The following is a 60,948-nucleotide window of genomic DNA, read 5'->3' on the forward strand; positions in this document are numbered from 1 at the left end:
TCCTTTTCTAAAACCCCTCCCCCCAACAGAGCCGGGAGGTGTGCGCCTTATCTCGGTTTCCATCTACCTGGCTCATAGTATTCACTCTGCCTGGTGATCCCATTTCTAGTGCTCTTTCCATACAAATGTCTTCTCTTGTCACATGCCTCAGACTTTACTCAACTCTCTGAAACAAGCAGCATCTGGGCTCTACTTACGCTGTACCTCTTGCTAAGTGGTCCCAGGCCTCGCACTAGCAGAAGCCTCCCTTGGTTCACAGCTTGGCCAAATATCAGAGGGCCTTACGTCCCATTTGTGCCAGTGATGGTAATATAACAGACTATGTTAAGACTTGTGCTAATATTGGCACCCCTTTATATAATATAAATCTTTTGACTGCAGCAATTAAGAAAACTAGTTCCTATAAATCAAAGACTAAGTGTTTTAATTGCAGAAAATTAGGGCATATGAAAAAAGATTGTCACTAGAGTCTGCAAAAACAAGAAACTAATCTATCTTATCAAAAAAAATCAAATCAAAATTCTAAACCAAACCTCCTAATCTGTTTCCTCAGTGCCAAAAGAGATTTCACTGGGTCCGTGAATATAGGTCTCAATTTCATGAGAATAATTAGTCTTTAGAAAATTTGAGAAACTACCAGATAGGCTCAACTCAGGGCCCGACAAACAATGCAAGCACATATCCAGTCAGCAATGGGTTAATGCAGCAGCAGCCTCAAGAAAGCAGGTCTCCAACCTCATCATACAACAACTGAGAGTGCAGCCTTAGATCTATCGGCACTAAAACCTGTTATGTTACATCCATCTAAAAAAGTAGTTAAAATAAAACAGAAATTTATAGACCAAAAGGAATTTTATTTACAAAAGGAAACAATAGGACTTCTAATAGAAACAGTTTGACTTCTCAAAGAATTCAAGTACATCCTGATATAATAGAGAGTGATAATAAAAAGACATTTAAATAATAATGTCTATAAATGCTTCTTATACTATTACTCCTGAAAATAAGATAGCTCAATTACTTATTCTGCATTATATTAAAAGGCATGCTAAACCCATTCAGAAAGAAGGGGAATTTGGATGAGAAAGAAAATTTATTGGCAAACCTTCATTAAAAATTAAAGACCAAAAATTACCGTACAAATATCAAAAAACTTTAAGACACAGGTGCTGATTTTACCATATCTCTTCTCAATACTATCCAAAAAATTGGCCTCTTACAAATATCAATACAGTATTTACTGGCGTTAATATATTAGCAAATATTCAACACAGTACAAAAAATTTTTTTTCTTTTGTATTTTTCTGAAGCTGGAAACGGGGAGAGACAGTCAGACAGACTCCCGTATGAGCCCGACCAGGATCCACCCAGCACGCCCACCAGGGGCGATGCTCTGCCCACCAGGGGGCGATGCTCTGCCCCTCTGGGCCATCGCTCTGCAGCGACCAGAGCCACTCTAGCGCCTGGGGCAGAGGCCAAGGAGCCATCCCCAGCGCCCGAGCCATCTTTGCTCCAATGGAGCCTTGGCTGCGGGAGGGGAAGAGAGAGACAGAGAGGAAGGAGCGGGGGGGTGGAGAAGCAAATGGGCACTTCTCCTATGTGCCCTGGCCGGGAATCGAACCCGGGTCCCCCACACGCCAGGCCGACGCTCTACCACTGAGCCAACCAGCCAGGGCCCAATAAAGTACAAAAATTTTTAAATGTCAAGGACCAGAAGGTCAACAGACAAGTCTGCAATCCTATATTATGAACATTTCCATTAATTTGTGAAATAGAGATTTATTACAACAATGGAAAGTTTACCTTCCTATACCTTAGATATTTCCTTAGACAAAAAACATTATGAATAATATGGAATATAGTTTCTATACTAGGCTTGGATAAAACAACCCCAATTCCAATAAAATTACTCAGACAGAACCAAAATTAAATGGAACCGAGATTGGATTTCCAAATTTAGACTAATGGCCACTGTTCAAGAAGAAGCCTCCTCCCTATATACATTACCCTTAAAATGGTTAACAGACAAGCCAGTATGAATAAAACAATGGCCTTTATCGAAAAAAAATTAAAAGCACTTAAACAACTGACAAAAAACAACTATAAACAAACCATATAAAAACCCTCTACTAGCCCTCGAACCTCTCATTATTATTTGCTAAAAAAAAAAAAAAAAAAAAAAAATCAGGAAAATGAAGAATGCTAATATAGTGGTACCTTGAGATACGAGCAGATCAACATACAATATTTTTTTTTAATATGAAGCTCCGGGTTGGATTGAACCAACTCAACATAGTCTGTCAGATCCAGTTTATCATCATTTGCTACAAATTTTTTTAAAGATATGAGCTGCAACTCAGTTTGTAATTTTGTTTGAGATCTGAGCGAAATTCCGAGATACAAGTCATGATTTGGGAAGCTGCACTAGTTGTCATGTTAGCACTCAGGTGAGGTATCAGCAGCACAACACCAGCATCTCGCTCTTTCTCACATGTTACCGGCAAAATCAAGTTGAATCTCATGGACTGTAATCGTTCTTTTATCATTTTTGCATTTTTATTAACTTTTTTGTGACTATCATGGGGCTGAGGAAAGTGAGTGTAAAGGACAGTGGTGAGAAGAAGAAGAGAATGATGTCAAAAGAAGTAAAGCAAGAAATAATAGAAAAACATGAGCGTGGTGTACGAGTGATTGAACTGGCAAGGCTGTACGACCGCAATACGTCTACAATTTGTACCATTCTTAAACAAAAGGATGCCATCAAAAGCGCAAATCCAGTGAAAGAAGCTACAATTCTGTCCCAATTATGGACAAATATCCATGAAGAAATTGAGAAGCTTCTGCTGGTGTGGGTGAAAGAGAAAGAGCTGGCAGGAGATACAGTGACAGAGACTGTATATGCAAAAAGGCACGTATTACTTATGGCAACTTAAAGAAGAAAGAATCATCAACCTCAAAAGAGGCAGCAGAAGATACATTTAAGGCAAGTCATGACTGGTTTGAAAATTTCAAGAGGTCTGGCATCCACTTGGTGGTGAGGCATGGTGAAGGTATGAGTGCAAACGTTAAGGCAGCTGAGGAGTACATGTCACGTTTTGCCTACCGCAAAGGAAAGCTACATCGCCCAACAAGTGTTCAACTGTGAAGAAACAGGATTGTTTTGGAAAAAAATGCCCTGGAGGAATTTCATCACCACAGAGAAGAAGCTGCCAGGCCATAAACCCATGAAGGACCGTCTGATCCTTGCACTGTGTGCAAATGCTAGTGATGACTGTAAAGTAAAGCCACTCCTAGTGTATCATTCCAAAATCCTCAAACCTTTAAGACTCACAAGATTCTTAAAGAAAAACTGCAGGTTATGTGGCATGCCTATGCTAGGGCATGGGTTATAGGGCAGTTTTTTATTGAATGAGTAAATCTCATCTTTGGTCTTACAATGAAGAAATATCTTCAAGAAAATAAACTCCCGAAGAAAGCATTACTAATCTTGAAAATGCTCCAGCCCACTCACTTGGTCTTGAAGATGGCATTCTCAATGAGTTCAAATTCGTGAAAGTCCTCTACCTCCCACCCAACACGACTTCAATCTTTCAACCTATGGATCAGCAGGTCATTTCCAACTTTAAAAAGCTTTACACAAAGCGCTTGCTCTGCCACTGCTTTGAGGTGACTGAGAATACAAATCTAATCCTTTGAGAATTTTGGAAATAATCACTACATCGTGATATGTTTACACATTATTGACTTGGCATGGCAAGAGGTCACAAGAAGAACCTTGAACTTGGCATGGAAAAAGTTATGACCTGATGTTGTTGCAGACAGGGACTTCAAAGGATTCGAACCAGAGACCGAGACTGAGGTAGAAGCGTTGGAGGAAATTGTGTCCCTCGAAAAGTCGATGGATCTGGAGGTAGATGAGGTTTGACGTAAACAAGCTCGTTGAGGAACATAAGGAGGAACTCTCAACTGAGGAGTTAAAGGAGCTATGAATGATGCAACATACAGAGCTTCTGCAAGAGATTAGTAGTGAGGAGGAGGTAGAGTCGGAGGAAGTGATTTCTACAAGTTAAATTAAAAACATGCTGGCAATGTGGGAGAAGCTTTCAAGTTTCATTGGAAAAAAACACCCAGAAAAAGTTTCAACTGATTATGCTTCAGCACATTTTAATGACACTAATTTGTCACATTTCCATAACATTTTAAAATGCAGGCAAAAGCAAACTGCTTTGTATAGATTTTTAATCAAAAGTCCTGCAAGTGAAAATGCCAAAAAAATGCAGCCAAAAAGGCAAAAACAGGTGATGATTAAATAAAAAATATGTAATGTTAAGCTTAGGTTAAGTTTAAAGTTAAGAAAGTGCTTTTTTTTTTTTTTTTTTTTTTTTACAATTAAGTCTTTGTGGTTTCATTTTAAGTAAAGAAAGTGCAGTTTTAGTTTTGTTTAAAGTAAAGAAAATGCAGTTTTAGTTTACATTTAGTGTTAAGAAAGTGCAGTTTTAGTTTACGTGTCTACAGTGCCTGCATCCCTTCTTCCCTCCCTCCTCCTCCACCATTCACCTCCGTTAGCTGCACTCATCTGTCTCTAAGGTAAGAATACAGTACTAAATAACACTTTTTTCTTTTATTTTATATATTGTTTTTTGCATTAGGAAAGTATACATGTGTGTTTCTTAATTACAAACATGTCTTTTTCCATAATTTAGGATGGTTTGGGGATGTTTCACAGTGCTGGAACAGATTAAATCTATTTCAGTTATTTTAAATGGGAGAAATTTCTTTGATATACGAGTTGACTGACTTATGAGCTCGGTTACAGAACAAATGAAACTCGTATCTCAAGGTACCACTGTAAATTTAAAAACTATAAGTAAAATAGTTCAACTTATAGAAGCATTACAACCTGGACTTCCTGTCCCCTCAGCCGTACCTAAAAATTAGCCTCTTAGTATAATTAATCTAAAAAATTGCTTTTTAAAAATTCCTTTCGAGCCCCAAAATAGAAAAAAAATTTGCCTTTACTATACCTTCTCCAAATCACCAAACTCCAACAATAAGTTATCAATAAAAAATACTTTCCTGCATAATAATTAATAGCCCTACTTTGTGTCAAGTTTTTAAAAATCAACCCTTAAAAAAATTAAAAAGTTTCTATCCTCTATAATAATACATTATATAAATGACATTTTATTTGCCATTTATAAGCTAAAAAAATTTTTAACTTAATTTAATAATTACAAAAAAATTCAAAATACATTTCCTATTCAATATTTAAACAATATTAATAAAAATATTATAATTCCTCAAAAAATTCAAATTCAAAAAATACATTATCCACATTAAATAATTTTCAAAAACTATTAAAAAACATTAATTGACTTCTTTCCATAATAAATAACCCCATTTATCAACTTACTCATTTATTTAATATATTAAAAATTAAATCTAATTTAAATAGTCCAAAACAATTAACATCTAAAACTTTACAAAAGTTACAATAAATTAAGAAACAAATTTTTTAATACTCAAGTCAACATATAAATACTAATTTACCCAAATATTTATTAATTATGCCCTCACCACATTCCCCTACAAAAATTTTATAACAAAAATAAACTATATTTTATTCTGTATAATGTTATCAAGATCCATCCATGTTGTTGTAAATGATCCAATGTCACATCATATCTTATGGCTGAGTAGTATTCCATAGTGTATATGTACCACATCTTCTTTATCCAGTCATCTATTGAAGGGCTTTTTGGTTGTTTCCATGTCTTGGCCACTGTGAGCAATGCTGCAATGAACATGAGGCTGCATGTGTCTTTACGTACCAATGTTTTTGAGTTTTGGGGATATATACCCAGTAAAGGGATTGCTGGGTCATATGGTAGTTCTATTTTTAGTTTTTTGAGGAACCACCATACTTTCTTCCATAATGGTTGTATTACTTTATATTTCCACCAACAGTGGATGAGAGTTCCTTTTTCTCCACAGCCTCTCCAACACTTGCTATTTACCTGTCTTGTTAATAATAGCTAATCGAACAGGTGTGAGGTGCTATCTCATTGTAGTTTTGATTTGCATTTCTCTAATAACTAATGAAGATGAGCATCTTTTCATATATCTGTTGGCCATTTGTATTTCTTCCTGGGAGAAGCGTCTGGGGCGGAGGGAGAGGGGAAGAGGAAGGGGAGGGGCACAATGACAACCAGATAGAAGGTGACGGAGGACAATTTGACTTTGGGTGATGGGCATGCAACATAATTAAATGTCAAAATAACCTGGAGATGTTTTCTCTGAACATATGTACCCTGATTTATTAATGTCACCCCATTAAAATTAATAAAAATATAAAAATATAAAATAAAACAAAAAACAAATTATACTTAAATAAATTTTTTACCCCATAAAAATACCAAGTGCCTACAAACTTATTTAAATATAATTGACTTAATATTTCAGAGACATAAATGCCTTCAAAAAATTATAGCTCAAAAAAACAACTATTATTATTGTTCCTCTAAATAATACTCAAAATAACTTTTAAACAAAACCTTCAATAACAATTAAATATTACTAAGTTTATAAAACAAATTGACAATCATTATCCCAAATCTAAACTCATTAATTTTCTTTTAAAAACTACTTTTATTCTACCAAAAATAGTTAAAAATCCTCCAAGTCAAAATAACACTTATTTCACTAATACAACTATTAAAAGCACCACCTAAAACAGTTTTTAACTATTATATCATAACCAATTTATTAAAAAATAATAATAAACAATTTTAAAAGTCAGATTATATCAAATTATACTATAGACTCAAATGGGTTACTCATTTGTATAAATGCAGAAAATCATTACTTAAAAATAAAATCACAGAATTAATTGTCTACTATACAAAATCACCTTATTTTATATATATTACAAAAATAAACCTTTCAGACTTATGTACTCCTCCTACCTTGTATGTACATAATTAATTCTGTGTTCTAAAATAAACCAATTAATCTCATTACCTGTATGACTTGTTCTTTTTATACATGTCTCAATTCCTCTATTAATTATAATCAATCTGTTATTCTATGTATATATTTAAAATTAGAACAAAAATCAAAATACCTGTTTATGTACATAGACAATTACAAAACTCACCTAAAATATATTTAATAAATAAGATTCTAAAAATATATATATAACACTTTCAAAAAAACTGAAATTACTTTCTAATACACCTTTATTAAATAATATACCTAATGAATTATTTAAACTAAACCCTGTTAAACATTTACAATTACAGTATTAGAAACTTCTACAATAAGCACATTAATTGTCATTGCTATTTTATGTTTTTGTATTTGCTTAGTCTAAAAAAAAGGAAAAACGACGAGCCTCCTTGTACTCCATAATGTTACAGAATAAATTAAAGAAAAAGGGGGAGATGTAGAAGGAAAGCCAAAGCACTGAGTGACTTTCTATTCTCATCTTGAGGAAGTAAAGGTCGAGACCAAGCATACATGACTGAAGGTGGTCGCACATCCAGGGAAGGCCTCAAGGACGTGATGCTTGGCCCTGCTGGAGCTTTCTGTAGGTCAGGAATCAGACAGCAAATGGTGAAATGTTATGTCTCAAAAAGGGCAAGAAAAATCTAATCAATTTTGCAACATTAAATAATAAAATTGTACACTGTATTCTACTTATTATTTTCTCATGCATGATGTCATGTTTCTGCTTAATAAATTAAATAGCTAATCTCTCCAATACACCTCAATCCTGGAGAGAATGAGGTACTCCACTTGCAATATTCTTGCCTCCTCATTCCTTTGTGGCTCTTCTTCATGAAACTCTAGTTGCTAACAACAGTATACTTTAAATATGTGCAAAATTTAACAAATTTTGCAGCTTAAATGTATCAGTTATGCCACAACAAAGCTGATTGTAGATATTTCGAAATGATGCATAACCACTAATATGCTATTGCAATGGATAACTGCTAAACTACTACAGGTGAAAGAAAGAAAAGAAATTAATCATTCCAGCAAAGCAAGTAAAAGAAAAGATAAAACAGGGTGGGGGTAGAAAACATAGTAAATGAGACATAAAAAAGATTGTAGAAATATTACCGAATGTAAGTAATCACAACAAATGTTCATGGTTTAAATTCTCTTATTAAAAGTTAAAATTTTTAAATAACTAATAAAAGTCAACTATATCACCTTTTTAAAAATATTTAAAAGTTATACTTTCCTTGTAAAGGTGTGCCTAAAATAAAATGTCACGGAAAAGTTGAAAATAAAGAGACAGATGATGACACAGTAGGAAAATACTAACCAGCCAAGGTGTTGAGAAAACAGGAACAAACAATCAAAAAAGAACCAATCATTGAGCTACAAGGAATATAATTAGCAGATGGACTCAAATTATTAATACCTTCAGGATCCATTTTAGCTTTTGAGTAGAGACAAAATTCTTCCCAGCCATTGACTAAGCATGAATATGTATCAGGATTTGGCCATTTCTGCTCATGAAAATGACTCTTCTTAGAAGCAATCTTGGCCCTGGCCGGTTGGCTCAGTGGTATAAAGTCGGCCAGGTATGTGGAAGTCCCAGGGTTCCATTCCCAGTCAGAGCAGACAGGAGAAGTGACCATCTGCTTCTTCACCCTTCCCAATCTCCCTTCTCTCTATTTCTCTCAGCCCTCCCGCAGCAAAGGCCTCACAAGAACAAGTTGGCCTGTGTGCTGAGGCTGGCACCATGGCCTCAGCTCAGGTGCTAAAATGGCCCCAGTTGCAACAGAGCAATGGCTCCAGATGGGCAGAGCATCACCCCCTCGTGGGCTTGCTGGGTGGATCCCGGTCGGGCACATGTAGGAGTCTGTCTCTGCCTCCCCACTTCTCACTTGAGAAAAAATCAAAAGATGAAGCAATCTTTTCTCCAGCGCTTGTCATTGGTTTGGCCCAGACTTTGCCCACTCTATATAGTGATCTTAGGCTTTCCCTCTTCTATCCTGCTTCTTCCCTTTTTCCTTTCACAGGTTTTATTCAGATATGCATCATGGTCTGAAGGCTTTCCCTCCTGTATCCTACTTTCTGCCCCTGTAATCTCTCACAGGTGTTAACCTCTCTCCTATATTAAACCTTTATCATGTCTAACTAAGTCCATTAAGCCTCTGTGGGCTGGAGGACCTAACTGCTACCCCTGGTCCAATCTCTGGAGTTCTCTGATTCAGCACATCTAAAGTGGATTTGGGGATCTGTAGATAGTAATCCCCCCTTGCTAGGTTTTGCTTTCCTCTGTTTTAGTACCCATGGTCAACTGTGGTTCAAAAATATTAAATGGAAAACACCAGAAATAAACAACCCATAAGTTTTTAATTGCACACTGTTCTGAATAACATGATGAAATTTTGCATTGTCCTGCTCCATCCCTCTTAAAACTTTCTCCAGTGTCTCTATGCTGTATAGTCTATAGCCCACCTGCCTGTTAGTCACTTAGTAGCTCTCAGTTTTCAGATCAACAGCCTTGGTACCACAGTGCCTGTGTTCAAGTAACATTTATTTTACTGAATAATAGGCCCCAAGCACAAGAGTAGCGATGCTCACAATGTAGATGTGCCAAAGAGAAGCCGTACAGTGTTTCCTTTACTTGAAAAGGTATGTACGTGGAGGAAAAACATAGTGTATAGGGGATTCAGCACTGTCCACAGTTTCAGGCATCCACTGGGGTCTTAGAATGTATCCCCCACAGATAAAGAGGACCACTGTAATTTTTTATTTCCCTATATGATTCTGATGTACAACTGCATTAACACCCCTGTAGTGGAAGATTTTAATTTTTTTTTCTGTACAATGTAATTTAAAAACCACCATGGGCCCTGGCCAGTGGTTCAGTGGATTGAGTGTCTGCCCAGTGTATGGATATCCCGGGTTCATTTCCTGGTCAGGGCACACAGGAAAAGTGACCATCTGCTTCTCTACCCTTCCCTCTTCCCTTTCTCTCGTCTTCTCCTCCCACAGCCAGTGGCTTGATTGGTTCAGGCATAGCCCAGGCATTGAGGGTACTCCTCAGCATGTCAGCCTCAGGTGCTAATACAGCTGGGTACTCAAGAACCGATCCCAGACAGGGTTGCTAGGTGTATCCCTGTCCTGAGTCTGCCTCACTATCTCCCCTCCTCTCCCTTAAAAAGAAAACAAAAACAAAAAACAAGACCATTTTGAAATCTTTCCTATGGTATCATTTGACATGGTTGTTTTGACATTAACTTTGATTTTGTTTTCTTTTTTAGTAATATTTAAACAGACATTTTTGTACCTAACTATGAGCCTCATCCCAACTAAGGAGAATTAAGAAGAAGTCCAGGACCAAGTTATGATGTCTATTGTGCACACAGCTTCATAATTACATGGAATACTTAATGGATTGTTTATTTTGGCCAAATGTCAAAATAGTGTCAAAATGGTTTAGTCAAATATTGTAGGGGAAAAGCTGCAGTTAGGCTTGCTCTCTTGTTTTTAGCTGCAATCACTTGCATACTTAGTGATGTAAGCACTTGGCAGAAAGCCACTTCTGTGTGTGCCCGACGCCTGTATAAGGCTATGGGTGTACTCCCTATGGGCAGTTTTCCCGTTTGCTCTCCTGCCGCAGCAAGAAGAGTTTTTCCTGCTTGTTCACGCTCCTGTCGCCTCCTTGAGAATCCAGTAAATGGGAATGGCCCCACAGTTCTTCTGTGGTCTGCCCAAGTCCAGTGTGAACCTCTCTGGCCTCAACCTCCTGCATTACAAACATCATGTGCTAAGTGCTATTATATTAATTTTACATCCAAATAGATTTAAAAAAATTTTAAGGATAAAGCCTGGAATAACTAAAATGTCTGGAAGGATGACAATATGTTAAGACAAAATAACTGTCTTCAATGTTTCATATGCATAATTGAAGAATGAATATATTGTTTTAATTTCAATCATGATGAAAAATTTTAATGTTTTTCCTGCTGTGGAGAAACAGACAATTTTTCCTAAGTAATATATATTTTAATAATGTTAAAAATGATTAAAATACATATTCCTAACATTTTATTCCACAGAAAATAGAAAAGAGGGTTTTCATTCCATGCCAATTCTCGTAGTACATAGACCATATTTTACAGATTTCCAAAGTCTTTGTAATGCATGTTTAGTTGCATATTTAGTCAATAAACACAATTTGTTGATAACTACAACACAATTGAATGTATACTATAAAATACACATTTTTAATTAATCGTATCTAAAAAACTCTTGAGCATTAGCTATCAGATCACAATCTCTATAGAGATATAATGAACTAAAGTCCTTATTCATGTTCTCATTCTATTTCTCCCTAATCTCTCTCATAACATGACAAATGTAAATCTGGTTTATTAAAGAGTATAATTCTTATTATAATTCTACATCATATTAGCTAACTGGTTGATTAAAAATAAAAAGTTGGAATTTTGCAGATATTAAAATAACAGTTTAGGAAAAGGCCCAAACACAGTTGGAGAAAATGTAAATAGATACAATTTGATAAATCAATCAATAATAAAAATGCACAAGCCCTTTGACCTGGAAATTCCACTCAAGGGAATTACTCTATGAATATACTCAAACAAATACAAAGACATATGCACTAGAAACGTTCTGTAGAGTACTGTTTATAATAGCAAAACAAAAAAATAGAACAATCTAACTCTCCATGCCTACAAATGTGCTTAAATTACAACACGACCATACAATAAAATTTTCTGTAGCCATTAGAAAGAATTAAGTAGCTCTGCTTATGTTGATAAAAAATTCCCAAGATATACTGCAGTATTAGCTTTCTATAAGTACAGAATAGCATTGTAGCACTTTCTCATTTGTACATTGTCAAGGACATGTGTATGTATATGTAAACAGACGTATAAATGTATACATAGGCCATGGATATATATAATAGATATGCCGTAAGCACATAGAAATTTTCTGAAAGAATACATAAAAACTGTTAGTGGTTGTTCCTTCTGCAGACTTATTTCTTGAGAAAACCAGTTTTCATTATCTACTGTCTTGAGAAATTTGAATATTTTATCATGAGCATGTGCTTTCTTTGTGATAATATCAGTTCTTCAGAAAACTAGCTGGTAGCAGCTAATAATCTAAAATTTTAATTGTGTAAGAAAAAGAATGCAAATCCTTTGGAATGTCTGTGTCTTTTAAGAATCTTCGTAAAGCACATTTTAAAACAGGTCTTCCTTTCTAGAACTCTAAGTAAATCAAAACAGGAACTCTATTGTAGCTTGGTTCATTTTTCCTGGGGCTAGATTCCAGTACTTTATAAACTGGGGAGATATGGCTCATCAACTTCACTTGGTAACACCTGAGATGTCTTCACCGTCATTGTAGTATCATAGAGTGGGTTGCTCTTTTCCGTATAGCTGGCAAACGGCTGCAGTTCATCCTAAGAAAAATCTCAAAGTTAAAATCAATTCAAAAATATCAAAAATCATTACACAAATTACTTATGTTTTTGTAGCAGATGCCCACAGCGTTAGTGTCTATGAATAACTTATATTTGTGTCTCTCGGCTTACATGAACATAGAGCAAGACTTTTTTCTGATGTTTCATCAAAAAATATTTATTAATTACATAAGTCTCAGAGCCCGATAATAAAGGTTGGACAAAAGTAGGAATGGATAAGAATGAAGTGATATAAAAAGTATTTCACAGGAGAGAATCAAAAACTTAGTAAGCTAATGGTTATATGAGATTAATGAGTAAGATAGCTCTTAAACTTGGGTAAGAAGTAAATACTGATGATATTAAAAAAGGAAAGTCAAGAATTAGAGATGGTTTTATGGGGGAATAAACACCAATTCTGTTTTCCTAAAGACTACAGTTTGAACAACGCATTTTGTAAGATGCATTCATGAAACAAAAATATGGATTTAGGATAATATATAAATAATACTTGGTAGAGAATTAACAAAATAAGTGCACCTTACTATTAGCATTGTAAAATCAGAACTTTTACTTTTCAACTAAGACAATAATACTGATGTAAATTACAAATTATGTGGCTAGATTTTCAAACTACATGGTTTAAAAGTTGCAAATATTCTTTTTTTTTATAGAAAGAGTCAGAGAGAGGGATAGATAGGGACAGACAGACAGGAACAGAGAGAGATGAGAAGCATCAATCATCAGTTTTTTCGTTGTGACACTTTAGTTGTTCATTGATTGCTTTCTCATATGTGCCTTGACTGTGGGCTTCAGCAGACTGAGTAACCCCTTGCTCGAGCCAGCAACCTTGGGTCCAAGCTGGTGAGCTTTGCTCAAACCAGATGAGTCTGCGCTCAAGCTGGTGACCTTGGGGTCTCAAACCTAGGTCCTCCGCATCCCAGTCCAATGCTATATCCACAGCACCATCACCTGGTCAGGCGTAAATATTCTTTTAAATATTATCTTACCTCCTCAATAACTGGAGTAGGTTCTGTTTCTTTCAAATTACATTACCTCTAAAAATAAAAGTTGGAGTAAATGAAGGAAATATTATTATTTAGATTGAAAATTGGAAAACCAAACAATATACTATTGACAATTATGGTTCATTTTAATAGAAGCCACAATAAACCAAAATGAACTATCAGAAAGGAGTGAGGAATGGTGCTAGTCATTAATACACCCAACAAGATAATTCTAGATTTTGAAAAAAGACATGAAATTATGCAACAGGAGCTTGCTGTAACAGAATACATGCAGTAACTCCTCTTTAGCACATGAAATGAATTATGGCAATTCTTTTCCCAAATAGTAAATTAGCATGCACTGTCTCTCCCAAAATCCTGTCCTCAATGGCCTAATTCACTGTGCTTGCATACCGAGGTAAACTAGCAAAACCTTTATCATTCAGAGTAGTCTAACACATTCAGAATATAGGAGAAATGACTTAATATCTTCATTTCACTCAGTCAAATCCTATTCCTGACCCCTTCTTAGCTCAAAAAAGCTAAAGAAGAAAAAAGTATCATTCAATACCTGCAGCCAGGGATTTTCAAAAGCCAAATGAATCCCATGATGATCAAAATAATAAATTTAGGGAGGATGATACAGACAATAAGTAAGATTTCTGGTGTTTTGGCACCTGTATATATAGACATGAAAATATATGTTTTAATATTATTTAACACTAAAAATAAATAAGCTATTAAGCCATGAAATAGACATGAAGGAAACTTAAATGCCTATTACTAAATGCAAGAAGCCAATCTCAAAAGGCTACATACTGCATGATTCTAACCATATCTGGAAAAGGCAAAACCATGGAGAAAAAGGGTTGCTAGAGGTCAGGGTGAAGAGAGAAGTGACTGGGTGGAGCATAGAGAAAGTGCAGGGCAGTGAAACTGCTCTGTATAGCAACTGTAATAGTAAATACATGTCCTTTGTACATTTGTTAAAACTTACAGAGTGTATGCCTAGACTAAACCCTAATGTAAACTATTAACTTAGAATGACAATGATGTATTCATGTAGCTCCATCTATTAGAACAAAGGTGCCCCTGTGGTGTGGGGCGTGCAGATAGAGGCCATGCTCTGCATGCTTTGGGGTTGATGAGGCTGTATAGGAACTCTCTAGTTTACACTCAATTCTTCTGTGAACCTAAAACTACTCTAAAAATAAAAACTTATTTAAAAAATAAAATACATACATATATATAAGGTTCAAGGATATTTTAAAGTACATGAAATTCATTTCTGTGATTTTATTTTAAATGCTTCTGCCTCATTAATCATTAAAATAATTGTTATAATAAAATTGCTTTCTCAAGAATTGAGGGTTTACAGCAGGACATCATCTTATCTCAGAATTTTGTCGCATTAAGGATTCATGAATGGCAAATTACTATAGCAGAGATGTAAAATTTTGATCTCTGTTATAAAAATAGTAGTGTTTCTCATTTTCAAGATTCAGAAATAAATAGAAAGTTATAAGGGAGGTAGTTGGAAAAATAACGCAAATTTTGAAGTCATTCTTTTACTAGGCCATTGAAACTAAAATAAATGCATGACATCAACACTGAATTATTTATTAACTATTGGTTGCAATATAAAACTCAATCTGACAAAAGGACAAGTCAACAAAGGAAGTGCCAGGCAGTGGTGTGCTTCTGGGGGTGGGTGAATGTGGTGGGGGTCAGCAGAGGGAGGTGAAGTGAGAGCTGAGCAAGCTGGCTGCAGGTTTGATCCCTGGTCAGGGCACATACAAGAATCAACCAATGAATGCATAAATAACTGGAACCATAAATCAATCTCTCTCTCTTTTTCTCTCTCTGAAATCAATGATTTCTTTTTAAAGTACATGACTCAAGACAATTTATTACCAGATAGAAGTGAACATTAAATTCTTTTTATTTTAATTACTAAGGAATAAACCTTATTATAAAATGTTGGGCAGATAAAAAATATATTATGCTCACTTTGTTAAAGATGGCGCTGCCCATGTAGAGGCCCGTCACCCAGGTTATATTAATATGTGTTGGGGGTGGGCTGTGGGCAGGCAGAATCCTTATAGCCTGGGGCTCGATTTTAGGACTAAGCCTTTCCCACCCGTTTTGATGTGGGGTGGTACAATCCCATTATGCCTCAGATAAGTGACTTTGTATTAGAGACTTCCCTATTTTGTATATTGGATTAAAGGTTTTGATTTCTACACTATAAAATGGGGGCAGAACGGGAGCTTGCTTTCTTGGTTCCTGAGATTAAAATGAGAGGAGAGAGCAGAGAGGAGAGCAGAGGCCACGTGGAGGAGGCCAGGAGAAGCAGCCAAGATGGCGGAGTGTTGGGTGGGAAGCCAGTTTGTGCAGAGTTTGTGCAGGGAGAAGGAAGGAGATGGGGAACAGAGGTGAATAAGTCTGGTGAGCTAGAAACCTTTGATTCTAGGAAACTTGGATAAGTCAGTAGCTTTGTGATCACTAAATGTAAGTGGGTTTTGGAGCCCAGTGTGATTTTACTTGCCCGCAGGGTGCAAGCTAGAATTAAAGATGATGGCCCACCAGTTTTTGGCTCCGTTGTTTCTTTGCCGACTGTCCGAACCCAATGCAAACCTGCATGGGCCAGGAGGCTGTGATAGTGGCCTTGTATCCTGGCTTTACATAAAATATGGCTTCTTACAACAAATGTCTGCATTATTCTTCTAGATATATCGCTTAGTAAGAGAAGGAGATAACAGAGAGGATGGAGAGAACTTCCTTGAGTGAAATCCTCCACACACATATTTTTTCCTTTGTACTATTAATTCCTCTGAAATAATGAAAATATCAATCACAAAATAGAATCACTTACCAGGATTTAGCTGTATGGACCGACTCCAGTTGCCAGTCTCGTGGGAGACAGAGCAGGACACAAGAGACACATTGCTCTCTGCCCAGCGGCACGTACTCTGGACAGTCACTGTGCCATTGCCCCATTTTTCATGCTCAGAGACACACTCTCCCTCTGGGGTCCAGGAGATCTGGGCAGCCGGCTTCCCTGCAACTGCCTTGCACACCGCAGTTCTATTCTCGCTTTGAATCAGGGTCATCTCAGGGGCCACTGCAGAGATGTAGGGAAAAACTTGAGTCTTAACACATTCAATATGGAATTTAAAGAGACATATCTTTCGGTCCCAAATCTCATCATTTTAAACACCACAATGTATAACGTTCCTTACCTAACACGTGGAGGTTATATGCAAAATAAAACATCCCATTAGGTGTTACCACTCCACACTGGTAATAACCCTCATGCGTGATGGCCACTGGATCAATCTGAAGGGAAGAAATCTGACCAGGTCTGTAGGGCCAAATTATTCTCTCATCAGAACAATTTCCTCTGGTCTCATTTTTATCTCTCCTGTAGGCTGTGATGCAGAGAGTCTTGTCTCCGAGGATTATTTCCCATATGTTTAGAATCACATTTGTCAACGGAATAGGAGGGCAAGAAAGCTCAGCCTTTGTATCCACCAATACCTGCAGGGAAATGTTAACTGGACACACACACACACACATGCACAAAGAATGATAAAATAAAAGCTCGGTAAGGAACTCAATGTGTTAAATTTTCCACAACATATTACATAAAGTGGTACTAGAACATTACTCTGCTGGTGGTATTATTCCAAAATTATTAGACTTTATTTTTATTTCTTAGACATAAAAAATTAAACATTCACAAAATGTATTTAACATATTAAATCTAATTCAAAAAATTAACTCATTCTTTCTTATATTATGAGTTATTAGGTAAATAGTTTGTATTACATGTGTAAGACATTTTTTAAGTATTTTGAAATTATTTCAGGAGTTTCAAGAAAACACTTCTTAAGTGAAAGACAAACACAATGAATCTTTTGGTCAGAGACCATTATATTTATTTTATAAGTCATGCTCTTTGGGGTAGAAATGGCATAATTAGTGATGTGGTTGTGTCCTTCTAAGTTTTGATGAGAGAGAATAAACCAGTAATATCAAATCTAAGTGCCTATCTCTATAGGTGGCACTTCAGACAAAATAAATATGAAAGTAAATGGTATTAAATATAACTAAGATGACGTTCAGGTTGAGCAAGCTGGAAATATTCGAAGAATCAGAAATATAGCAAAATAACAAATTTTCTTCCTTTTTTTTCCTGTTCAGGTAAGCACACTCCCAAAGAGTTCAACCGTAAACATTTCACACAAACTTTGTTCCCAAATGATCACTGTAATTATGATCATTAAATATACAAGTTCACTCCTTTTGTAGATCATTTTAATAATTTTTTCCATTGATTTGAGAGGTCATTGGGATACAAGGAAAGAGAGAGAAAAAAGCATCAACTCCCTGTTCTGCCTAGTTATTCTATTTAGTTGTGCACTCATACATTGCTTCTTGTATGTGTCCTGACCAGGGAATGAACCCACAACATCAGTGTGCTGGAACTATGCTTCATCCACTTATCCAACCACCCAGGACCCTTCTGTCCATATTTTAAAGTAAAAATTAAGCCCAGCTACCAACAAGTATTTTCCAATATGGAAAATGTTGTCAATTTCCCCATAAATTGACAAAATGTGTCCATTGCTGGTAGGTGTTTGCTGAGAAGTGACTAGGTCTAGCTATGACAACTCACCTGTAACAGAGGTGGCAGTAATTTCATCACTTTAACATGAGCAGAACCAGCTATAGTGAACAAAATTTTTATGTGAATGAAATGTGCTTGTGCTAAAGTCTGCATTTAATTTCTCTCTTCTTCTCCGTTGATGTCACCTGCCTTTTCTGTGATGTACTCAAGCCTTTGAATTTCACTGTCAAATTAAGATCACATAACCAGATGGAGAAAGAGGGAGGATTTTAAATAGATCTGAGAGGCTGTTAAACCCATGCTCTTTCCACCACCCCATGTGGCATCCCCTAATAGAGCGAAACTCCAACTCGGCAAAGGCTTATAGGTAAGCAAGAACATAAGAACATAGCTTGTGGGAACAACTAGAGTTGGATGTGGATTAGTATTCATGTGTGCAAGGGAAAGGTGCTGCTAAGATAAGAATAGAAAGAAAAGAGACTGGTGAGGAGGCAAGTTGTAAAGGCTTTCCAATATTCTTGGGTACTTGAGCTATATGGCTTTTATGTTTTTTGCCTAATATTTATTCACAGGATCTGACTCTTTTTTTTTTCTTCTGAAGTGAGAAGCAAGGAGCCAGAAAGACAGACTCCCACATGCGCCTGACCAGGATCCACCCAGTAAGCCCACTAGGGGGTGATGCTCTGCCCATCTGGGGCATTGTTCCATTGCAACCCGAGCCATTCTAGTGCCTGAGGTAAAGGCTATGGAGCCATCCTCAGCGCCGGGGCCAACCTTGCTCAAATGGAGCCTTCACTGCGGGAGGGGAAGAGAGAGACAGAGACAAAGTAGAGGGAGAAGGATGAAGAAGCGGATGGGCGCCTCTCCTCTGTGCCCTGGCTGAGAATCAAACCTGGGACTTCCACACGCTGGGCCAACGCTCTACAACTGAGTGAACCGGCCAGGGCCTGACTCTATTTTTTTTTTAATTACTAGCTAATCATATAAAAATATACATTTAAACAGGACCACAGTATCCAGAGAAGTAACTCCAATGATGAGGAATGGATATTCTATATTTTTCACCTTCCTCCATTCTATAACTTGCACTTAATCACCCTCTCCTGTATAATGACAGTTCTTATGGAATTGCTATTATTTCATCCAGTCTTTGTTCTCCTTTTTTCCTTTTAATGTCTGTAGTGATCATTTACAATGGCCAGTCACTCCCCGCATTCAGTGGTGTATAGCACCTAACACAACTCTTACACTCCTGTGATCAGCTAGGGTGATTTCTCCTCCTACATTACTGAAGCGATAGAGGGTAGAGTCTCACTTTTGCTCCAGAATTAGCAGTCATAGCCCATCTTTTCTGGATCCTTTGTTTATAAATATCTCCCAGTCTCATCCAGCCTTATACACACAGACAAAGTCTAATTGGATTTTGAGCATTTCCCTCCTTTTCACTACCATCTCCTGGTTTAGTCCCCATTATCATGAACCTAGACACTGGAAAAGCCTACTAACTTCTGTCTTCTGTCTCAAAATTCTCCTGGCTTCATTTCATACCTTACATTACAACCAGGTACATCATTCTATAACACATATGTGATTCATTTAACTCTAAGACCCTTCAGAGATCTCTCACTGCCTGAAGAAAACATTATATGCCTTTGTATTGTCTTTGAAAGCCCTCTTTTTCAGATTGACTCACCTTCCAATCCTATCACCTCGATTTTGCTCCCACATTTCAGAAAGAAAATGGCAAGCATGATAGCATTTCTCTGTCTTTCCTCACATTGTTCTGTGGTCTGGTAAGCCCTGCACAATGCTCTTTGTCTAATATAACACCCCTTTTCCTTTAAGACCCAGTCCATGTGGTCAAACCTCTGTGAAGCCTTCTCTGAGCCTTGGTGCCAACAGCACCCTCCTCCAGACTCCTGGTACATTATACAGGATAGCTGTGTTTGTGTCTGTGTGTCCCCTGAGCTCCCTGAGGACTCTCTCATAGTCCTGCTCATCTTGCTCAACTTTATGGTTCCTATAAAGCCCAGCACTGTGCCTGACTGAGAAAGCTCTGTAGTTTTCAAATGGAATTCAGCTGCTTTGTGGAAGGAGGAATAGATCATTCAGGGTCCCTCACGCCAAAGCATTCTGATCACCATATTCTTCTCCTGGGCACAAGGCTGGCCCTCAGACCAGACTATCAACTATGTTTCCCAGGCAGTTCAACATTCCATCTCTTCACTACTGGCCTCTGGGGGGTGGGGGGAGTATATTACCTTCTGTAGTATGTTTTGAGTGGTTCTGGCTTCCGTCCACAGGTAAAACTAGAAAAATATACAGAGAAAAAGAAATAAAATTAATTTCAGTTACTTAAAAAAATGGAAGCTGCTTTTTTCCCACCAAAATTTATGTACAATATGATAGAAAATTGGTTAACCATACTAAATTACATTAAAAGCCTTGTGGAACAAATTAGAATTATTCTATCATTAAATGGAAAAATATGTTAACATTTGAAAATTATTCATAAGCTATTCATCAATAATTTCCCACTTAAACCTCTGGTCAAGATGGCCACATAGTTAAATGCAGTACTAGAATCCTCCCACCACAACGTCAAAATTACAACTAAACTATAGAACAACCATAATATAGAACCACCTGAAATCTAGCTTACTATAAGTCCTAAAAATAGGGATGTAAAGAAGAAGCCACATTGAGATCAGTAGGACGGGCAGAGATGCAGAGTGAGCTGGTCCCAATCTCTCTTATGGTGGTTTAACATTGGGAAGACTATCTCAGCTGTGAAGGTTCCCCCTGAGGAGCAATGAATTCCAGCCTCACACCAGGCCTCCAAGCCCAGGGTTCCAGAACCATGAAGAGAAACCCCCATAATTTCAGTCTGTAAAAACCAACATGTTTTGTGGCTTAGTGAGAGGGAGGGCTGTGGAAGTCCCAAGCAGCTCTTCTTAAAGGGCCCTCACACAGACTGACTCAAACTTAACCCCTCCGAGCTCCAGCACTGAGGCAGCAGCTTGAAAGGAACCAGGGACACACAGGGAGCGACTGGATTGTCTCACATCAGGTTAAGAGCTGGGAGGCAGTTTTCTGCTAGAAAAAAAGTGCTGGCAGAGGCCATTGTTCCTTTTCTGAAACCCCTCCCCCCAACAGAGCCGGGAGATGGGCGCCTTATCTCAGTTTCCATCTGCCTGGCTCACACTATTCACTCTGTCTGGTGATCCCATTTCTAGTGGTCTTTTCAAACAAATGGCTTCTCTTGTCACATGCTTCAGACTTTACTCAACTCTCTGAAACAAACAGCATTAGGGCTCTGCTTACCCTCTACCTCTTGCTAAGTGGTCCCAGGCCTCGCACTAGCAGAAGCCTCCCTTGGTTCACAGCTTGGCCTCTCCTGAGCACCTCCCAGCCCAGCAAAGCAGCAACCATCTGCACTTGCAGCTTGTGCCAGGCGGCCCCGGGCACAGCTCAGGTGATGGCTGACCTTGAACCTGCCAGGAGGCCCCTGAGCCAGTGGACAGCTTCAGACCATTCCAGGTTACAACCTCACCACCTCCATGAGTGACACTCTCAAGCGGAGGACTCAGTGGGCACCAAAGCCCTACTGAAGTTAGTCCTGCTCTGTAGGGGCGACTCCTGCACAGAGCTCCTCTACTGCAGTCACAGCCAGTCCTCGCAGCAAATCGGCATAGGAGTCAATTCAAGGCACAACTACAACAGGACAGTGCACACAGGGGCACCTTGGGAGTGCCCAGCTCAGGTGACAGGGGAGGTAATGCCACTAGGTCCTAAAAGACACCTACTTCACCAGGCCCCTCTACCAAGTCCAGGAAATGTAGCAGCTCTACCTAACACATAGAAACAAACATAGGAAAGCAGCAAAATGCAGAGAAAAAAAACACATCCCAGATGAGAAAAGAGAAGACACCTCCAGAGAAAACAAAATGGAAGCAAGCAAACTGTCAAATATAGAACTGAAGACAACGGTTATAGACTTGTTGAAGGAACTTAGTGAAGACATAAAAAAAGAACCAATCAGAAAATGAAGGAGCTACTAACTAAAATGAAGAATAATTTGCAGGAACTCAAATACAGAGCTTCCCAGACAAGAAAAAGCTAAAAAGTTTATTATCACCAAACTGGTAGTACATGAAATGTTAAAGGTCTACTTGAAAAAAAAGAAGAAAGATTAAAAATATGAATAAAATAGCAATGAATAAATATCTATCAACAATTGAATCTGCAAAACAAAATAAACGAACAACCAGAACAGACACAAACTCAGAGGTACAGATAGCGTTTTGAGGGTTGCCAGATGGGAGGGTGTTGGGGTGGGTGAAATAGGTGAGGGGATTAAGAAGTACAAAGTGGCAGTTACAGAATAGTTATGGGGATGTAGACTACAACAGAGGGATTAGAATTAATAATATTCCACCAACTATGTATGGTGTCAAATGGGTATGACACTTATCAGGATGATTACTTAGGAAGTTATATAATGTCTAATCACTGGGTTGCACACCTGAAACTAATGTAATATTGTATGTCAGCTATAATTGAAAAATAAGAAATGATTTTTTTTAATCCACCATTAAGAAAATAAAAAGACAAGCCATAGACCAGGGGGCAGGGATGTCCCATTAATGAGACAGTTTGTTCTGTGTGAGGTGACCCTGTCTCCACCCCTTCCCTAGCCACAGTGGATTGCCCCATCACCGGCACCTCACATGAGCTGGGCTGATTACAGTCCTTTCTCCAGATGACACCCCTGATTAAAGCTGTTTAGTCCAGTGGTGCGCACTTACCAAGCTGGAAAAGTCAGGGTTTTTTCTCAAAAATTTTGGAACCAGATCTGAGAAGAACAGTTTATTCTTCTTCCTTCCCCATTTTTCCTACAGTGATGGTTAATGTTATATCATTCAGGCTAGGCCACAGTTCCCAAATATTGAGTCAAACATAATTTTCGATGTTTCTATGAAGATATTTTTTTAAATGAAATAAACATTTAAATCAGTGAACATTAAGTAAAACAAATTAGACTCCATAATGTGGTGAGCCTCATCCAATCAGTTGAAGGCCTTAATTTAAAAAAAGAAAAGATTGACCTCCTGGGAAGGTAATTCTGCCAGCAGACTGCTTTCAGACTTCAATTGCAACTCTCTCCTGGGTCTCAGGCTGCTGGACCACCCTGCAGGTTTTAGACTTGCCACGTTTCTGTAACCACGTGAGCCAATTCCTTAAAATCTCTCTCTCTCTCCATACACACACACACACACACACACACACACACACACACACAATTCTATGGTCTTTCTCTGAGAAACCCTGACTAATACATCTAATACCCTGGGAAGAAGAAAGCAGAGCAGAGTGCGCAGAGAGGGAGAGAGAAAGACAGAAAGAGAGAGAGAGAGAGAGAGAGAGAGAGAGGTGACAGTCTTCACCTAGCTCAGATTTCTAATTCCATAGTTCCCTAGCCCCCCACCGCCCACCCCCCACCTGGTGCATTCTTTTGTTTGGATTAGAGTTTCTGGTTACAGACAATCAAAGTAGTCCTAATCAACTGCAAGTTTAATTTCTGAAAAAAAAATTTGTAGTATTTTTAAAATATAACAATGATTTTTAAAATATTTCTTTTATTTAAGGGCCTAAAATGTTCTTCTTTTGGGTTTAATCATTCAATATGCATTTATGAGCTCTCTGCTTATGAAAATATACTTGCTCTTGCTCCTCATTCTAATTTTGCACCCAGTTATATATATGGCACATTAAGAAATAAAAAAATTAGTAAAGGTCTTAGAAATAAACAGCAAATAGACCTCTGAAATTACTTGGCTTTTCTAGGCAACTGTTATTGGCTTGGGATTGAAAGAAGGCAAAGAATGAGATTATAATTATTACATTTAGTTTATACAAGGCTCAAGAATCTGCTCAGAAACAGATAAGAAGTCAGAGCTGACCTCAGATGCCTTATCCATATCAAGCTCTGACTTAGATGTTCTAGAGTCTAAAGCTTTAAAATTCATAACACAAAATATAGCTTAGCCTTTCCAGATTTCTCTCATCCTACCACACCCAGCTTCAAAGTGTTCTGGGGTCTGTCAGTCTCTTCAATTGTCAAACTCACGACCAACCAAGACTGTGTTTGTAATGGGAGAAAATTAGGATGTGGGTACTTTTGATTATGGTATTGTTGGAGTTTCCATTTAGAAACATCAAGAAGAAAATTTGAAGTTTTATTAGAATTAAAGGTGTAAGTAAGGTAGGGTTGGAGCATTGGAAGAAAAAATTCAGGATCTGTAAACATTTTTAATAAAGGGCCAAAAAGTAAATATTTCAGGTTTTGTGGTCCATATGATCTATGTTGTAAGTATCCGTCTCTACTGTTGCATCAAGAAAGCAGCCATGTGTAATATTTAAACAAACAGGCATGACTTTGTCCCATAAAATTTTATTTACAAAAATATGTGTCTGGCTGGATTTTGCCCAAAGGCCATACCTTGCTGACTCTTCATTTAAAATACAGTGTTTGGCCTGACCAGGCGGTGGCACAGTGGATAGAGCGTTGGACTGGGATGCAGAAGAACCAGGTTCGAGACCCTGAGGTCGCCAGCTTGAGCGAGGGCTCTTCTGGTTTGAGCAAAAGCTCACCAGCTTGAGCCCAAGGTCACTGGCTCAAGCAAGGGGTTACTCGGTCTGCTGAAGGCCTGCAGTCAAGGCACGTATGAGAAGGCAATCAATGAACAATTAAGGTATTGCAATGCGCAATGAAAAACTAATGATAGATGTTTCTCATCTCTCCGTTCCTGTCTGTCTGTCCCTGTCTATCCCTCTCTCTGACTCTGTCTCTGTAAAAATAATAATAAATAAATAAATAAATAAATAAATAAATAAAATAGTGTTTGGTTTGCTCTAATTTCTTGCATTAACCACAATTTAAAACAATAAATATCTATTGAGTATTCTATTTTCTTCTGCTTATTTTACCATTTGAAAATATGCTAAATCTCTACTAACAATTTCAAGTTCTCCTTCAAATTAAATAAAATTCTTATTCTGTTTTTACCATAACTAGCAACTTACTTCCTCCCTCCCTTCCTTCCTTCCTTCCTTTCTTCTCTCCCTTCCTTCCTTCCTTCCTTCCTTCCTCCCTACCTTCCTTTCCTTCCTTCCTTTCTTCCCTCCCTTCCTTCCTTCCTTCCTTCTTTCCTTCCTTCCTTTCTTCCCTACCTTCCTTCCTTCCTTCTTTCTTTCTTTCCTTCCTTCCTTCCTTTCTTCCCTCCCTCCCTTCCTTCCTTCCTTCCTTCCTTCCTTCCTTCCTTCCTTCCTTCCTCCCTTCTTCCATCCCTTCTTCTCTCCCTCCCTCTCTTCTTTCCTCCCTTACCTCCTTTCTCTACCCTAAATTAAGGATGTAAGTACTGAGGGCACCCAGTAGGAACCTAAAGATAGGAAAACTACAGATGGCAGCCATGACAGACGAAGGTTACTTCAGTCGATGAGGGCTTTCTGTTGTGAGTATTTTGACCTCTACAGCACTGAGACTGTTCTCTGTTTCAAAGGTATAGGTTTTTGTCAATGCAAAGTCAAAAACACAGTATTGATTGATGCCTTTAAAAAGATAGTAAAATACTTTTTTTCTATTCTTTGGATTTTACTTCATATGCCTCATAGAAATAGTTATTTTAGTGACAAAGCAAATATTTTTCATGCTCTAAACTGTTAAATTGTTGCAATTTCTGTGGATTCTTATTTCTGCAAACTCTTCTGGAAATATTGGCAATTTGGCCACATCAGTCATTATTAGATATAACTAAATAAGTGTCTGGAAACTAACAAGATTATGTTAGAAAAGCCTGGTCTCGAATTAAGTGGTGTCTTTATAATTGACTTAATTGAAGTCTTCAAGTATTTTGGGTTTCAATGATCTCCCAGTGGTCTAAAATGTGAAAGAGACCTCCTACTTAATAAAGGTTTTCCAGTGAATGGAGACCCATGCAGAAATCAATATCTTATACAGATACCAAATCCTCCTACAGTCAAGCAAAATCCACCTCCTTCCAGAGACTATCATGAGAAGGAAAATCAATAAATTATCTCTGCAACTTCTCATATCAGAGATAAAACTCAAAAAAGTTGAAATGTACTCTTCAGTGGCAAAAATGATTGTTTTTAGAAGCCACCAGTAATTATGCTTATTTTCACAAATATTCCTCTGATTATTTTTATAATATTGGATATACTTTTTAAACTTTGCTAATTTTTAACATATGAGTCCTTTTGTTTTATTGTCTCACTTGGCAGCTTGTTGCTATAGAATGCCAATTTTATTTTAAGTATCGTGGCTTCATTGAAAAGAGAATGTGGCCCTGGCCAGCTGGCTCACTGGTAGAGCACTGGCCCAGCATGTGGATGACCCAGATTCGATTCCTGGTCAGGGCACACAGGAATCTGCTTCCTCACACTTCCCCTTCCCATTTTCTCTCTCTTTCTCTCTCTCTCTTCCCCTCCCACAGCCATGGCTTAATTGATTCGGGGTCATTGGCCCAGGGTGCTGAGGATGGCTCCATGGCCTCAGCATCAGGTGTTATAAATAGCTCAGTTTTGAGCATAGCCCCAACGGGGGTTGCCGGTTGGATCCCAGTGGGGGTGCATGCAAGAGTCTGTTTCTCTATCTTCCCTCTCCTCACTTGGAAAAGAAGGAAAAAATAAATATTAAAAAGAAAATAGAATGCATGTGGTCCTGGCCAGTGGCTCAGTGGATAAAATATCTGCCCAGTGTACGGAAGTCCTGGGTTTAATCCTCGGTCAGGACACACATGAAAAGTGACCATTTGCTTCTCTTCCCCTCCCTCTCCCACTTCTCTCTCTCTTCCCTTCTCACAGTGGCTCAGTTGGTCCAAGAGTCGGCATCAGGCGCTGAAGATAGCTCAGTTGATTCGAGCATCAGCCCAAGATGGGGTTTCTGCGTGGATCCCTGTTAGGGTGCATGAGGGAGTCTGTCTCACTATCTCCCTCTCATTTAAAAAGAAAAAAGAAAGAAAGAAAACAGAATGCATCCTTCTTGTTCAGTCTTGCTAGAAGCTTTGTATAGAGTACCAAAGTAGTATAACAAACATTTAAAGCTTCTGGTCAATGCTCCTATGTTCTTTCTTTAATTTCTTCATATGAAACCAAATTTTCTCTTTAATTTAGAAAAATTATAATTTTACAGTATTAACAGTCAAAGTGTAATTTAACTTTTCACAATGTACATATATATAGGTTGAAAGAAATGTGAATTGTTTTTTAAAACATATTTATAGTAAAAAAGTAACTTAATTACTTATTATATTCATTTTCTTGGACTGTCTTAATATGTATAACTATAAACTTGGTAGCTTAAAACAACAGAAATTTACTCCTTCATATTTCTATAAGCCAGAAGTCTGATATTAAAGAATCTCGTCTTGCCTCTTTCAATTTGTGGTCACTGCCAAGAATCCTGTTCTTTAGCTTGTAGATGAATTGTTTTCATTTCTGCCTACATCTTCACGTGACCTTCTTCCCTGTGTCTTCTCTTCTAAAGACACTAGCCATGGTATTTAGGGCCTTTTCTAATTCAGGCTGATCACATCTCAAGAGCCTTTACTTAATTATTTCTTCAAAAATTCCTTTTCCAAATATAGTGACATTCACAGGTTCCAGGTGTACCCATCTTTTGCGGGGGGGTGGGGGCCATCACACTACATGATGCATTATCAACACCCCTGAAAGTTATAGTTTATATGGTTATTTTACTTATTTTATTCTGTAGTTGACTATAAATATAATTTAATCTGCAATTTTCATAGGTAGTGAATAAATGAGTATAACTAAAAGGATATTTATTAAGTCCAAGAGTTTATTTTGAAATCATCGTAATGATTTTTCCATGAAATGCTTAATATAACATATCACAAAAATAACATTTAAAATGCAAAACAAAAAAAGAAAGTTAACTCTAATGGCAAAGAGAAGTTTGGGAGACCATGGAGCTGGCTGGGAGGGGTGGTCCAGAAAATAAATGATTAATATCTGTTAAGACCTTTTTTTGGCCCTGGCCGGTTGGCTCAGTGGTAGAGTGTCGGCCTGGCATGCAGGAGTCCCAGGTTCAATTCCCGGCCAGGGCACACAGGAGAAGCACCCATCTACTTCTCCATCCCTCCCCCTCTCCTTCCTCTCTGTCTCTCTCTTCCCCTCCCGCAGCCGAGGCTCCATTGGAGCAATGTTGGCCTGGGCACTGAGGATGGCTCTGTGGCCTCTGCCTCAGAAGCTAGAATGGCTCTGGTTGCAACAGAGCAATGCCCCAGATGGGCAGAGCATCGCCCCCTGGTGGGTGTGCCGGGTGGATCCCAGTTGGGCACATGCAGAAGTCTGGACTGCTTCCCCATTTCCAACTTCAGAAAAATACAAAAAAAAAAAAAAAGACCTTTTTTTAAAAGATTTTAGAATAATAACATGTTTCAAAAACTAATGAAAAAATTTTTTGAAATTGGTTTGTTTAGTGATCATATTTTTTAAATAGTACTAAATAAGTACTGATGTAATTTCAGAATGAATAATTTCCCTTCAATCTTAAACATAAGCAGTATTTTTTGGACAATGCAATCTATAAATGCATATATGACAATTCAAAATCCTAAAATATAAAAACTATATAAGCACCAAGACTCTTGTATTAGAATCATCATTAAAAGATGAGCATTACCCAAACTGCTGTCCTTCCCCTTTTGCTGTGTTGAGTTGCTTGATGTAACAAGAACGTCCACTCCCACACTTAAGCATGCTGAAATAGGATGGAGAGAGAAATATGTGTTAATATTTATGACTCCTAGTGAAAAACTTCATTTACTTCACATTCTTGAAACCATTTTTGGATCATAGTTGCCAACGAAAATAAAAATTATGACAGGCAAGCAAAAGTCTCATAAAAATTTTGCTCCAATATGAAATTTTTTTCTCAAGTATTTTTGTTTGTTTGTTTGCTTTTTAAAAAATTAAGTTTAAGAGGGTGACACTGATCAATAAGAGTACATAGGTTTCAGGAAAACATTTCTATAGCATTTGAACTGTTGATTATATTTGACCTGGTCTTTCTGCCTGTTTGTTGTACTCCTACTTAAGTGCCAGAATGCCTCTCATTACTTCTTGTCTTGATATTCAAATCAAAGTATTTCTTCTCCCAGGCTTTTCTGCATTTAGACTATCCCTGTGAAAGAGAAAGAAAGTGTTTAACTATCATTACAGACTCTGTAGGAACCAGTGCCTAGGTAGAGAAAGTTTAGAAGTAATGTGTTGATTAGATGTTGGGGTAGAACAAAAAAGGATTTTCCTAAACATTGTTGAAATAAATAGACCATTATCAATCCTATTCAGATTTTATAAGGCAAACTCTAAGTGGAATTGCTATAAACATATTTTCAGTAGCAAATACTCGCAAATTATTCGCTAAGCACAGGAACATAATAATAAACAATACTTCTTCTCTCCAAGAGCTTAACGTCCAGACAAAGAGGCAGCTATATAAAAAATTAGAAAGTAAAGTTTTCAGTGAATGATATTGAAAGTGTGCATCACATCCAGAAGTTAAAAAGAAGAGCTGTTTAATCTAAGACTCCCTACAATAGATGATATGTGAGCTGAATCTTAGTAAATGAGGCATTTTCCAGAAAGATGGAAGGAAAAAGAAAATTGCACACAGAAAGAATGCACCTAAAAATCATAAAGGATTTTCAAAAAACTACAAATAGTTCTGTCCTGCCACGAGGTGAGAAACATTGGATGTTGGATAGGAATTGAGGCTGGATATTGTCAGGCTTTACCTGTGGAAGTCACAAAACTCCTAGAAAGTGTTCACAATGAAACGATAAACTTCTAATGCATCTGCAGTGAGAGTATCTGACCAGCAAACAGAGGCGGATTTAACGATGGGTGCACAGGCACACACCCTGGGCCCCGACTTCTGAAGGGTCCATAAAACCCCAACTTTATACTTTTTTCTAATGACACCAAGTTTGGTTTCATATGTGCAATTTTAACATTAATAGTACATAAATTTTTTTATTTATTTAAAACGATGATTAATATGTATTTTTATTTTCTTTGTCTCTTTTTTTAAGGGGCTCTATATTTTCTTCTGCACCCAGGGCCTCAACCGACCTAAATTGCTCTGCCAGCAAAAGAAACATTTTATGGTAAAATTTAATGCACAGTGTTTTATGAAGAAATTTTGAAACCAGTGCCCCTATTGGTTGCCATCTTCTTCAATAAAATGTTCTTTTAAAATAATAATTTTGAGCACTTACACTAGGAACAGATTTTTGATAATTTGCATATGTTTTATATTTCAGTCTCTGAATCTTGGCAAGTATTATTACCTTCATTTTACAGGTCAAGAAATGTAGCCTCATGGTGATGAAACAATTTGGACAGGGCTATCCAGCTCAAAAGCCGCTGCAGTTGCCCAATAATTCTTACACAGGTCGGTCTTACTACAGTGAATAGAAACAAAAGTTTGGCCTGATCTGTGGTGGCGCAGTGGATAAAGCATCGACCTGGAAATTCTGAGTGCACAGGTTCGAAACCCTGGGCTTGCCTGGTCAAGGCATATATGGGAGTTGATGCTTCCAGATCCTCCCCCACTTCTCTCTCTTTCTAAATGAATAAATAAAAAAAATTTTTTTTAATTAAGAAAAAAGGAAACAAAGGTTTGGATCCTAAGAAATATACTAAGATAGATACATTATCTAATTTAACAGAAATTGAAGGAACTGATGAATCAAGTCCAAGCCATGTTTTTATGGGAACAATGAAAGACAAAAATATGAAAAAGTACATCAAATGGCAAGTCCATACAATCAGGATTGTAATGGCATGTGGATTCCAGCATATGAATTCTGGATCAGAATGGGGAATAGCAAAGGTGAAAGAATTGAGAAAATTGTCAAAATTCATAGACCAAACTCATCACTGTCTCACTAAATTTTGAACTACTTGAGGACAGAGATTTTCATCTGTGTTGCTCATTCTGCATTATCAATGCTTAGAATAGTTTGCACAGCTCCCTGGCATGTAGCTATCTCAAGCTGGGTTAAAACTAAAGGTAAAAATAACCATATAGACAAACTGGACTAAAAATATGGACAGTTAGCTTATAGAAAAAAGTAAAAATATCTCTTAGTCATATGGGAAAATGTTCAATGCCATTCATGCTAGTAAAAGAAATGCAAATTACAGTTTTCGGTGAATGATATTAGAAGTATGGTAAAAAAATACCTTTTTTACCTATAACAATGTCAAAATAAAAAAAATTTTAACATCATATTCTATTTGCAAAGCTGTGGTGAGATGGGCATGCCAATAGATACTGGTGAGAATGTAAAATGTTATAATTTCAGTGAAGGACAATTTGACAATATAGCAAAATTACATATTCATTTTCCTTTGATCCAACAATAGCACTTCTCAAAATCTCTCCCAAAGCTACATGGGCAACAGTATGAAAAGAATATATACACAAGACTATCATTCAACATTGTAATAAAAAGACTTTTAGAAATAACCCAAATAGCCACCCATAGGGGAATAATTGTTTGAACTATGGTACAACCACAAAATAAAGTATAATGAAACTCTTTAAAAGAATTGATATTTCCATAAACTATTATGAAGTCATCTCCAGGATATATTATTAAGTGAAAGAAGTGGGAAAGATAAAGCATACATAGTATGCTACTGTTAATCTAGGATATGATGGGAGGAATACAAGTGTGTGTGTGGGTGTGTGTGGGTGTGTGTGTCTGTGTGTGTGTTTTATTTCTTTTCTTGCTTATAATTTCAAAACTGAAAGGATAAAATTAAGACAGAAATAGAAATAAGATGTCTCTGCCTATACCTGATTTTGTAGATTTTACTTTGGAATCATGTAACCAGCTTACATAATTATAAAACCTAATCAAATTATTTGTAAACATTAAAACTATTAAGCAAAATGACACAAATGAACCTAACTGAATGTAGCATTAGTTGCAGAACCACATATAAAGGAGCTAGTCAAGTAACTTTTAAAACATGATAATATCACTGCCTGTCTCTAGTGAAATATAAAGTAATGACAAAAATAATTACAAATAAACAAACTATTTTTAATAATCATATTTTGGGTAGTAGTATTTAGCATTTTTATTCTCAAACTGTTCTATATGTTTTGAGAGATAAATCAAAGGCATTATTATATTGGCATCATTCAATATTTCAGTGTGGGAGAATAGGTAGATGTAAAAATGAATAAGTTTAAGTAGAAACCCTGAGTCCTAAATTTTAATCAAAGGTATCAGTATCAACTCATAATGTATTTTACCTTTTAAAATGCATATTCCCTAGCTGCTGTTAATTTTGAGGTAATTCAGTATATTATAGTAGACAATTATTAACATAACTAATTGATATTTTTAGAACTTTCTACCCAACATCTACAGAATACGCATTCTTTATAAGTGCACATGGTATATTCACCAAGTTTTAACCACGTTATAAGCCATAAAGGAAGTCTCAAAAACCTTTTAAAAACTGAAATTGTACCATAAATGTCCTATCAAAAAGACTTATGTTGGAAAACAATAACAATAAGACATTTAAGAAAACCTGAAGTATTTGGAAATTAAACATTTCTTTCCTTTTTGTCTTCTTTTTTTTAATTTTATTTATTCATTTTTAGAGGAGAGAGAGAGACAGAGAGGGAGAGAGAGGAGAGAGAGACAGAGAGAGGGGGGGAGGAGCTGGAAGCATCAACTCCCACATGTGCCTTGATGAGGCAAGCCCAGGATTTCGAACTGGCAACCTCAGCATTTCCAGGTCGACACTTTATTCACTGCACCACCACAGGTCAGGCCCCTTTTTGTCTTCTTAAGTGAGAGGAAGGAAGATATTGAGACAGACTCCTGCATGTACCACTAACAGGATCCATTTCACAATCCCTGTCTGGGACTGATGATCAAATCAACTGAGCTATCCTCAGTGCCTGAGGCTGAGCTCAAACCAGTCAAGCCACTGGCTGCAAGAGGAGAGGAAAGACAATTGGGTGAGGGAGGGAAGAGAAGCAAATGGTCACTTCTCCTGTGTGCCCTGACCCGGATCGAACTTAGAATGATCATATGCCAGGCCAACACTCTATACAATCAGCCATGACCAATTAAACATCTTTCTAAGTAAACTTTTGTTCAAAGAAGAAACTTAAAAGGAAATTAGAGTCTATTTTGAACCAAATGATAGTAAAAATAAAACATACCAAAATTTGTGATTTGCAGCTTAAAGCATTGTTTACATTAATAACTTTAAGTGCTATTTTTAAGAATTTCATTATAATCTACCTAAAGAAGCTAAAACCAAAAGTAAAAAAAAAGGAAATAGTGAAAGTAAAAGCAGAAATTAAAAAAGAAAAAACAGAAAATGGCCCTGGCCGGTTGGCTCAGTGGTAGAGCATCAGCCTGGGTGAAGGAGTCCTGGGTTCGATTCCTGGCCAGGACACACAGGAGAAGCGCCCATCTGCTTCTCCACCCCTCCCCCTCTCCTTCCTCTCTGTATCTCTCTTCCCCTCCCGCAGCCAAGGCTTCATTGGAACAAAGTTGGTCTGGGCACTGAAGATGGCTCTATGGCCTCTGCCTCAAGCGCTAGAATGGCTCTGGTTGCAACAGAGCAACACCCCAGATGGGCAGAGCATCTCCACCTGGTGGGCATGCTGTGTGGATCCCAGTTAGGCGCATGCGGGAGTCTGTCTGACTGTCTCCCTGTTTCCAACTTCAGAAAAATACAAAAAATTTTTAAAAAAAAACAGAAAATAAGACAAACATTAATGAAATTAAAAGCTAGATCTTCAACATTTATAAACAAATAGCAGACTTGCTAAGAAAAAAAAAGAACACAATTCTCTAATTTTAGAAATAAAATAATGGACATTAATATAGATACATTTATGAAAAATAACAAAAAGCATTAACTATTTTATAGTAATCAACTTCAATAACTGAGATGAAATTGATCAATTTATTGAGAGATGGCCTTCAAAGCTCATTTGGGTTTAAACAGACAATCTGAAGAGCTTTATATTTATTAAAGAAATAGAATTTGTCGATAAAAATCTTTCCACAAAATTAGCTTCACTAAAAAATTTAAACAAATATTTAAGGGAGAAGTTTTATCAGTTCTACAAACAAATCCCTTCAGACAAGGAGGGAACACTTTTTCTTTTAGGAGGATAGAATTAACCATATACCAAAAGCAGATAAATACACACACACACACACACACACACACACAAATAGACCAATAACCCTTATAATCATGACCCAAAAAAATTTTTCACAAAACATCGGAAAATAAAATCTAGCACTATATAAGAAGAATTCTATATAAATAAAAATGTAAATGTTTGTTTGTTCAAAATCTTAAATCTCCGAAAGTTCTTCACCGATTGCTTTGAAATTTTGCCACAATGTTGCATTTGAATACATGCATTCTTTATCCCAAAATGACAAAGCCTTAGCACTTGCGTCATTCAAAATATATGTGACATTTTTACCAAGTGGAAGAACTGCTCATTCCGCTTTGAAATTGCCATTGAACATGAAATTCATTGAAACTCCCATGTGCAACATTTCCAAAGCATCTGGCATGGGAAAAGTATTGCAGAAATGCAAATTTATTGTTTGGGATGAATGCACAATGGCGCACAAAAAAACGCTCAAGACTCTTGATCAATCATTGCAAGATTTGCATGGAAACATCAGACCATTTGGGCACACATTAATAGTGCTTGCAGGAGATTTCAGGCAAACATTACCTGTAATTCCTTGATTGACACCAGCAGATGAAGTAAATGCTTGCCTGGAATACTCTACTTTGTGGTGACACGTGAAGATGTAAAAAGCAACTAAAAATATGCATGTCCAGCAGCAAATCGATAGATCAGCTAAGATATTCTCACATCTATTGCTGGAAATTGAGAACAGAAAGGTGCCACTTGATCTGACCTCAGGTCAAATTTCATTGCCACATCACTTCTGCTATTTAGTGACATCAAAAGAAGATTTGGTTGAAAAAGCATATCTCAATATTCAAACCAATTATAAGAATCACAATTGGCTGAGTGAACAAGCTATTCTTGCGGCCAAGAACAAAGACATCAACTAACTTAACAATATTATTCAGTCTAACATTCAAAGCGAGGCAGTCATATACAAGTTTGTTGACACTGTTGTGGAAATAGATAAAGCAGTTAATTATCCAACAGAATTTTTGAATTCACTCAGTCTGCCAGGGATGCCACCGCACGTACTGCAATTGAAAATCAGCGTGCCAATTATCATGTTGTGAAATATCAACCAGCCAAAGCTTTGCAACAGCACAAGGCTTGCAGTAAAAAAAATAATGAGCAACATCATAGAAGCAACAATCTTTGCAGGACCTTTCAAAGGGGAAGATGTCCTCATTCCTTGCATTCCTATGATTCCAACGGATATGCCATTTCAATTTAAGAGATTGCAATTCCCAATTCGATTGGCGTTTCAATCACCATCAACAAAGCTCAGGACCGATTAATCTTAAGAATTGTGCAGTTTAGATCTAGACACGGATTGCTTGTCACATGGACAATTATATGTTGCATGTTCTAGAGTCGGCAAACCAGACAATCTCTATATCTGCACAGACAATGGAACAACAAAAAATATTGTATCCCACAAGCATTGTGAAATTAAACATATTAGAAACATGCACTTTCTCTTTTCTTTTTTTTCCATTTAACCAGACTGAGCCACAGCAACACGTGGCCAGGTACAGCAAGTGATCATATAAGCTTTCTTTGAGAAATGCAGATTGATTGAACAATCAGGATGTCAATGACATTCACAATATTAGGAGAATAAAGGAAGATATAAACATAGGATCAATTCAACAAATGTAGAAAAGGACTTGACACCCTTGCCAGATAGCTTGGTTGGTTAGACCATCGTCCCAAAATGCAGAGGTTGCCAGTTCAATCCTCAATAAGGATGCATACAGGAACAGATTAATGTTCCTGTCTCTCTCTCTCTCTTCCTCCTTTTCTCTCTCTCTAAAATTCATAAAATACACATAGAAAAGAAAAGAAAAAAAAGCTTTGACAAAATTTAACATTCATTCATGATTTTTAAAACTAGGAACAGAAAAAAAAACTGCCTCAAACTGTTAAAGAACATCTATGAAAATCCTACAGCTAATATCATTCTTAATAATAAAATACTTCCCATCTGAATTTAGAAACAAAGCAAAAATGTCTGCTTTTAGTACTTCTTTTTAATAATGTGCTAGAGGTCCTTACCATTGCAATAAAGCAAGGAGAAAAAAGGCATATAGATCAGAAACAAAGATAAAAAACTCTATTTTCAGATGATATGATTATTAGGACACTATAAAACAACTCCCAGAACTAACTGAATATAGCAAGGTCATAGTATAAAGTGCTAATAATATTTTAAAGCAATTACATGTTTATATACTAGCAACAAAAATTAGAAAATAAAGTTTAAAAAAATAAATTTCATTTATTGAATACAATAGTGCAAAAAACCCTTGGGAATAAATTTAACAAAAATTGTGCATGGCCTATACACTGAAAACTACAAAACATTACTGAGCTAAATTAGAGAATATATATATATATACAAATGAAGATAAATATCTTGTGATTGGACAGAACAACTCAATATTGTTAAGATGTTAGTTCTCTTCAAATTGGTATATAGATTCAGAACAATCATAGTCGCCTGGTTGGTGGTGGCACAGTGCTAAGAGTGTCAACCTGTGACACAGAGTTTCCAGATTTGAAACTCCAAGGTTGTAATTTGAGTGCGTGCTCACCATCTTGAGCATGGGGTGCTGGCTTGAGTGTGGGGTCATCAATATGATCCCATGGTCTCTGGCTTAAGCCCAAAAGTCTCTGATTTGAAGCCCAAAGTCACTGGCTTGAGCTCATGGTCACTGGTTTGAGCAAGGGGTCATTCAGCTGGAGGCCCCCAGCCAAGGAACATATGAAAAGCATTCAAGGAACAACTAAAAGTGCCGCAACTATGAGTTGATGCTTTTCATCTCTCTCCCTTTCTGTCTCTGCTTCTCTCTGTCTCTCTCTCTTTCTCTCTTAAAAAAAGTCTTAGTCAAAATCAAATAGTCATTTCTTTAAAAATTGAGAGGATGATTCTAAAATTTAACTGGGAATGTGAACTTACTATAGCCAAAGCAATGATTAAAACACAAATAAGATTGGAAGACTTTACTACCTAATTTCAAGCTTTATTCTGAAGGTACAAAAATCAGGGCAGTCTGGCACTGGCTAAAGGATACTCACATACTTCAATAGAACAAAATAGAGAGCCTAGAAATAGACTCACACATATATGGTCTATCAGTTTTCAACAAAGATGTTAAGGCAATTTAAGGGGAAAGCAAAGTGTTTTCAACAGGTGATAATGGAATAACTGGATATCCAAATTTAAAAAGAAAAAAGCTTTAATCCTTTTTTAACACTATACACAAAAAATTACCTTAAATTGGATTATTGACTCTAATGTAAAAGCTAAGACTATAATACTTCTAATATTTCTAGAAAAAAAACTTAGAATATCATCTCTGTGACTTCAGCATATACAAAAAGATTCTTTAGACTACAGAAACAAACTATGAAGTAAAATTTGATGAAATGGACATCAGAAACATCAGAATATAATACAAATAGCATTAGAATATGCATCCACACCAAAAAAAAAAAAACCAAAATACAAAGAAAAGAGCCTCAACAGTGAAAAAACAATTTTTTTCATCTAAGTCGAAATCATCATTAGAAATAGGAATGTTTTGTGATTTTACTACTAATGGAACCTCTTACTCACTCTGAGCACCGGAAGTTTCCTTTCCCGAATTGTTGCTGTCATATGCATGAGCAGGCGTATACCACCCACGCAGCATTGTCTAGGCATGACTGTGCAAACCCATACTCCCAAGGCTTCCCCCAGTAAGGGGGAAAAAGGCTCTCAGCAAAGCACATGGTTGTCTTGTGATGTTAAACAGATTTCAGCTATTGTAAAATCCTGAGTTATGCTGTGCTCTACTAATTGAAAAAAGTTAAAGATAGGCATTTCTGATATTCCACCATTCCCAATAAAACCCTTTTGATTCAGTAACAGTGTTTAACTGAAATAGAACATAGATTATGCCAGGGGTCCCCAAACTTTTTACACAGGGGGCCAGTTCACTGTCCCTCAAACCGTTGGAGGGCCAGACTATAAAAAAAACTATGAACAAATCCCTATGCACACTGCACATATCTTATTTTAAAATAAAAAAACAAAACGGGAACAAATACAATATTTAAAATAAAGAACAAGTAAATTTAAATCAACAAACTGACCAGTATTTCAATGGGAACTATGCTCCTCTCACTGACCACCAATGAAAGAGGTGCCCCTTCCAGAAGTGCGGCGGGGGCGGATAAATGGCCTCAGGGGGCCGCATGCGGCCCGCAGGCCGTAGTTTGGGGACCCCTGGATTATGCCATGCTTTAAAAGTTAATACATTTGCTTATATTTATTATTTATAATGCATAGAGATGAGAAATAAAAAAGTTAAAGATTTTCTGCCCGTTTATTCATGTTTGGGAGAGATACAAACCAAGGAGTCAGAGTTTGACAAATGAATTCTAAAGTTAAAGAATCCTTAGTATGGATATAACTGTAGCATAAAATATTGGGATACACTCTAATAAGATGACCATATAGCTGTAAAAAAGAATAATGTGGAATAGTTTTATTTTTACATTTCTTTTGTATTTCTCTCTAGGACTTGAGACCTATATGCCAGTACTAAACTAATTAGAAGTCAATTCAAGGTTTTATTTAAAATGAATACAACTTTAAGGCTGAGATCTAAATCACACAGACCTGGAAATTCAAATTATGTTGCTGAAACAACCTTTAGTTAGCTACACTGAGCATATTGCTTTTTCTAATTACCAGTGTTGTAAAGTCAACACAGTGCAGAAAACTTTACTATAAATTTCTAGCTCCAGAGAGCTTAAAATATCAACCTTAGCATTTTAACTAGGGAAAGTTTGTACTGCATTTTAGTTAGTGAATTTTAGAAACTATTATTTCCTGAAGTTTTTAGAGCTATGAAAGGATTCAAACAAAAAGTTTTAGAAATAAACTGTCTCCTTTTTAAGAAGTACTGAAAATAAGATGAATTGTAATCTAGATAAGCTATTATAGTTTGACTTCTAATGCAGTTCATGTATTGTGACCCGAGAACTAATGGAAGTCTATGATAGTCAGAATATTCATGCACTTTGTAACTTTCAAGAAAGGGGCCTGGAGTGACATCAGAGAAATGGCACTGTAAGGAGTGATACCGATAAATCTCCCCAAAAATTCAACGAGCTCTTCAACCAGAGACAGAAAAATCTATCCTTGGAGCCTCCAGAAGTTCCACACTAAACGCGAAGGTATGATCAAGTGAAAAATTTACTAAACATATAATCAACCCCGAAGGAAATAAGGAAGAAGAAACACTCTGCCTTCCTCACTAACCCAAATAAGGGCTGCTTTCACTGAGAACTGAGAGTATAGGAACTAAGGCAGGCATAGGGTGTGAATAGAACCAGACTGCGGCACAAACGTCCAAACCAGGCTGTGGCACGGACATCCAAGCTGAGGAAAAACTGTGCTTGTGGCAAGCCAGTCAACACAAGCTAACGGTCGCGCCAAATCCAGACAAAGAAAGGCACTTAGGACAGCCATCTGCCCCGATCTCTTGGTCGGAGGGCGCAAATAGTGGGTGAAAGATTCTTCCTAGAGCCCCAGGAGTGGGTGCCCGTGTTACCAGACAGAGGGGCAGAGTCAGAGGCCTTTCTGTGGGCTGAAACCAGAGTCTCGGGGTCGCCGCTGTGCCCGAAAAGCAGCACCCTGGGAAAGAGTGGGAGTGAAATTTCCTACACTCAAACTTTTCCGTGTGGGCGGGGCACCTCACCGGCAGTGAGAGGCGGCTGGCCGGATATCCTGGTCGGCAAGCACAGATAGTGAGCGAGACATTCCTCCTAGAGCCCCAGGAGTGGGTGCCCGTGTTACAGGACAGAGGGGCAGAGTCAGAGGTCTTTGTGTGGGCCGAAGCCCCGCCTGATTATGCTAGGGGCTCTGACTGATTGAGCCTTACCCAGAGCCCTGTGCTGAGTGGGAATAGAATGGGGATTTGCCAGCTCTTTGAGCCTCTTACTATCCAGGCAGAGGCAGCAGCAACCCCATAGCTGGATTATCAGGCTACTAATTCAGGAAGGAAAGACTAGGAGAAAGGTTCCGGTAACACGGACTCTTTCATTGGTGGAGCCTGCAAATGCTAATGAGCCTCAACTGCCAACAAGACTGAAGCCCAATATATGACATCGCCATAGAGACTTATCAACTGCAAACCTCTACCTAAGCGTGCCACAGGGGCAGAACCCGGGGTACAGAGTCACCAACCAGGAAGAGGGAGAGAAAAGAAAAAGCAAGAAGATAACCTCTCAAAATCAAGAATAATCCACAGACTTTATAACCTATCCCATTTTATTCTATTTGTTCGTTTGTTTCTCTTATCTTCCTGTCTTGATTATTTTCTACCTCTTGCAATTTGGTCATTTAATTCTCTGCTGGTCTTACTCTCTCTTCTCCTTCAACTACACTACCCATAAGTGTTACATCTCCCATTATCTTTTCTTTCTTCTTTCTTTCTCTCTATGAGGATTCCACTACAAAACCCTTAAATCTCTCTCTCTCTCTCTCCTTTTATTCTTTTTGTGTTTCCTCTTTCTTTTTTTTTCTCCCTCTATATTAGTTTCTTCTTTTCTCCTTTACTTTTCCCCTCATTCAATCCTCAATCACAAACAAATTATTTTATCTGGGACTCAAATTTTTCTTTCTGGCACTTTGGAAGTCTTTTACCTCGCTTTTTAAACTCACTAGCAGTACTACAAACCCTGGCTCTCCATTATATCTAGTTATTGTTCTACTAAATACAATAGTAATTTTTTAATTTTTTCTCCTTTTTCCTGTTTCCCTTGTATTCCTCTCATCATATCTCTTAGTCAACCATCACCTAAAAGCAAATCATTTTATTCTTGACCCAAATTTTTTCCTATTTTCATATTGAGGTTCCATATCCCCTTTTTTGCCCCTTAATCACTTCTCCCCAATTCTGGCCCTCCATTATAGGTAGTTTTTGTTCTATTTAGCACAGTATAATTCACAGTTAACCACAATATTTTCTCAAGAAGGAGGGGAGAGGAGAGGAGAAGAAAAAAAGGGGGGGATAATAATTTTTTTATTCTTTTTTATTTTTATTTTTTAACTTTTTACTCTTTATTAATTCTCATTAATACTATCAACAAAACCACCTTCAGATGCCATTAAGTAAAAGGAAATCAAATACCAAAGATACAAAAGACAGAGAGGTAGCACAGATAGATGAGGAAAAAACCTATGGAGAAAAAATTTAATATATTGGAAACCTTGGAGCTAAATGACAGGGAATTTAAAATAGAAATTCTAAAAATACTCAGAGATATACAAGAAAACACAGAAAGGCAATTTAGGGAGCTCAGAAAACAACTCCATGAACACAAAGAATATATTACCAAGGAAATTGAAACTATAAAAACAAATCAAACAGAGATGAAAAACTCAATTCATGAGCTTAAAAACTAGGTATTAGCTTAGCTAATAGAACAGGCAAGATAGAAATTAGGATTAGTGACATAGAAGACAAGCAACTTCAGGCACAACAGAGAGAAGAAGAGAGAGACTCAAAAATTTTTAAAAAATGAGAAAGCCCTACAGGAATTGTCTGACTTCATCAAAAAGAATAACATAAGAATAATAGGTATATCAGAGGGAGAAGAGAGAGAAAATGGAATGGAGAACATATTCAAACAAATAATAGATGAGAACTTCCCAAACCTGCGGAAAGAACTAAAGCCACAAATTCAAGAAGCAAACAGAACTCCGAGTTATCTTAACCCAAACAAACCTACTCCAAGGCACATCATAATGAAATTGGCACAAAGCAGCGACAAAGAAAAAATTCTCAAGGCAACCTGAGAAAAGAAGAATACAACATATAAAGGAAGGCCCATTAGATTATCATCAGATTTCTCAACAGAAACTCTACAAGCTAGAAGAAAGTGGACCCCAATATTTAAAGTCCTGAAAGAGAGGAACTTTCAGCCAAGAATACTATACCCATCAAAGCTATCCTTCAAATTCAAAGGAGAAATAAAAACATTCACAGATACAGAAAAAATGAGGGAATTTATCATCAGAAAACCCTCTCCAGAAATTACTAAAGGGGGTTTTTCAACCAGATAAAAAGAACAAAACAAAACAAACCCACAATTAAAAGCTCCACCAAGAACACAATAAAACCAAATTTAAACTGTGACAACAACAAAAAGAAGGAGGGAGAGGATGGAGATTAACATTAGCAAAGGAAAATGGAGTGCAAAAGTACTCACAAGATAGTGCACTACAATGAACAGGGTAGGAACCCTTTTCATTACTTAATGGTAACCACCACTGAAAAAACCACCACAGAAACACATGATTTAAAAACGATAGCAACAGAGGAAAGATGTATGGAATACAACCAAACAAAAACAAAACATTGAAAAATGAAAGAGAAAAATTAAACAAGACACAAAACTAACAGAAAACAATGTATAAAATGGCAATAGGGAACTCACAAGTGTCAATAATTACACTAAATATAAATGGATTAAACTCACCAATAAAAAGACACAGAGTAGCAGAATGGATTAAAAAAGAAAATCCAACTGTATGCTGCTTACAAGAAACACATCTAAGCAACAAGGATAAAAACACATTCAAAGTGAAAGGCTGGACAACAATACTCCAAGCAAATAACATCCAAAAAAAAGCATGCGTAGCAATACTCATATCTGATAATGCTGACTCAAAGACAGCAAAAGAACTCAAAGACAAAAATGGTCATTTCATAATGATTAAATTAAGGGGAACTGAATCAAGAAGACATAACAATTCTTAATATATATGCACCAAACCAAGGAGCACCAAAATATATAAGACAGCTACTTATTGACCTTAAAACAAAAACTGACAAAAATACAATCCTATTTGGAGACCTCAATACAATGCTGACGGCTCTAGATCGGTCATCCAAACAGAGAATCAATAAAGATATATTGCCTTTAAACAAATAACTAGAGCATCTACAGGACATTTCATTCCAAAGTGACAGAGTATACATTTTTCTCCAGTGTACATGGAACATTATCAAGAATTGACCATATGTTGGGCCACAAAAAAAAATCAGCAAATTCAGATAAATCAAAGTTGTACCAAGCATATTTTGTGATCATAAAGCCTGAAACTAGAATTCAACTGCAAAAGAGAAGAAAAAAACCCCACAAAAATGTGGAAATTAAACAACATACTTTTAAAAAATTAGTGGGTCAAAGAAGAAATAAGTGCAGAGATCAAAATTTATATACAGACAAATGAAAATCACAATACGACATATCAGAATCTCTGGGATGCAGCAAAAGCTGTAATAAGAGGGAAGTTCATATCACTTCAGGCCTATATGAACAAACAAGAGAGAGCCCAAGTGAACCACTTAACTTCACACCTTAAGGAACTGGAAAAAGAAGAACAAAGGCAACCCAAAACCAGCCAAAGAAAGGAGATAATAAAAATCAGAGCAGAAATAAATGAAAAAGAGAACAGAAAAACTATAGAAAAAATTAATAGAACAAGGAGCTGGTTCTTTGAAAAGATCAACAAAATTGACAAACCCTTGGCAAGACTTACCAAGGGAAAAAAAAACAAAACTCATATAAACAAAATCCAAAATGAAAGAGGAGAAAGCACCATGGACATCATAGATATACAAAGAGTTATTGTAGAATATTATGAAAAACTTTATGCCACTCAATTCAACAATCTAGAAGAAATGGATAAATTGCTATAACAATACAACCTTCCTAGACTGAGTCAAGAAGAAGCAGAAAGCCTAAACAGATCAATTAGTAGAAAAGAAATAGAAAAAACTATTAAAAACCTTCCCAAAAATAAAAGTCCAGGCCCAGACGGTTATACTAGCGAATTCTATCAAACACTCAAAGAAGACTTGGTTCCTATTCTACTCAAAGTCTTCCAAAAAATTGAAGAAGAAGCAATATTTCCAAACACATTTTATGAGGCCAACATAACCCTCATACCGAAACCTGGCCAGGATGACACAAAAAAAGAAAACTACAGACCAATATCTCTAATAAATACTGATGCTAAAATACTAAACAAAATACTAGCAAATTGAATACAACAACATATTAAAAAAATAATACATCATGATCAAGTGAGATTCATCCCAGAATCTCAAGGATGGTTCAATGTACGTAAAACGGTTAACGTAATACACCATATCTACAAAACAAAGAACAAAAACCACATAATCTAATCAATAGATGCAGAAAAGGCATTCAATAAAATACAACACAATTTTATGTTTAAGACTCTCAACAAAATGGGTATAGAAGGAAAATATCTCAACATGATAAAGGCCATATATGATAAACCATCAGCTAGCATCATATTAAATGGCACAAAACTGAAGGCTTTCCCCCTTAAATCAGGAACAAGACAGGGTTGTCCACTCTCTCAACTCTTATTTAATGTGGTGCTAGAGGTTCTAGCCAGAGCAATCAGACAAGACAAAGAAATAAAAGGCATCCATATTGGAAAAGAAGAAGTAAAGGTATCACTTTTTGCAGATGATATAATCCTATACATCGAAAACCCCAAAGATTCTACAGAAAGACTACTAGAAACAATAATCAATACAGTAAGGTCGCAGGATACAAAATTAACATACAAAAGTCCATAGCCTTTCTATATGCCAACAATGAAACATTTGAGAACGAACTCAAAAAAAATAATCCCCTTCACGATTGCAACAAAAATAAATAAAATACCTAGGAATAAACATAACTAAGAATGTAAAGGACTTATATACTGAAAACTACAAACCATTGTTAAGGGAAATCAAAAAAGATACAATGAGATGGAAGAATATTCGTTGCTCTTGGATAGGAAGAATAAATATAATCAAGATGGCCATATTACCCAAAGAAATATACAAATTTAATGTAATTCCCATCAAAATTCCAATGACATTTTTTAAAGAAATGGGACAAAAAACCATCAGATTTACATGGAACTATAAAAAAACCCGAATAGCCAAAGCAATCCTAAAGAAAAAGAACGAAGCTGGGGGCATTACAATACCTGACTTCAAACTATATTATAGAGCCACGACAATCAAAACAGCATGGTATTGCCTGACCTGTGGTGGCGCAGTGGAAAAAGCATCGACCTGGAAATGCTGAGGTCGCCGGTTCGATACCCTGGGTTTGCCTGGTCAAGGCACATATGGGAGTTGATGCTTCCAGCTCCTCCCCCATCTCTCTCTCCTCTCTCTCTGTCTCTCTCTCTCTCTCTCCCCCTCTCTCTCCTCTCTAAAATGAATAAATAAAATAAAAAAAAATTTAAAAAAAACCCAGCATGGTATTGGCAGAAAAAATAGACATTCAGACCCAGGAAAAAATACAAATGGCCAACAGATATATGAAAAGATGCTCATCTTCATTAGTTATTAGAGAAATGCAAATCAAAACTGCAATGAGATACCACCTCACACCTGTTAGATTAGCTATTATTAACAAGATAGGTAATAGCAAATGTTGGAGAGGCTGTGGAGAAAAATGAAACCTCATTCACTGTTGGTGGGAATGTAAAGTAGTACAACCATTATGGAAGAAAGTGTATGTTGGTTCCTCAAAAAACTGAAAATAGAACTACCTTATGACTCAGCAATCCCTCTACTGGGTATATACCCCCAAAACTCAGAAACATTGATACGTAAAGACACACGCAGCCCCATGTTCATTGCAGCATTGTTTACAGAGGCCAAGACATGGAAACAACCAAAAAGACTTTCAATAGAAGACTGGATAAAGAAGATGTGGTACATATATACTATGGAATACTACTCAGCCATAAGAAATGATGACATCGGATCATTTACAACAAAATGGTGGGATCTTGATAACATTATACGGAGTGAAATAAGTAAATCAGAAAAAAACCAAGAACTGTATTAGTCCATACGTATGTGGGACATAAAAACAAGACTAAGAGACATTGATAAGAGTGTGGTGGTTATGGGGGGGAGGGAGAAGGGAGAGGAAAAGGGGGGGAGGAGGGGCACAAAAAAAACTAGATAGAAGGTGACGGAGGACAATCTGACTTTGGGTGATGGGTATGCAACATAATTGATTGACAAGATAACCTGGACATGTTTTCTTTGAACATATGTACCCTGATTTATTGATGTCACCTTAGTAAAATTAATTTAAAAAAATTTTTTTAATTAAAAAAAAGAAAGGGGCCTAATTTATCATTTTTTTCTGCTATATAAGTATAGAGTAGTATAACCATGTAGGAATAATTGAAAGGATCATCAGTTTCTCCCAAATTTTGTTATTTTCTAAACAGAAAATAGAAATTTCGGTTGGGATAAAGGACACGTGATCTTTTTCTCTACAAAAGCTAAGCGAAGACTAATGCCTTAATTCTATGATAAATATTGGAAGCAAAGAAAATGTTTTCTTTTCTGCTAAGATTATTTCCAGTTTCTCACTGGTACTTTTTATTCATATGCAACTGAGTGGAAACCTAGCTCATATATTAGAGGATTCTAAATCATGTTTATTTCAGCACCAGAATTTTTCCAGAAGAAAACATTTAAAACTTTTCCAGAGGAAATGGAGTTAGCAGAAATGATGAAAAAAGTAAAAAGTAAATACAGGTTTTTAAACCAGGAATAGAGGGGATTTTAGGGCAGGAATAAACTTGTGGGGAAAGATTTCAAGTAAGGATAAGAGGCTTTATGACTTGCTGACAAGATGGTGGTCAGGAGGGTTAGGAGTTGTAAAAGAGTGGTATTGGAGCAGAGGGAGGAGTAGAACCAGATTACAAGAAGCCAAGAAGAAGCAAGTGTCAAATGCAGACCTGCTCTTTCTGAAATTTTAAGCTAGAAAGTACTGGTGAATGAGACACTGGCTTTTCCCTTTCATGTCAAACCTGAAAGAGATGTGACAAATCTGGAACCATGAAGACTGACAGTGCATTTGAGAATAGAGCACAGCAAGCATATTTGCAGATAGAAAGTTATAAGAGTGAAAGAAGCTATCTGGTAAAGCAGTACCCCAGGTACTGGAAGAAGATGAGACAAAAACAAAGTGAATGTTTGTTTTTGAAAAGACTGATACTGGCTCTCTGAGAGAGGAGCACAAAGGAAGAGAGTGGCTATAGGCACAACAGATATTTTGAGAGTGGTTTTTGTTTTTGTTTTCTCATTGATTTGAGAGAGAGGGAAAGGAAGAGGGAGTAGGAAGGAAGGAGACAGAAAAAGAAACATCAACTTGTTCCACTCAGTTGTTCCATTTTTAGTTGTGCAGTCATTGGTTGCTTCTCTCTTACTGGAAACAAACCCACAATCTCTGTGCGTTGGGTGGACACTTTATCCATTGAGCCACCCAGACAGGGCAAACCAACAGACATTTTAAAGCAATTCAGGTTGACAAACATTTTCTGAGTGTATACCTAATTAGCATCAGGTAGCTATGCAGAGCTTTGGGAACAGTGGGAGGAATGAGGCAAAGTCTCTGCCCTTAGAAATCTCTTCATCTGGGATTAAGATGTCCACACTGGATGATGGATAAATCTAAAGGCAAGAAACCATGTGCTGAGTAAGAGGAACAACAGGAACAGTTTGGGTGATAAAGACTCAAGACAGTGTTCTTAACCCTGGCTCCCATTAAAAACATCTGCAAAGATTTGTCAAAGTCCAGATGCCCAGATTCTATAGCCTGCAAAGTCTAATTAAGTAGGCTTGAGCTGGCACCACAGTATAATATTTTAGGTTTTACAGGCAACTCTGTCTGTTAACCTGCTTTAAATTACTGATTTAAAGCAACTCCTGGAAAAGGAGCCAATAAAAGATAAGGTAGAATAATTTTCTGGAGAATAAAAATAATTAGATTTCATTATTTCATATCTACCAATATTTACTACTTGGATTTTTTTTTAAATTATCAATAGTCAAAATGCATCATATAATGAAATATTCATATATTACCTAATAGGTAAACCTTTGGGGAAAAATAGTATTTAATGATAAATTAACAAAATGGCAAAGACTAAGAAAAATCACTTAATTTAAAGCTACATATGTACACACCTTGTTTGGAAAACATACCTTTAGCAAATCACTGAATGTTCTCAAATGATACTTTCTGAAAACACTCAGGCTTTCCCCTATGTTGATAAGGGAATAAATCAGATGCTGCTTTCTCATTCTAGCTATCCTTTATCTTTTCTTTGCTGCCAACTTTCTAATATTCAGTGGTCTATGCCCACAGCCTCAAGTTCCTCCCCACCCAATCTCTCCTTGATATCAGCAATCTTGTGGCTCCCACACCTTTCCATTCAAACCACAGTTGTGAAGGGGTACAATCAAACTTCTGGTCTTTCTTCATGGCTTGTGCACCTGAATTCCTTGGCATATTCTTATGCTATTAACCATTTCCTCCCCTAAAACCCGTTCCTTCACGACTACCATTATCCTATCCTTTTCATTTTTGTCTCTTCTCTGCAAGCCTGCCTGGTCCCTCAGGCACCTTAGTATAGTGTCCCCTGAAGTCTTACTTGTTTTCACTCTCTTTATGCCTTCTTTCATCATTCTTTCCACCCTCAGAACTACACAGTTGATTTCTCCTTGTTTTACCACTTCAGTCACAAATGAACTCCCTCTGCACTTCCAACAAGCTGTTTGGTCATGAATGTTCATCTTCCCAACTCTTCTTGCTGTTTTCTGTTCATGTTCAACTTAAACATCATTTCCACAGGAATGTCTTCCTTAGCCCTCAGAATAGATTAGTTATACAATTATATATTTCTATGTCATCCTCTATTTCTCCCTATACATTATGTATTATTTAATTATTTTCAATGATTTATTTTTTTATTTTAAATATTTTTGATTATTTTAATGGGTGACACTAATAAATCAGGGTACATATGTTCAAAGAAAACATCTCCAGGTTATCTTGTCATTCAATTATGTTGCATACCCGTCACCCAAAGTCAAATTGTCCTCCGTAACCTTCTATCTGGTTTTCTTTGTGCCCATCCCCTCCATCTTCTCCCTCCCTCTCCACCCTCTCTTACCCCCCCATAACCACCACACTCTTATCAATGTCTCTTAGTCTTGTTTTTATGTCCCACCTAAGTATGGAATCATGCAGTTCTTAGTTTTTTTCTGATTTACTTATTTCACTTCGTATAATGTTATCAAGATCCATTCATGCTGTTGTAAATGATCCGATGTCATCATTTCTTATGGCTGAGTAGTATTCCATAGTATATATGTACCGCATTTTTTTTTTTTTACTTTTATTTATTCACTTTAGAGAGGAGAGAGAGAGAGAGAGAGAGAGAGGAGAGAGAGACAGGGGGGAGGAGCTGGAAGCATCAACTCCCATATGTGCCTTGACCAGGCAAGCCCAGGGTTTCGAACCGGCGACCTCAGCATTTCCAGGTCGACGCTTTATCCACTGCGCCACCACAGGTCAGGCACCGCATTTTCTTTATCCAGTCATCTATTGAAGGGCTTTTTGGTTGTTTCCATGTCTTGGCCACTGTAAACAATGCTGCAATGAACATAGGGCTGCAGGTGTCTTTACATATCAGTGTTTTTGAGTTATGTGGGTATATTCCCAGTAGAGAGAATGCTGTTTATATGCTAGTTCTATTTTCAATTTTTTGAGGATCCACCATACTTTCTTCCATAATGGTTGTACTACTTTGCATTCTCACCAACAGTGGATGAAGGTTCCTTTTTCTCAACAGCCTCTCCAACACTTGCTATTACCTCTCTTGTTGATAATAGCTAATCTAACAGGTGTGAGGTGGTATCTCATTGTAATTTTGATTTGCATTTCTCTAATAGCTAATGAAGATGAGTATCTTTTCATATATCTGTTGGCCATTTGTATTTCTTCCTGGGAGAAGTGTCTGTTCATGTCCCCTTCCCATTTTTTTATTGGATTGTTTGTTTGTTTGTTGTTGAGTTTTATGAGTTCTTTGTATATTTTGGATATCAGGCCCTTATCTGAGCTGTTGTTTGAATATATCATCTTCCATTTAGTTGGCTGTCTGTTTATTTTTTTGTCGGTTTACTTTGCTGTGCAAAAACTTCTTAGTCTGATGTGGTCCCATTCATTTATCTTTGCTTCACTTCCCTTGCCTTTGGAGTCAAATTCATAAAATGCTCTTTAAAACCAAGGTCTATGAGTTTAGTACCTATATTTTCTTTTATGTACTTTATTGTTTCAGATCTTTGATCCATTTTAAATTAATTCTAGTACAAGGGGACAACTGTAGTAGAGTTTCATTCTTTTGCATGTGGCCTTCCAATTTTCTCAGAACCATTTGTTGAAGAAGCTTTCTTTTCTCTATTGTATGTTGTTAGCCCCTTTATCAAAAATTATTTGACCATATATATGTGGTTTTATTTCTGGACTTTTTATTCTGTTTCATTGATCTGAGTGTCTGTTTTTCTGCCAATACCGTGCTGTTTTGATTGTCATGGCTCTATAATATAATTTAAAGTCAGGTATTATAATGCCTCTAGCTTCGTTCTTTTTCCTTAGGATTGCTTTGAATATTCGGGGTTTTTTATAGTTCCATATAAATCTGATGATTTTTTGTTCCATTTCTTTAAAAAATGTCATTGGAATTTTGATAGGAATTGCATTAAATTTGTATATTGCTTTGGGTAATATGGTCATTTTGATTATATTTATTCTTCCTATCCAAGAACAAGGAATATTTTTCCATTTCATTGTATCCTTTTTGATTTCCCTTAACAATGCTTTGTAGTTTTCATTATATAGGTCCATAACATTCTTAGTTATGTTTATTCCTAGGTATTTTATTTTTTTTGTTGCAACCGTGAAAGGGATTTTTTTTTTTAGTTCATTTTCTAATGTTTCATTGTTGGAATATAGAAAGGCTATGGACTTTTTTATGTTAATTTTGTATTCTGTGACTTTACTGTTTGGGTATATTGTTTCTAGTAATCTTTTTGAGGAGTCTTTGGGGGTTTTGATCTATAGGATCATATCATCTGCAAAAAGTGAAACCTTTACTTTTTCTTTACCAATATGAATGCCTTTTATTTCTTTATCTTGTCTGATTGCTCTGGCTAGAACTTTTAGCACCACATTAAATAAGAGTGGAGAGAATGGACAACCCTGTCTTGTTCCTGATTTAAGGGGGAAATTCCTCAGTTTTATGTCATTTAATATGATGTTAGCTGATGGTTTATCATAAATGGCCTTTATCATGTTGAGATATTTTCCTTCTATACCCATTTTGTTGAGAGTCTTAAACATAAAATTGTGTTGTATTTTATCAAATGCCTTTTCTGCATCTATTGATAAGATTATGTGGTTTTTGTTCTTTGTTTTGTTGATATGGTGTATTACGTTAACCATTTTACGTACGTTGAACCATCCTTGAGATTCTGGGATGAATCCCACTTGATCATGATGTATTATTTTTTAATATGTTGTTGTATTCAATTTGCTAGTATTTTGTTTAGTATTTTAGCATCAGTATTTATTAGAGATATTGGTCTGTAGTTTTCTTTTTTTGTGTCATCCTGGCCAGGTTTCGGTATGAGGGTTATGTTGGCCTCATAAAATGTATTTGAAAGTATTGCTTCTTTAATTTTTTGGAAAACTTTGAGTAGAATAGGAACCAAGTCTTCTTTGAGTGTTTGATAGAATTCACTAGTATAGCCATCTGGGCCTGGACTTTTATTTTGGGGGAGGTTTTTAATAATTTTTTTTCTATTTCCTCCCTGCTTATTGTTCTGTTTAGGCTTTCTGCTTCTTCACGACTAAGTCTAGGAAGGTTGTATTGTTATAGGAATTTATCCATTTCTTCTAGATTGTTGAATTTGGTGGCATATAGTTTTTCATACTATTCTACAATAATTCTTCATATAGCTATGATATCTGTGGTGATTTCTCCTCTTTCATTTTGGATTTTGTTTATATGAGTCCTTTCTCTTTTTTCCTTGGTGAGTCTTGCCAAGGGTTTGTCAATTTTGTTGATCTTTCAAAGAACCAGCTCCTTGTTTTATTTTTTTCTATAGTTTTTCTGTTCTCTATTTCATTTATTTCTGCTCTAATTTTTATTATTTCCTTTCTTCGGCTGGTTTTGGGTTGTCTTTGTTCTTCTTTGTCTAGTTCCTTAAGATATGAAGTTAAGTGGTTTACTTAAACTCTCTCTTGTTTGTTCATATAGGCCTGAAGTGATATGAACTTCCCTCTTATTACTGCTTTTGCTGCATCCCAGAGATTCTGATCTATCATATTGTTATTTTCATCTGTTTGTATGTATCTTTCGATCTCTGCGCTTATTTCTTTTTTGACCCACTCATTTTTTTAAAAGTCTGTTGTTTAATTTCCACATTTTTGTGGGGTTTTTTCTTCTCTTTTGCAGTTGAATTCTAGTTTCAGGCTTTATGATCACAAAATATGCTTGGTACAACTTTGATTTATCTGACTTTGCTGATGTTGTTTTTGTGGCCCAACATATGGTCAATTCTTGAGAATGTTCCATGTACACTGGAGAAAAATGTATACTCTGTCACTTTGGAATGAAATGTTCTGTAGATATCTATCATATCCAGGTGCTCTAGTTATTTGTTTAAAGCCAATATATCTTTATTGATTCTCTGTTTGGATGACCGATCTAGAGCCGTCAGCGTTGTATTGAGGTCTCCAAATAGGATTGTATTTTTGTCAGTTTTAGTTTTAAGGTCAATAAGTAGCTGTCTTATATATTTTGGTGCTCCTTGGTTTGGTGCATATATATTAAGAATTGTTATGTCTTCTTGATTCAGTTCCCCTTAATTTAATCATTATGAAATGACCATTTTTGTCTTTGAGTACTTTTGCTGTCTTTCAGTCCTGGGATCATTTTTTCTGTGTCTAGTTGAAGAACCTGTTGAAATTTGGGGGAGAGGTATTGGGAGCGCTCTTCATGGTGCCATTTCTCTGACATCAATCCCCAATTCGCAATGATAATTTAATATACACCTTTTCCTACCAGATTCTAAGCTCCATGAGAGCAGGCTCTATGTCTGTCTTGTCCAAGTATACCGAGCACGAAGCACAGTGTCTGATATATGACAGACACTCCCTTACTTATTGACTAATAGAACTGACCCCCATTTAACATTGACTTGTTTTTCCTAAATACAAAATTCAAGCCTATACCTGTTATACCTGGGGAAATGTATTCTATATTACATATTTAGTGATCTTAGTCTGACTAGTCATAAAATAGAGCTAAGTAGGAATGTACTGACAAAGTAAGCTTATAAAAGAATTTCTATAAAGTGTTAAATCCAGTTTATTATATTACTCTTATAACTATGATTCAATATCACTAGTATAGTGACCAGAGCTATCTATTCTGTAACAAATCAAAAAGTATATAATCAATCCTGTACTTTAACCTCTGGCCAAGTTCTCCTTACAATTAAAAGCCTGTTCCCTTCTGGCTGCCACACATCATAAGGCATCCCACATTCAATGACTGATTGAGATGAAGGTAGAAAGGCCTAACAATGTTGATTCAATGAAGGGCCTCTCTAATATCATTTTAACTCCACAGCTCCCCATGGGGATCAAATGAAGATGTCTAGGGTTGAGATTGCTGATGGACTTGTTTGCAAAGAAATGCCCCTTCTCAGCCACCAATGTCTCACAAAAGAATCAAGAGACTTTCTAAAATGGAAAGCCATGGGTAAGAGTTCTTGAATCTTGTTGCAAAATAAATATTTAACTAAGTGCCACTTCCACAAAAGGAAACACTGCTGCAACGTTAGTCTCTAAACATATTGCTTTAGTATATTATTCTTGCCCTTCCTTCCAGGTGTTCCTTCCAACAGTCCTCCCTAATAAACATTCTCTACTCAAAACTCTATCTCAGTTTCTGATTCCTGAAGGGCTTGCAACAGCATGAACAACTCAAAGGAACAGATAGTTTTAAAAAAAACAGTTTGCTCCTAAAACCTTCCAGTCCTGTTTCTGATACTTTTCTATACTGCTTTACTTAAACACAAATAAGATTTTGTTCTTAAGATGGTTTCTAGGTTTATTGGACAGACAGGGCAGATAAAGTCTAGCTAAGGAAACTTCAAAATTGATTACTTAGTGTTCATGCATGAAAAATGTTGTTTCTTCCTAGAAATAATGAACTGATTGTGATGTTTATGTGAGTTGTGTTATAACATCCAAAGCTATTTATTTCATAACCACAGATCTTCTCCTTAATCTTGGTCAGAAGTTATCAAATATGTTACTGATAACAAGGAGGAATGTGTATCATCAGTGGTTATTGAAATTCTGTCACTGTGCAGACTGATTTTTCAGATACAACATAAAACCAAATGACAACTAAGTTTATTTTGTTAACTAGCACCACTAACTGAAATATTCATGACCTTATTGGGAGGCAGTTTATCTACTGTGAAACTGTTTCATCTCCTTATTTCTATTCTCAACCTATTAGCATCCCTATATCTAACTTCTCCTCTTATTACTCAATTTCAAAAAAGGTTCCCTCTTCTTATTTAAGGTTAAAATCTCTCTTCCCTTCTTTTTTCACATCTTACTCTCTATTATTGAGAGGAAGACATAATTATTGCTCCTAGGATCCAAATACAAAAATATCTGGTGCTTATTCTACTATTTTTATCTCTATGAGGACCCTCTTTGTGGGATCCTCCACTCTATGAATGATTCACACATCCCAGGTTGTGCTGTATTTCCAGGTACTTATAAGAATTCTCTTGCTAGTTTTCCTCTTTCCCTGTACTGAATTTAATATCTTCCTCTGCAAAAAAATGCCCCTTCTCAGCCACCAAAGTCTCACAGCAGAATCAAGAGACTTTCTAAAATGGAAACCCAAGGGTAAGAGCTCTTGAATCTTGTTGCAAAATAAATCTTTTACTAAGTGCCACTTCCACAAAAGGAAACGCTGCTGCATCGTTAGTCTCTAAACATACTGCTTTAGTATATTATTCTCTTATTCACAAAACTGCTGATGGCTTCTCAATGCCTACTGCACAGTATTCAAGTTCCTTTGTTTAGCTATCTAGAATTCCCAAAATTCAGCCTTATTTCTTCTGATCATATAACACACAATCTCCATTCCTTCAGGTGAGAGTTCTTCCTCTACCCAAACCACCTTGATTTTGTTCTTCTGCACATTTGCTCTTCCCTGTTTGTACCTCTTCCATTCCCCATCAATTCAAACCTATCATTCAAGGCCCTCCTCACGACCCATCTCCTCCATAAAGCCTTTGACAACTCCACCCCACTGTAATTTCTCCCATCTTTGGATTTTTACTAGATTCATAGACAAGTTCAGGGCTGACTGATTTAAAATGTTCTTATATATTGTCATTTTAAGTTGAATTCCCTATTTTAGTTTGCTAACAACTTTTAAGCATGGTTCACAGACACACATCCTCTATATATACCCATTGTTCTTAACATTGACTTTTGATTAACTTATTAATGCTTAAGCACAGATGTTTAGAGAAAACACACCTAAAATTACTATAATATGTATATTTGCAACTATCATAAACTAGAAAGGAATTGAGGACTGAAATTAATAAGGGCAAACCCCTTCTTTTTACAATTGCTTTTTCTTTTTTTTCTTTTTTTTCTTTTTTTTTTTTTTCTTTTTTTGTATTTTTCTGAAGCTGGAAACGGGGAGAGACGAGAGACAGTCAGACAGACTCCCGCATGTGCCCGACCGGGATCCACCCGGCATGCCCACCAGGGGCGACACTCTGCCCACCAGGGCCGATGCTCTGCCCCTTCGGGGCGTCACTCTGTTGCGACCAGAGCCACTCTAGTGCCTGGGGCAGAGGCCAAGGAGCCATCCCCAGCGCCCGGGCCATCTTTGCTCCAATGGAGCCTAGGCTGCGGGAGGGGAAGAGAGAGACAGAGAAGAAGGAGAGGGGGGAGGGGTGGAGAAGCAGATGGGCGCTTCTCCTGTGTGCCCTGGCCGGGAATCGAACCCGGGACTTCTGCACGCCAGGCCGACGCTCTACCACTGCGCCAACCGGCCAGGGTACAATTGCTTTTTTTTTTAATGCCATAAGCTTTCACAATTGCTTTTACTCTGTGGTTCTTCTGCAAATTTACTGAAGCTACCAAATAGCCCTGCCTTGATTTTATCTCCTCTTCCTGTTACTGCCTGCCATATGGAACATGATAAATGGTCAAAATTAGCCCAAAGGACAAAAAAAAAGTTAAGAATTCCTTTTCAGTAACTAATCCATAATCTTAGCATTAGTGACATTTATCAAAGGTAGAATCATATTGATTGAAATAGCAAAATATAATTTTAACACACACATAAACAAAAACCTGGAAGATAATTGGTTAAAATAAGGAAGAAGAAGTGGTGTGGGTTAAAGAGACTTCAAAGAATGGAGACCAGACACAGAGGTGAGAGCTGGCTCTGCAGTCGACTACTTAACATGTTTTCATCTTTCCCTTCAGGATTTTCAGAATAAATTTTATCTACCAACTACCTTACTGCTTTAATTTATAAACAAATGAGTAAAGATAGAGTAAATACATTTCTTTAAGTGCTATGTTTTACACTGAAGCCATTAGCTCCCTTGCTTATTTGTGTTTCTCTTATATATTAAAATGAGTTATTTATGTTTGGCAATATTAATAACAAAGCAGGACTAGTAATAAAGACAAATTCATGCTCCAGGTGACTTGCTTCTCATTGTTCTAAATTATTTCATGGTGAATTTTTCATACCAAATCACTGCATGTAATTTGCTTTCCTGTATCTTGATTCCAAACATTTTGATAACTTTATACTAATATAATCAGAATTCAGAGCTTTGATATACATAGTGTACCTTATCTGTGTTTAGAAATAGTTTTAAATTTCAAACCTGAAATTATTAAAATTCAAAGTTATTCATTATGTTTTAATCTATGGGAGGAATAAAATATTTATTTAATATATAGGTGGCATACACTAAGTGTCAGGTATACAGCATAGTGATTTGACACTTGCACGTCTTACAGTGCATTCACACACTAAGTATAGTGACAATCTGTCACCATGCAAAGTTATCACACTATTATTGACTATGTTTTCATCTTGATGGTTTTTCCTTTATCCAAGTGCAACTTGACATAAATGGCTTCCATACCGAGTTGAATCTTGCACACGTTTCTGTCTGAGCTTTCCTCAACAAGATCTCAACTAATGAAAGATCCAGATCACTGGATAATTTTTTTATATTATTTAGAAAATTAACTTTAACACAGTGACATTGGTCAATAAGAGTACATAGATTTCAGGTAAACATTTCTATAGCATTTGAACTGTTGATTTTGTTGTATATCCATCACCCAAAGTCAAATCATTTTCTATCACTTTATATTTGTCCCTCTTTATACCCTTCCCCACCCTGTCCCCATCCCCCTTACCCACATCCCTCTTCCGCTGGTATTCATTTCACTTGTATCTATGACTGGATCACCTTTTATGAGTAAATATTCCACTGTTTATAACCGATACTAGCTTAACATTTTTTTTTTAGTGCTGCAACAGTGGTTCTCTTTAGTGAAAAGTATAATGCCTAAATATTGAAGAACAATGCCTATAAAGTGTTTAGTTATGCTTAAAGATGTGCCCTGGTGTGATTCTGCCATATACTAGTAGTATTGGACAAATGATTTCACCTCTCTAAGCCGAAGTTTCTTTTTTTTTTTTTTTTGTATTTTTCTGAAGCTGGAAACGGGGAGAGACAGTCAGACAGACTCCCGCATGCGCCCGACCGGGATCCACCCGGCATGCCCACCAGGAGCGATGCTCTGCCCACCAGGGGGTGATGCTGTGCCCCTCCGGGTTGTCACTCTGCCACGACCAGAGCCACTCTAGCGCCTGGGGCAGAGGCCAAGGAGCCATCCCCAGCACCCGGGCCATCTTTGCTCCAATGGAGCCTCGGCTGCGGGAGGGGAAGAGAGAGACAGAGAGGAAGGAGGGGGGGTGGAGAAGCAAATGGGCGCTTCTCCTATGTGCCCTGGCCGGGAATCGAACCTGGGTTCCCCGCACACCAGGCCGACACTCTACCGCTGAGCCAAACCGGCCAGGGCTAAGCCGAAGTTTCTACCTTTGTAAAATGGAGAAATGTTTTTGTGCTTATTTCACTGGGCTGCTATGCAGATCAAAGGAGCAAAAGTATGTAAAAATTCTTCACAGAAAGGTGCAGTAGTATAACATGGTCATTTTGTGTGTGCTCACCAGTAAGATTATCAGGTGGAAAACACACTCTTTGTTGGAAGACAGGCAATATTTTTAAGTCATTCATATAAGAAAAAAATATACCTTTTCTTCTTTCAATTATCAAATTATAAATTTTAAAACAAACTACACTTTTTCTTTGCCAGTGCTCCCATTTACTAAAAGTGAAACCTGAAAAACCCTCCTTCATCAACTCCTAGAACCCTCTATAGTGAAACCAGGACAGCCCCACAATAGTCCCACATTCTCTACAACACCTAAAGGAATCTAGACATCAAAGACTGTGTCCTCTAACACAGAGAGCATCTTTTTACAGTCTGCACATTTTAAAAGTCAAGACAGACATATATCAGAGATGCACCACCAAAATCTGGGTATATTATACTTTAAAAAACACATAGTCATAGAAAGTGGTAAAAACCAATCAACTTTCTTAATTTAAGCTGTTAACACTATGGATTTATATGAGTTGGGTTATTATTTGAATTTTTTAAAAAGGGAGAATAAGATAAAGAGAACCCAGATGACTTGGGTTGCTACTAGATATTATTAAATTTATTCTCATTCAAAAAGGGGGGAGAAGGGGGAATAAGGAAGCAAGGCAAATCATCCAGATGAGTATTCTGTAGTAGGATACAAAGTAGAATAAGTAGGACAAAGAGGTAAACAGGATAACAAAGTGAAACAAATCTGGGAGTAGCCCCATCTCCCACACCTTTGACCTCATTATCCTGTATTGCTCCATTAAGAAAGGCAAAGAAGGCTAAAGAGACCCGAGACCAGGTTTCTCACCAGTCCTCCTCCCTTCACTCTCTCAATTCAAATTCAGACTTACCAGCCACCAAGATGACAGTCAAGATCAGTGGTAGCTGTAGGTCAGAAGCTCTCCAAGAGCAGGGCATTTCTGTTCTCTTGTTTTCTGTCCTTCACTCAGTCCTCCTCCTCACAGGTAGAAAAAAAGCTGTGGATATGGTGAGCCTGTCTCTTGTTGATTTCTCTGTGCTGAACCCTCTTAGCCCATCAGCAGCGGGACACTCCTTTCTTCCTGGCCCCTTCCTTCAACTCTATGTGTTTCAGACTGATTAGTAACTTGGAACAGAAGAAAGTCTTCTCTGGAACTTGACACAGCAATAGATTTCCTGTATGAAGCACTGAAGCAAAGACGGAGGAAGTGGATTGATTGAGTTACTTCTAGCTCATTGGTCCTCCTCTCACTTCTGCTGTACACAGATAAACTGCACAACAAGGCACTGAACATGCCCAAGATCAACAGATAGATATGTTTCAACTTAGATTAAAAAGCAGAACAGAATATTTATCTATTTTTGGCCTATCCCTTTAAACTTCCCAGTCATGATAACTTTTAGAACCTTTCTCTAGGTGGAAGAGGTGGACAGCCTCAGTAATAAAGTCTATAATAAAATATTTTTCCTTACATATTCTTACATGAAACTCCTGTCCATAATATTTACAACTCTAGAGGCATCATAAGTTTATTACTTTCTCGTTGCTACTGTAACAAAGTACCACAAACCCAGTGACTTAAAACAACACAAATGAACCTTACAGTTCTAGAGGTCAGAAGTTCACAATAGATGTTAGGGGGCTAAAATCAAAGTGTTGGGAGGGCTGTGTTCTTTCTGAGCACATGGAGAGAGTCTGTCCATTGACTTTCCCAGCTTCTAGAAGCCACCAGCATTCCTTCCGTTGAAGCTACATCATTCCCATCCCCTCTTCTGATGTAAGATTCTCTGATTGTAACTCCCCTACTTCCCTCTTATAAAGGCCCCTGTGATTATATTGGACCATCCAGATAATCCAGGATAATCTCCCTATCTCAGAATCCTTTTACTTATTTACACATTTCAAAGTTTAAATCAAAGACTCTCGGTAGGGGATGCATTACTCTGTTAGAGCTCAGCCCGTATTTTCACTCATTTTTACTTTTGAACAGCTAGGCTGATTGTTTGAACCAAATTATAAACACTCATCTTTTGTTGTCACAGAGCTGTAATTGAGATTTACAAAAAACAAAAACATCACCATCAACAAAAAAACCTCTGCCTTAATGGACTTTTTCATGTGAATTTAGATTATTTTGAGGAAGAAAGAAATCTTCTATGTGCTAGGGGTAAGAATTTCATACCCCTAGGCAAAACTCTCCAGGAAGGGGAAGAAAATATTGCAAACAGAAAAACAACTAATCAACATGTATTTTTTTTCTTTTAAGTTAGCAGT

The 60,948-nt window shown here is 36.9% G+C and overlaps 1 protein-coding gene, 1 non-coding gene and 1 pseudogene across 2 annotated transcripts; all 3 read right to left on the bottom strand.

Annotated features, from left to right (window-relative positions):
• The window catches only part of LOC136311682 (cell surface glycoprotein CD200 receptor 1-like), an 11,029-nt pseudogene extending 8,483 nt beyond the window's left edge, over nucleotides 1-2,546 (bottom strand).
• Nucleotides 2,257-2,333, bottom strand: LOC136312413 (small nucleolar RNA SNORD69). Its single transcript, XR_010726996.1, has one exon. It is a non-coding gene; the product is annotated as a small nucleolar RNA SNORD69 (small nucleolar RNA).
• Nucleotides 2,547-12,334: 9,788 nt separating the features above from the next.
• LOC136311912 (cell surface glycoprotein CD200 receptor 1-like) lies at nucleotides 12,335-59,781 on the bottom strand. Its single transcript, XM_066241239.1, is given in 8 exon segments — nucleotides 12,335-12,460; nucleotides 13,471-13,516; nucleotides 14,039-14,144; nucleotides 16,343-16,591; nucleotides 16,710-17,024; nucleotides 20,362-20,409; nucleotides 28,830-28,907; nucleotides 59,546-59,781. Coding segments are annotated over 8 exon segments (1,035 nt in total). The 5' UTR covers nucleotides 59,613-59,781.
• Nucleotides 59,782-60,948: the final 1,167 nt, after the last annotated feature.

The sequence above is a fragment of the Saccopteryx bilineata genome, chromosome 8 (assembly GCF_036850765.1).
Source record: "Saccopteryx bilineata isolate mSacBil1 chromosome 8, mSacBil1_pri_phased_curated, whole genome shotgun sequence".
In the NCBI taxonomy this organism is placed as follows: Eukaryota; Metazoa; Chordata; class Mammalia; order Chiroptera; family Emballonuridae; genus Saccopteryx; species Saccopteryx bilineata.